This window comes from Quercus lobata, chromosome 3 (assembly GCF_001633185.2).
Source record: "Quercus lobata isolate SW786 chromosome 3, ValleyOak3.0 Primary Assembly, whole genome shotgun sequence".
In the NCBI taxonomy this organism is placed as follows: domain Eukaryota; kingdom Viridiplantae; phylum Streptophyta; class Magnoliopsida; order Fagales; family Fagaceae; genus Quercus; species Quercus lobata.
The window spans coordinates 42,428,446-42,485,422 of NC_044906.1; the positions used below are offsets into that span (position 1 = coordinate 42,428,446).

At 34.3% G+C, this 56,977-nt stretch overlaps 3 protein-coding genes and 1 long non-coding RNA gene across 4 annotated transcripts; 3 read left to right on the forward strand and 1 right to left on the reverse strand.

Moving 5' to 3' along the window:
- The first annotated feature begins 9,877 nt into the window (after window positions 1-9,877).
- Window positions 9,878-10,251, forward strand: LOC115982103. Its single transcript, XR_004089511.1, has 2 exons — window positions 9,878-9,965; window positions 10,179-10,251. It is a non-coding gene; the product is annotated as an uncharacterized LOC115982103 (long non-coding RNA).
- Window positions 10,252-21,609: 11,358 nt separating this feature from the next.
- On the reverse strand, window positions 21,610-25,842 carry LOC115981797 (pentatricopeptide repeat-containing protein At4g19191, mitochondrial-like). Its single transcript, XM_031104154.1, has 2 exons — window positions 25,674-25,842; window positions 21,610-23,733 (listed from the first exon to the last, which is right to left on the reverse strand). Exon 2 carries the CDS (start codon window positions 23,528-23,530, stop codon window positions 21,683-21,685), a length of 1,848 nt encoding a protein of 615 aa, XP_030960014.1. The 5' UTR covers window positions 23,531-23,733; window positions 25,674-25,842; the 3' UTR covers window positions 21,610-21,682.
- Window positions 25,843-33,738: 7,896 nt separating this feature from the next.
- Window positions 33,739-35,260, forward strand: LOC115980916. The gene is made up of 3 exons (XM_031103112.1): window positions 33,739-34,568; window positions 34,844-35,029; window positions 35,179-35,260. The coding sequence occupies exons 1-3, from the start codon at window positions 33,739-33,741 to the stop codon at window positions 35,258-35,260; spliced, it is 1,098 nt and encodes a 365-aa protein (XP_030958972.1).
- Window positions 35,261-46,373: 11,113 nt separating this feature from the next.
- On the forward strand, window positions 46,374-50,854 carry LOC115981796 (beta-xylosidase/alpha-L-arabinofuranosidase 1-like). The gene is made up of 6 exons (XM_031104153.1): window positions 46,374-46,853; window positions 47,897-48,202; window positions 48,341-48,510; window positions 48,596-48,696; window positions 48,769-49,542; window positions 50,061-50,854. The coding sequence occupies exons 1-6, from the start codon at window positions 46,389-46,391 to the stop codon at window positions 50,669-50,671; spliced, it is 2,427 nt and encodes an 808-aa protein (XP_030960013.1). The 5' UTR covers window positions 46,374-46,388; the 3' UTR covers window positions 50,672-50,854.
- The last annotated feature ends 6,123 nt before the right edge of the window (window positions 50,855-56,977 follow it).

The window sequence follows — 56,977 nt, forward strand, 5'->3', positions numbered from 1 at the left end:
ATAACCGGTTAAAATCCAATTAAAAGCTTCCAATAAAGAAAAAAAAAAAAAAAATGTAGATACAGAGAGAGAAGCAAAGAGTTCCAATACTCCAAAAAAATAAAACACAGATACAGAGAGAGAAGGAGAGAGTTCCCTCGCCAGACTCAAAGCACCACTACAAGCAGAAAGAAAAATTTATGGGCATCACCGCATCAACACCGTTAGGCTATATATCTGCCACTATAAGATTGTCGGAACCGGCTCCGGTACATTTTTCTCTATTTTTTTAGATTTGGGTATGAAATATTACTTTTTATTGAGTTTTTTTGTTGGATAGGTTTAGATTTGATTTTGGTTTTGATTCCTTTTTGTTTCAGGCTTTTGATTCCTTTTTTTTTTTTTTTTCTTGGGGTTTTGATTTGGAAAACCTATTTTGATTTAGAAAACACCTTTTGATCTGTTTCATAAGGTTAGTAGACACTACACCCATTTGGTATTAACTGTGTGCTTCACACAATTTCACAGTTATAAGAGATTAAAAAAAAAAAAGACCAAAAAAAAGAAAAAAAAACAATTTGAAAACCCAAACTCAGACAGTCCGTTAATGAGAAAGGCATGGACGGCAAAATTTTTTTGAGAAATTTGTCATCCAACTACTTCAATTTAGCCTCTGCGTCAACATGTATAGTCTCTATTTTTTTGTTGATTTATATTTGGTGTCAAATATAATTTAGGTCTAGAGAGGGCAAAGACAGAGAAACGAGAGAAATCGTGAGTAGGTGCGCAAATAGAGTTGGAATTTGTCATGTAATTACAGCTATAATTATTGTTTCTTTGTGTATTATTGTTATTTCCTTTTATGCATGTTTTGATCTCATGTTGGATCGATAAAGAGTTGCAATTGTCAATTAACCATCTTCTATTGCATTTATTTTGAAATGAATTTCCTTTTCGTTTGTTACTACCTGATTAGTGATTACTTAAAAAAAAAAATCAAAGAACAGAGTCAATATTAGGCAGACTTCCCAATAATGAATCCTCCCACTGTCATCATGTCAGAATCGCTACCTATAAGTTTCTCTCTTCATTTTTTAGTTTGTTCATTAAATATGATCATAATTTGATATTTTATTTGGAGTGGTTTCGATTTAGGTCTTTTCAGTTTGTGCATTAAATATGATCAAGTTTTTTTATAATTGTTTGGATTGGTTTCAGTTTAGGTCTTTGTGTCTCTATCACCGATGGCTGCCATATTTTTAAAGAAGAAAAGAAAAGAGCCTTCAATTGAGATAATGAACCCGTTAAGAATGTTACACTATTTAAACATAGAAGAAAAACAGAGATTGAAAGAGAGATAAATCTCAAGGCAGCCACCATCGTCATGAAGCGGGAACTGTTACTGGTAAAGGTTTTCTTTATTCTTTTTAAAATTATGTGGTAACTATGATTTATGTTTGGGTGTTTGGTACTATAGGTTCGATTTAGGCATTTGGGCTAGATTTGATTTTGATTAAGTTTATTGGATTAGATTTGGTTTATGGTTAGGGTATTTGTGTTGCTTTGGTTTGGTTTGGTTTTGGATTTTCAAGTTAAAATTATTTTGGCTAATTTTTCAATCGCATAGAGAGCAGAGTATTTTTGATCTTTTCAATTTCTTTTACGATTCTTGAATGAGTATTCTTGGCGAAGAGTTTCTGAAAGTTCAAAAACGTGTACAAAACACTTTTGAACGTTTAGACCCCCAAATTACAACTTAACCAATTCAAGCAATATGTCAAACAACTAGTGTGCGGAAACTTAACATATGCTATAATATGGAATTGATTAAATACTATCTAAGCCATAACAAATTAAAATCCACAGCAGATAATAAAAAGGCAAAGATAGAGAGGAAGGAAGATGCAAACACAAAGACAACACGCGATGTGTTATCGAAGAGGAAACCGAAGCCCTCAGCGTAAAATCTCTCCGCCGCCCTCCAAACGGTAAGCAATCCACTAGAAAATACAGTTGGGATACAAGGACAGCAATAGACCCTCCAAGCCTAATCTACCCAGTGCACCTAAGCCCTCCAAGCTTCTTACTCCAACGAGGTTGCGCCGAACCTTTTTTCTTTTCTAGTTTCCCGGATTCCGCTACTTGACCATAGCATCAACCAATGAAGATTGGTTCCTTCCTAACTGCTTCCCAGAAATCCAAACGACTGTCTCACAGTGATGATGATGGTGAGAACCAGGTTTGGTATAATGCCTCTCAAGGATTTAACAATGGAGAGGAAGAGAGTTGAGGAATTTGAAGAGATTCTAAGGTAGAGATTGTGGGTGAAACAATCTGGTTTTTCTTTAGGGTTTCTCTCTCAAAATTCTCTCTGGAAGCTCTCTTTCAATCGTGGGTAATAGGGGTATTTATACTGGAGTGGAGAGGAATGTGAAACGTCAGGTTTTTACAAAACAGGGGTGGCTCGCGGCTTGACCTCGTGGCTTGACTAAGTCGCGAGATCCAGTCGCGAGATAACCGTATGGCCAGTTGTCCTGTTTTGTCCTGTAGTGCTCCAGCTAGCATGACTGTTCATCTTCCAACATGCTTGGCATGTGTGTGCTTCTGGCGGCTTGCAGCCGCGAGACACCCGCGAGTCCCAGCTGCGACTCTCTGTTTTCTTGCACACTCTTGAGCAATCTTCACTCTATCTCACTCACTACCCTTACATCAAACCCACCTAAATACAGGGTTACTAAATGCTGAATTACAAGCAAATTTGGCACGGAATAAAGCCAATTAGATGGTTGAATAAATTCAACCTTACAGTTTCCAATCGTTCCACTCAGTGTTTATTTATTTAACTCTCTCTTGGATTCAATTGTAAATTTCATTTGTCATTGATTGATTTCTATTCCAAATCTGTGTAATAAAAAATTAAAGGGTTTTTCTTTAACTTTTCTTTTATGGGTTTGCAGGTGAAAAGGCAAATCCTTGGAAGCAATCCAAGTTTGAGTAGGAACAGTACTACCAGGTATAGTTTCCACTTTATTTGAACAATCACCGGTAATTTTCTTTTTAATTGAGTGTTAAATATGCTTTATGTTTGGATATTTGGTTGGATTGATTGATTTAGGTATTTGGGTTAGAGAAATTATTTTTTGTTTATTTGTTTTTGTTTTGGATTTTAGGATTGAAATGGTTCGGGGCTATTATGTGATTAATTTTACAGTCTGCATACTATGCTACCAAGCATATCTATGTTGCTAGATACTGCTTATGAGTTATTCTTTTACACATTTCTTATATGAGTTATTCTGCTCTTTTTTCTATTCGTATATAGGACTTCTTCTAGATGTTTCTTTGCATATATCTTATTTGAATTTTCTTCAACAAAATATACCCAAGGCCATAACATAATTTTTTTCCCTTCTTCAAATATTGTTTCTGCTTATAGTTTATGCAATTCCCAGTTCATTGTTTTCCCACAATTGTTTTTCCTATTCAAATACTGTTGCTTTGATTGCATAGTTAATTGATGGGGTTATGCTCCTCCTTTGGATGCTTTCCTTTGGCATATATAACCTTTGGCTTTCTATTTGTTTTCTAATTTATTTTGTGGTTTTTTTTAATGTTTAACTGAAATGTCTTTCATTAATATTTCCTTTACCTTTCTGTTTTCTCTATTTCTTATTGTGTTGATTATAGGGTTTAATCAAGATCATTAAAATTCCTTGAGAGAGAGAGAAATCTAAGGAAATTTACCACTGTCAAACCAGTGTCACCCTGTTTTACAACTTATAGCTACCATCTTAACTTTCAAAATACTATTGTTAAAGTTTTAAATTTTATTTCCAAATTTGCTGCTAACATATGATTAAGGCTTTGGTTTTGAATTGGATGCAAAATATAATTAAGGCTTTGGTCATTAATTTCCTTTGAAGCACTATTTGTGTGATTTGTTTGGAGGCGAACAGGGAGTTGGTTATTAATTTGGGTATGAGTGTGGGTTTATTTATGTAAATCTGAATGTATATGTCAATTGCAAATATGACTGCATTTTTTCTTTGAGAAAATTATTGTTGATGAGAAATGGTGATTTTAAAGAGCTGGGAGTTTGGTCTTGCCAAATCAAAGAACCAAAAAGATACGGTTACATGGTACTATACTTAACCCCCACGTCTCTCTCTCTGAAATATCTCTCTATAATTTCATTCAATTTAAAGTTTTGTTCATCTTCTTATGCAAAAACTAATAACAGAAGCCCTTCATTCCAGGTTGATATGAAAGGTTTGGATGGAATACTAGGAGCTAGCTATGTTGGGATAGAAATCATTCTATAATTATGATGCTCCTAAAGCTAAGAAGCCAATAACAAGAACATCCAACTATTTGCAAAGGTGGTCCTGTTGATGTTGTAGATAGAGGAAAAGGAAGGTTATAAGAAGCCTATATATGAGATAAAGAAAGGGTTTTTTTTTTTTTTTTTTCCCATTGTTAGAGTTCTCACATCAATGACTGTATAATAGAAAAATGTGTAAAATTTACACAATTTTACACAAAAATGACCCACATTAATCTATATAGAACCATGTAAATTTATAACAAACCTTTAAATTCACACCAATACTATTTATTTTACATTTATTTATTTATTTATTTATTTATTTTACATATCCTGAGGATGAAGGAAGAAAGTAGATGATGATTGTTGTGTATGAAGAAAGATAAATAATTAAAAAAATTAAGAAAATTTGATATTTTAATAAAATGTATTGTAACTAGAAAACACATCAGACTTGAATTGGGTTGAATAGAAAGTATTGACTTTTTTTATAATAAAAAAAGAAAGAAAAAAGAAAAGTAACCAAAAAAAAAAAAAAAAAAAAAAGACCTCTATAATAGAAGTTGCTTTGTTAGGAATATCCTGCGCATTGCACGGGTTAAAGGCTAGTAATATATAATTACAAAAGCCTCTACCAAGGGAAAAATATACCATGCATCTAATGTATAATATACCTCCAACCAAGGCTCTATCATTTGTTAATTTTGAAGAATTCACAACTCGACTCATGGCAATTTTCTTGATCTATTTGATATAACATGGACAAATTATGCAATATGCATGGCTAACAATTATTTTTACTGTTAATCTATCCGACGTGTTAATAATAAATGAAAAAAAAAATGCTCTTAATTGTGCACTATTAATTTTGTTCTAACACCTTTTGTTGCACTGGTCTCCTTTCTATGTTCCAAACAACATCATTTGATGCACAGCTTCTGCAACTTTTCATCTTCTCCTACACATCCTCCTCCTTTTCCATCTTCCTTCATTAATCTAGCTTATCGTTACTCTCTCTCTCTCTCTCTTAACTAGATGCCTTTTTGTATGGCATACCTCACTGCCTCTATACTGCCTTCAATCTTCTCTGCGTTAACACCACACAAATGAAATTCCACATCCAATCAAACCCAATATTCATTCCCTCATTCCAAAAGCAAAGTCCCATCATTTGAAACGTGGAGAGTGGAGTAAACAAAATTCTGTCCCATCATTTTAGAAATGAGTTGTTTACCACTATCAAAGCAAAGCACAACGAAACCTACCATCTGGGTAGAAAACCTAGCCTTACAAAGTCCTGGTATACCATATATCAATATATGGTATACAAAACACATGGGTCTTAGGCCGCGTTTTTCTAGGCTGCGTTTATAAAAATGCGGCTACAGACAAGCTAAAGCCGCGTTTTTAAGAAACACGGCTTAAAGAGAGCACCTAAGGTCGCGTTTTAAACATGCGGCCATAGAATGCGTCTAAAGACGCGTTTTTTTGAGCTATAGCCACATTTTTGGTGTTGGAGCTATGGCTGCATTTAAAACTAGCGGCTATAGGACCTGTGTATTTCGTTTTTTTTTTTTTTTTAATCTTAACTATGGCCACATTTAAAAAACGCGGCTCTAGCCTGCCTAAAGCCGCGTTTTTAAAATGCGGCTTTAAACAAAGTCTGAAGCCGCGTGTTTAAAACGCGGCTTTAATTTGGGATGGGGCCGCGTTTCTTAAACGTGGCTTCAGATTTTGCCTATAACCGCTGGTTAAAAATGCGGCTTTAGGCTTTATATAAATAGTATAATAAAAAGACCCCAACCCTCTCCCTTCATACATCATCAGCCTCCATCTCTCAAGCTAGCCCTCACCCTCTATCTGATCTCAACCCTCACCCTCCATCTCTCCGATCTCAAGCCCTCACCATCCATCTGTCACTCTCAAGCCCTCACCCTCCATCTTAAACCCAGTTTTTCAGATCACGCATGATGTTAAGTCTTCTGACCTCAAAGAAGACGACGACATCATCAACGACAAGTCTCACTCTCACTCTTTCGATGGAGCTAGGGCCAGGTCTCTCTCTCTCTCTCTCTCTCTCTTTTGTGGACTGAGTAAGTTGATATTTTCTGTGTTTTTGACTGGTTCTTGAATCTTAGGGTTTGTATTTTCATTTCTCTATACGAAATTTTCTTGCAATTTTAGGGTTTTCATGTAAGGCACTCTTTGGCAGTTGGGAAAATTGTGCAAAAGAATCGAAAATGAGTAATTTTTTTTTTTCTCTTTTAATCTAAATAATTTTCTCCTTAAAAAAGGGAAAAGCAATGAAATCAAAGGGAGGTTTTGGATTCAAGGAAACCCCATTTGCTATATAGTGTATTTTGCCATATTGTATGTTTGTGTTTTGGAATAGAATGGTTTCCATCAGAGAGAGAGAGATGAATTGGGAGTTCTTTTGGTTTATTGTTTGTGATGAATATATTGTTTGGTAGTTGAGAAAATGTAAGAAAATGGAGATTCTGCTGGTGTCAAATAAGGTTAACTAACTCTTCTTATGTAGGTAAAGATGGTTTGAATTAGGACCAGATTTTTTATAGTATTGCAAGATTTCAAAGTATTCATTCCCTTCTTAGTTCTTACACTTCCAGCACTTTTTGTGCTATCAAAGAGGCCTGTAGGGTTGTTCTGTTGCGCGTTGATTAGTGTTTTCTTTTGAGGTGGATAGGATTTTGGAATATGGAAACTTGCTCCAATTTATTGCATTAGTGCTTTGTCAGTACCTTGTTTTGGGAGCAAAACTTGACCAAAGATATAGAAGTTATTCATTTATTGTTTTTGCTGTTAGTGTAATTTGGAAATTTAGAATTTGATGGATTATAAAAAAAATTATATAAAAATCATGATGCCAATCCATTTTGCAGTTCAAAATTTGAATCTTTCATCGTTTAAGTATTTTTTTTTTTTTTAATTTTAAATCAAATTCTCCTTGGTTCCATTCAGTCTGTAGAGGGTTTTTTTTTTTTATGCCAATTTTTCAAAATTTATGTTCTATTTTTTTCCCTTCTTGTTTTTCTGGTTTGTGATTTTAGTATATTACTGTTGACCTTAATTTAAAGAAAAATCACAGTTGCATATTAATTTTGTTTTTTCTTTTCTATTTTTTTTTTTAATTTCTAGGATGAATAAGCTTAAAAGGAAATAACTTTGCATACAAATTTTATTTTTGGGATGAACACGCTTAAATAAAAGTCTCCTTTGCATGTTAATTTTGCTACTTCTGCTCAATTGTCTCTTATTATTGCTTTTTTTTTTAACCCCATTTGATCTCTAGTGCTCTAGTGTAAATATTTTAGCTTATCTTATTTTTTTGCTTGTTTTTTGTTATCATGACTCTTGGTACCAAACGTGCTCCCTTGGTATCATGACTCTTTTAGCATTAGCATTGAAAAATGCAAATGCTATATCTAAGCCCTTTTTAGCATTTTATGGCTCAAAATGTACTGCATCAAAGGATGCTAAACACAACTATTGTAAAAAATTTTACAATAGTGCTACAGTACAATTCTATCTTTAGAATTGTACTATAGCACAATTGTAAAAAAAAAAAAATATATATATATATATATATATTTTAATCAACCGGCATTTCTCTCTCTTCACTCTCTCTTTCTCATCTGCTTTCTTCGCTCTCTTCATTCTCTCTGCTCTTTCTTCTTCCAAAACCCAAACATCATCTGCTCTCTCTGCTCTTCATTCTCTCTGCTCTTTCCTCTTTCAAACCCAAACATCATCCATCTCTTTCTCATCTACTTTTTTTTTTTTTTCTCTCTTCACTCTCTCTTTCTCATCTGCTTTCTTCGCTCTCTTCATTCTCTCTGCTCTTTCTTCTTCCAAACCCAAACATCATCTGCTCTCTCTGCTCTCTTCATTCTCTCTGCTCTTTCCTCTTTCAAACCCAAACATCATCCATCTCTTTCTCATCTACTTTTTTTTTTTTTGGACTGTGACGTGCTTAAAGGAAGTGGTGGTTTCAAACCCAAACATCATCCATCTCTTTCTCATCTGCTTTTTTTTTTTTTTTTTTTTTTTGGCTGTGACCGGTGCTTAAAGGAAGTGGTGGGTATGGCTGAGGTGAGTTGTGGGTCACGGAGATCGGAGTGGGTCATGGCGTGGGTCACGGAGATCGGAGATCGAAGTGGGCTAAAATGGGTCACGACATGGGTCGCGGAGTCGGAGATCGGAGTGGGCTGAACTGGGTTGTGGGTATGGCTAAAGTGGTCACGGCGTGGGTCACGGAGATCGGAGATTGGAGATCGGGTTCTGTTGTGACGCTGGTTTTTTTTTTTTTTTTTTTTTTTTAATTGGGATTTTTGTTCCGGTGGGATTTTAGAGAAACTCCTTTGTACATGTCGCCAAAATCAGTTAATCGAATCGCCGGCGGATATTTGGATTATGTGTGTTTGTTGCTCTGTTTAAGGTTTGATGGTTGTGTTTGTGTGTGTGTGTGTGTGTGGTGATGGATTTGGAAAAGCGTAGGAAAACAGAAGTTACGGTTAGAAAAAAATAGTAAAGAAATATTAAAAATAATATTTTAATAAAAATAGAGTTTTAAGATGTAAGAGGTATTGTAAAATGGGATGGTATAAGTAATAAAGTGATTTTTTGAGATGGTATAATAGTATAGCATAGCATTCTTTGATGCTGTTGCTCTAATGTTTCACAAACCTTGGGTACCTCCACAAGCTTCAATGACCAAAAACCTTCAATTATAGTATTTATTATTTTATTTCACTTACACTAGGCTGTTTAGGCGGTTTACATTTCAACCGAGGCTTATTATCACTGCTATTATTATTATCTTATTTATATTTTAATTTTGCTACTCCTATCTCACTTAGTACTAAATTAATGTTTGTTTTAATAATGGGTTTTGTGACGTGTTAATGGGTCTAGTTTTCGATGTGTTTTGCAGGTGGAGAGAAGGATTGATTTGGTCTATGGAGGTGGGAGCGTGGGATTGATGGGTCTTGTTTCTCAGGCAGTTCATGATGGTGGGCGCCATGTTCTAGGGTTCATGATTGTAGTGTCAATACACCGGGACTTAAAGTTAGAAAGATTGAGATAGAAAGGTATTAGAAAGTATAAGAAGTTGGAACTTTTGGACACTACTATTTTATTTAATTGAAAAAATAATAGTAATGTTTATTACATTCTTTGTTTTTGTATTTATGCTAGGTGGAAGGAAGAGTGCGGCCAAATGTTTCCTGTAGTTGGGAGTGGTAGATTTATCCAGCGCCAGTAATCACTGAAGATGGTCAACCCATTCAAGATCCATTAGTGCTTTTATAACAAACCCAGACAAGGGACAGGCTTTACCTCCTGATGACAATGGTGGGGTAAATGTTAGAGGCAATGGTTTGGAAACAGTGAAGGATAAGAAAGCAATCCAGTGGATGCTGACTCTGCATCAAATAGGTTGGTGGTATTCTTTAATTAAATGCTCATGTCTTTTGTGTTAGGGCAAAATTTTTATTTACCTTTCTGCATAAGCTCGCATTCTTGTTTTCCATGCCTGTATGTTTTGTTCATTCTTGTTTTTTATTTATTTCTTATTTCCTATATGTGTGGTGTCTACACTCCAGGAAGAAGATTCCTTGCAGGCTGCTTTAACAAGAGTTATAGTGTAAGTTGTCTTGTTATGTGCTCTAATTGTCATATCTTTCTTTTGTGGGAAAAAAATATTAATGGATGGAATCTGCAATGGTTTTCTTCATCAATCCGAAAAAAAATGGTTTCTCTCCCTACCTATAAATGATATAATGGCATCATATGGTGCATTTAGATATGGTATGTTTAGTGGAATATTCCTAACGGAACCTTTCTTTTATTTTTGCAGTTTCACATCCACTCCAGACAAAGAATCAAACAAGTACTATCTTGGACCTGCACCATTGGAGGAAATGGCCAGGTAAAGTAATTAGTAATTAGTAATTCTTTGTTTCTCTCTCTAATTCTCTGTCTCTGTGTCTTTGTGTTTGGTTAATGCATTGAATGCATCTACTGGTTGGCACTTGGCACACGATATACATGATCATTTGAATGTACATTCTATTCTTTTGAGGTCAGGATATACAAATTTTTTTTTTTTTTTTTTTGAGAAGGAGGTCAGGATATACATGATCTTAGAACTGGTCAGCTATTTTAACATTTTGAAATTGCATTAGTATTACTAGCTAGTTTCCAAAAGAACCACTTAATATAATCACAGAGCCTAATGGTCAATGGAAACTAGCTTATTTGGTGTCATTTACTTTAGGCCGAGTTCCCATCAAATCTCTCCTAAGGCCCAAGAACTTAATAGCATTTTATGCACATTGGACTGTTCCTGGTCTGATAACTTTAGGCCTATATCTCAAATGGGGCCAAACTTGGGTTTGACCACCTCCATAGCTCATTGAAGATGGACTACTACCCAACTTTTAATGAATAAAACTAATCACTGGGGTTATTAATTCAAACAAATTCAAATGATTGTTCATCCATATTGTTAATAAATTTATTTCAACAATTTTGATCTACGAGTTAGTCTCAATGATATATACAAAAATGGAAGAAACCTATTTCCTGCGTTTTACTAAACTCATTTTTTGTCCCTAGGAAAAAAAATTAAATTTACAAAAAATCCAACTTAATATTTTACCTTTCTTTCTTTTTCATTGGATTTATCTTTTATTTACAAAAATCCAACTACTGGTCCTCCACATGTAAAATGTTTTTTAAGACTCTAGGAAAAAAAATTGGATAGTGACATTGGAATATATACATTAATTTTGATGTGGTGACTTGGGAATATTTAGGGAAATAGAAATATTTTTATATTTCATTCAATCTAGCTTATCTTCTAGTTAATTAATTAAATATTCATCATGGACCATCCAATATCCATTAGTTTTACAATGCCATTGCCTTAGGCCCTCATGTCCTTCTTATGTAAAAGTGTAAACCCTAGGGGAATGAATTTATATTTTAATTTGTAGCGCCCAGATAAGCCTACTATTCATAAAAAAAAAATGGATTATTTGCCTTTTAATTAGTAGTAACCCTCAAGTGTTAATATTATTTAACTTAGTAGTCCTCTTTTAAACTATCCATTTCGTAAATCTTAAATTGTCATGGATTTGAGTAGATATGATGCTTGCACCATAAAAGAGTGAAAAATATTGGATATGAATACCGTTTATTACATGCTTGAAATGTTATGAAATAATTTTTCAACATCTATGGCTAGGGACACATATCTAGTGGACTACTTTTAGTTTAAAGTGTCTACAAATCTAGCATGATCGTCTTCTTTACAATGCTCTCGTAAATGCTACTTGTTTAATCATAAAATTTGAATGGAAAAATAATGACAAACATGATTTACAAATTGGGGTCCATTTGCCAGTGGGTCTTGGTAATATGTTTCTCCATGCTCTCATGGCATTTTAAAGACATGAAATCATCAGAGATTAGGTCCAGGAAGCTCCTTAGATCCCTCTTTTTCTATTAGTAGGTAGAGAGAATTGTCCAAATAACCATTTTATTACATTGGGGTCCATTTTCCTTTAATATCTTTTCCATTGTATCTAAATAAATGGCATATCAGGAAAAAAATTATATATATATATATATATGCCTAACATCTGCCATGTAGGATGGATTAGATACTAATCAAGAAACTTGGCATGTCAAATTTTATAGTCCTCACCACAAATTTTATCTAAAGTGCACTGTGAGTTAATTGCAAGAGATATTACTATTTATGTACTTAGACGTCTGATGCTCGCTGCATCTTTTTTGTGTCAAATGGACTATAAACTTTTTCCCTCCATTTTGTTGCTGTATTGAACTACATATTCCTTAAAGATTGATAATTTTCCCGTATTCGTTAGAGATATTGATTTGTGATAGGTTTGAGAAAATTCTTGCTTGATATTTAGTTGAAATTCTGGCTTGTTATTTTTGTTGCATGCAACAAGCTGGAATTTTTTGTATGTGTGACAGGTTTGTAAAACATAAGCAAGTTTGTAAAACTCATCTGCCCAGAAAAAGGAAATAAAAAGGGGAAAAAAAAAAAAAAAAAAACCCTATAGCTAAATGCGGCTATAGACAAATTCCTAACAGGAATTCAGGAGTCTTAGGCCGCACTTAAAACGTGGCCTAAGGTTGTGATCTTGGGCCGCGTTTTAAACGCTGCTACAGATTTAACCTTAAGCCATGTTTAAAACACGGCTAAAAGATGTCTCAGAGGCCGTCACCAAAGGAGCTATGGCCGTACTTTTTAAACGTGGCCTAAGGGTCTGGTCTTAAACGCGGCCTAAGGGTCTGGTCTTAGGCCGCGTTTAAAAAGTGCGGCCATAGGACCGTTAGTCCTATAGTCATAGGTTTTAGGCCACATTAGAAAGCGCGGCCTAAAAAAACGCAGCTATAGGCTATAGCCACGTTTTTTTTGACATATAGCCGTGTTTTAAAAATGCAGCCATAGAGATTATTTTGAACAGCTTCCCACACATCATAAATTCATAATAGTCAACATCCCATCGATTGGAGTCTTCAAAGACTACGGCTGAGCATGGTGCATGATCATCCACCATGCTCAGCCATAGTCTTTTTGTATTCCCTGCCATTCATTCGGTACTAGTGTCAGCTTCGTCCATCCATGCACTTCTACTTCCCAATCCCGAGATAAGTAACAATTCTCGTATGCCCCTTGTAAAAGGTATACTTGATGGGCTTCATATGGCATTGAAGAAGAGAAGTAACCTTTGGGTTATGTCCCTGTGTATGATGCCCACAATAACTACAAAGCACGGTAAAAATCTTGAAAGTTGTCAATTGATAACAGATCAATGCTGAGAGTTTCCCTTATCCCCTCAATTTTCATCTCCTGAATATGATATTCATCTTTATCATCCCTCTGCTAATGATAATTTAGTCTAATTTATGCCCAAGACATGAATGGAATGAAGAGATTAGCTTCAAAGTCCCAATATATATAATTCAGTAGTTGAGGTGGAGAGATTTGAACCCTAGATGATATTGTTTATGCTATAATGTAGTATTTTATATGCTTTGATCACATAAAAGGTGCATCCAACGTAGGTTTTTAAAATAAATAAATAAATAAGTGATGGAATTCAGTGTGCATGCTAAGTGCAATGTGACTTATTAAAAGCCAAAAAAAAAAAATACTTATGTGTGTCAAAAGGAACTTTGGGGTTTTTTATTTTTTATTTTTGAAATGCAAATAATGGTAAAATATGAGGGAGAGAGAGAGAGAGAGAGTGATAAGGCTAGGACCCAAAAAATATACATATTTGCAAATATACAAAATAATAGTTTTAGTATTCATATTTTTGTGCTAGCCTCATCTTCTCCTCACTATATTAGAGTGTAGAAAAGGAAAATTTATGACCCACACAAATTGCCATGTCATACCATCAAGTCCATGTAATACGCTTAAAGCGGTCAATTACATACAAGATGTTACATGCTAATTAGTGTGTCCCACTATCAATATTCATAGGTCAATGGAAATATTCGGAGTGTCATTGAATAGAAACTATTAAAAATAAAATAAAATAACAGCAAATCACATGTCAACACATGTTGATATTTTAATTTAAAGTCACATAAGTAATCTAAATTAATGTTGCCATGTGTTATTTTAAATTAAGACATTTTGGCTATTCAAATGACACTGTGTGTCCCTTGGAGATCAAGACTTAAATCCCTCCATTTAAATTATGACACATGTCACCATTGGAGTCGTTCATGTACCATTAAACATTCTCAAGACTCCTATAAATAGAAGCTCTCATGAGTCTCATAGGAGCACATTCGAAAGTCTTGAAACTTTGTAGAATATTCGAAGAACATTCATCCCTCAAAGCCTTGAAGTTCTTTTGGAAACAAGCTCCAAAGGTCTGAGCCTCTAAGAATTTCAACTTTTGAAACACTATCAAATTAAGCTCCAAAACCCTAAAGAACTTCTACATCTAGATCTTCAAATACAAAGAACATTTGAAGAAATTTTTTTGAAGTCATCCTTTAAAGTCTTAGAGTTCTAATTGAATCAAGCTCCAAGCCCTCAAAAAACTACAAAAGACTCCAAATTAGTGAAACTCTACGAATTCAAGCCTCAAAGAACTTTCATTCCAAATCTTCAAAGACTATGAGCATTCTAAGAACACACAAAGACTATGAAGAACGGAAATTCTCTAATTAGTAATTGCACATCTAGAGATTCATTGCAATCTCATTCTAAAGTTCATTCAATCAACTTTTCAACCAAAGTAGAATATTTTGTGTTCGAATCAAGATTGCACTGGCACAATACTTGAAACATATACTTTTTCATGAAGATCAAATCAAATGATTATTATGTTGCAATATAATCTAGTTACAGAGAATTGTAACCACTCATTCAGCAATACAAAAATACATTTGTGAAACTATTTTTAATTGTTTGATTTCCAAACTTAAAATTTTGTATTTACATAAAGTTCACAAATATATAACATCATTAAACAAACGTGTAACTTCAAATTGGGATAAATGGAAAATTTTGACATAAAAAAAAAAAAAAACCCTCTTAGCACTAATTGTTCTAGTTTTCTTGAACCAATACAAGGAACTTCCAAAAATTTAACAAATACCACTTTTAGATTTTAATTTTTATGTTTTTGTTATGTTTTCTATGTTTTTAACGATGAAAGTGGGAGGTGGGTTACAGAAGACTAACAAATGTGAACTCACGGGTCTAACCACAAGTGGGTTTACTAAAATTTGCCTTTTATATTATATTATTTTAAGATAAAAATACTTATTGGTCCCTCTTAGTTTTGTTCCCTTACATTTTATAAGCGCACCGCCTTGCAATTGTAGGTTGCATGGTCCGCTTTCTCTTTTCTTTAGGAGCTATCACGTAGTTTAGGTCCAAGAACCAAAATGGAGGTCTATGTATCAAAAATTAGGTCTGGAGTTAAGGTACCTAAACCCACCTGACCTATGGGCCGGCCTTTACTAATGTCTATGCCACATTTAAGTAAGAAAATTATCAACTATGCCCAACATTCTAATAATGCAATAATTACACTAAAGAAAACACACAGTGCAAATATCTCATCACATCATGACATAAAAGGAAACAAATTCAAATAAAAGTGATTAACTTAAATCAAGTCAAATCAATTCTTAACAGCCTAATTAATTAGCAATAAAATCAGACAAATCAATTCATGCTTTAAAAGCAAGACATCCTATTCCAAACATGCCAAATATATTATGGAGAAGTCAATTAGAGCAAATCATGATTAGCAATTAAGAAATATCTTCTAACCTATTGAAGTCAAACAAAATAACTAAACATAAAATATATCAAAGAATCAAATTAAACAATTAAAGCAACAATTAAAACACATATTCAACATTTTATGGGTCAAGATGCGTACGCATGGAAGAGGCTACGTATGCAGGTTTGCAAGCTTGTGTACATACCTTTTTAACTATGCATGTGCATCTTGGTACAAAAACACAATTACAAAATTATATTCCACATTCGAATTAGCACATATTTAATATATAAAGTCATCCACTTATTGAGAATAAGATAAAACATGAAAATCAAAAGTAAGAAATCAAAATTTACTCCTAACCATGAGTTATATATATCTAAAATTTACTCAAGAGCCACAAAACACAAAATAAAGCATGTTAATCAATTCATATATCTAATTATGTTCATTCACCTCTCAGCTTATAATAAAATACAACACATCAAATTAAAAAAAGGGAGAAATCAAATAGTAATCTTAAACATGAATAGAATCCAAGGTTACATAAGAAAAATAAAACATAAACAAAGCAGATCACAAGTTCGAAGCATATAACCAGCCCCTCACTACCTACCAAAAAAAAAAATCGAATGAGATTCAAAGGGATTAAAGGATTCAATAGCACTTGGATATTCACAACTCAAAATAAAAGATGTTCTTGAAAAGCTCTTTTGAAAAATAATTTTTTTATGAAAATAAATCTTTGAGGTAGGTTTTACAGATTGAAAATTTGGATGTGAAGATTTTTCTTAAGAATACAAGATTATGATGGAGAACATAAGAAAATAATCTCTCTCTAATAGTATTTCATAAAGGTTTTGAAAAATTAATTAGTTTAAGGAATGAAAACTAGTTTCTGCACTAAGACCACTAGAGAGAGGTTTTAAAGAACTAAAAAACATGCATAGTGAAGAGAAGAAGGTTTTTAGAAGAGTGGTGGTAAAAAATACTCTCTCTCTCTAGCATCACTTGGATTGGAAGCATAAAGGTGTATTTATAGGTTGAAACTAGGGTTTTCAGAGTCTTTTCAAGGGTTCTAGAGGCGTCCTCCAAAGATTGGAGTGATTGGATAGCTAAATATGGAATTTTGTGACTTGGAAATCAAGCTAAGTACGCAGGTTGAAGCTTGTGTATGCAAGTTCACTTAGAACCTTACTTTCTTGATAGCACTGATGCCCCAAATTCAAACGGTCATAACTCACTCATTTTAAATCCAAATTATGCAAAATTTGTGTTCAAATTGAATCCCAAGATGTCTAATTTTCAATGCAATGTCACAAATTAAAATTTTATTTTATAGTTCAAAATTTATGGTCAAAATAGTGAGCAAATGTCATTTTTCAACATCATTTTCAAAGGCGATTTTAAGTGGTTTTGAGTTGTGATTACTTCCAAATTATCAAAATAACTTCAATTACCCTTGGTTGACATATGTTAAGCTCATAATTGGGGCTAGGGACTAAAGGTAATTAACAGTATAAAATGAGGTGTCTACACAATTTAAAACTTTCAATTTACATTCACCCATTCATCTCCTTCATATATTTTTGTTATATTCTTAACCCGTTTATATTAAAAACCAAAAAAAAAAAAAAAAAAAAAAAAACAACAACAACAATAGTGAATAGACACTCAAATTTTACTGCCTCCCCCAAATCAAGTAATGCCAAAACTTTATTCCTCCCTTCACTGTTCAATTAAACCACCTATAGACACATCTTTTTGTACCCATTTAATAAAGTTTAGTCATCAGTCCAAATGATGAGCTTTTCATGTCTACAAAAGGTAATTGAAGTTATTTTGATAGTTTAGAAGTAATCACAAAACAAAAGTGCTCAAATTACTTTGAAAACAATGCTAAAAAATGACCTTTACTCACTATTTTGACCATAACTTTTGATCCACAACGAAATTTTTAGTGATGTTTGTTTCATTGGAAAGTAAACACCATGGAATTCAATTTGAACATAAATTTTACCTAATTTGGATTTATATTGAGTAAGTTATGACTGTTTGAATTTGGGCCAACTAAGCAAACAAAATTAGGGTTTTTAAAGAGCATGTGTACACAAACTTATTTCCAAAACCTCATAACATCAATTTTTAGGGCCCAAAGCCTCTCTCTTTGATGGGCCCGGCCCCTAGACCCTTGGGAACATCTAAAACCCTCTAAATGAGTTTAAAAACTCTAGTTTTAATATATAAATACAACTTTATGCATCCAAACTCAAACGCTAGCTAGAGAGAGACTCTTTTTCACTAAAAATCATCCAAGAACACACTCATCTTTGAATCTTCTGCACTCACAGACACCAAGCACATTTTTGGTTCTTCAAAACCTCTCTTTATTACTCATTAGGGCAGAAACTATTGATCTTATTCTAAGACACGTTTTTTAAACATTCTTTCTAAAGCTTTATTTTGAGTTGTGATTACCTATAAACTATTGAATCCTTTGATTCCCTTGATTATCATTGAATCTTGTTGTGTAGGCACTAAGGGGCCGATTAAATATCAACCAAGTTGTGTTCCATAAGCAAGGTGAGTCTCTCTTCATGGCTCTTCCTTAATTTGGATTTTTATAACTTGTATTCTTGTTGTTCTTAATTGATTTATATGTTATACATGTTTAGAAATATGATTTGATTTGTTTGGTTTTGATTTGTTGTGTTTTACCATATTTTAATTGGAGAGTTGAATGATTGGATATATTGATAAGCATGTTTTGATGTGTTAAGTTTTGCTCTTGTTTTTTGTTAGATCCAATGAATGTTTAGTAATAGATTTTATTTTGTTTATCTTTGATATCTTTGTTGTTAACTTAGGTTGTTTAGTTTTGTATTAGAAGTATGCTCGGGTTGGTTAAATTGTTGTTTTGTTGTTGTTCTGAAATTGTGTTTTTTGGCGTGTATGTATGCGCGTGCTTCATAAACCAAACATCATACTATTACATTACGATAATGTGCATCACATTAAGGTCACATTAAAAACATAACACTGTCAAGCCTTGCCTTATTCAGGCTGTTTGGCATCTTACTCACAACTTTCATCTACACCTACTGTCCACCCACCTAAAATATACAGACCAAATTGACAAATAAAAGCAAGAGTAATTCTACGGATAAAAACAATTTGACAATCATTTTTACACCAGATGAGTTGGCAAGTTTTTACTGATTCTCACCTAAGTCTACCATCACTTTTAACTACCACAAACAATCTGCCACAACAATAAGTGTCAAATTTTTTGAATCTCTAGACTTTAAGTAAAAATCTAAACAGGATTAATATTTATTTTTGCCTTCATATTAGATATTGGATCATAAGCATTATACTTTGGAGATCATTTGGTTCACCGTGATGTGCTTATGATATACCATTAATATGATGCACATTACCTTAATGTCATGTACTCACGTTAAAGTGTTTGCCATAAGTAACGTAAGATCACCTCCATTTATAAAAGTGATTGTAAGGACTAAAATTGGATTGGTCCCAAGACAGGATTGGGCTCAAACCCAAGCGGCCCAAACAATAAATTTATAGAGCTTGGATGGAAGAATTAGATCTATTCTAGAAGAAAAACGATTAAATTTAGTAGTTTAAGACTGTTAGACACAAGTAAAATTAGAAAATCTGTCCTTGGAATAGCTCAAGGAGTTTGTATTATATTGTCTTGTTGAACAATAAAGTTATACAAGAGTCACAATCCTGTTCTTAAATAATCTTTTTACTTTTTCTCATCCTCTGCAGTTGGTTTTCTTCTATTCTTCTGTACTTGTCAATCCGATCCATCAATTGATGTACATTAGTAACAGGTTTACCAGTCAGAGATTTCCTCAAATCATGCTCGGCTGGAAGACCAGCCTTGAAAGTGCTAATGGCCACATCATCGTACTCTCCTTCTATTTCATTAAACATCTCCCAGTATCTATTCGAATATGCCTTCAGAGTCTCACCCTCCCGTATGGACATAGATAATAAAAATCCTAGAGGCCGAGGAACCCTGTTGCAAGTAATAAAACAAGCACCAAAAGCCCGGGTGAGTTTCTTGAAGGAGTCAATAAAGTTCGCCCTCAAATCGTTGAACCACCTCATCGCCACAGGGCCCAAGCTAGATGGGAAGACCTTACACATCAAGGCCTCATCTTTGGAGTAAATAGTCATCCTTTGACTGAAATGGCTGACGTGTTCTACCGGTTTGTCCGAACATTATAAATGGTGAATGTGGGTTGGTGAAATCGTCAAAGAAGTATCGCGTACTCTATGTTCCGTGTGAAGGGTGATTTAGAAACTTGACTAAGCACCTTGTCCATGGCATCGTTCCCCAAGCCTTTGCAAGGCGGGCTTTTGTACCTTCGTCTACGATGGTGCTCTTCTTCATAGGTAAAGGTCTCGCTAGGCGGAATTCTGGATCTCCGTCGGTAACAAGCAATATCTATCTCTTCAGAGGACGATTCGGAACTGGACGGTGAACGTCTTCACCGATCATGACGTAACTCTCTCTTCAACTCGTCGATTTCATGTTGCATGTCCCTGTCATTCTTTGAATGTGAAACATGACTCTTCCCTCGAGATTGACTTTTACTGGTATGAGTTGTGTGCACACTTCCCTCACGGCCCTCTCTCTGTTCGTGGCTCCTGCGTGGATTGCCATGCTGGGAACCCCTTGATTCTGCTTAATGTAGATTAACATCTATCTGATGTGGTTCTACTGTTGCTTGGTGTGGATCTGCCTCCTCCATCGTGAATGTTGTAACCGAATCTCCTTTAAACTAGATTAAGCTCTTCTCACAGACGGCGCCAATTGTAAGTACTGAAATTGGATTGGTCCCAAAACAGGATTGGGCTCAAACCCAAGCGGCCTAAACAATAAATTTGTAGAGCGTGGATGGAAGAACTAGATCTATTCTAGAAGAAAAACGATTAAATTTGGTAATTTAAGACTGTTAGACACAAGTAAGATTCGAAAATCTATCCTCAGAATAGCTCAAAGAGTTTGTATTATATTGTCTTGTTGAACAATAAAGTTATACAAGAGTCACAGTCCTGTTCTTAGATCATCCTTTTACTTTTTCTCATCCTCTCCCTCTTTAGTACATCTTTCCATGTTATATATTTCAGTCTTGGTATCGCCCCTACCATACATTTGTAGGTTAGATTCGGGGAACTCCTTTCTGTTCCATCTAACACTTCCCAGAACCATCAACTAGTAGCTGTAAAGCTACTTGATCACTGTTCAGACGTCACTTCCACATTAATGCAGTCAGAGAGTTGGTTAAAAGTCATTTAATGTGGAGATAGCAATTTTTTGAAGATATTTGTTGCCCTTCTCCTTTCTTATCCATTGTCCGACATCTAACTCTTAGTGATGATGTAACTCTAAAGTAAGTCCATGATAATATGACACTCGAATTGACCTCAGACACATGTTGCCGAGATGGTTTTTATCCTCGGACGCTTGTTGGACTTATCTCATATTATCTCTACTCCACTCTTCACTCCGGTCTCCTTATAATCTTATCTGGCCTCGTCGAATGGTCTAACGTCCTCAAATCGGGCCATAGGCCCAGTTAGTACTGCCTGAACAGTACTTCGTGATTAACTGACCCCCACAGTGATGTAATGAAGGTGACATAATATATTTTGTAATTTTAAATTACGGTAATATTAAAAAAATTAAATTAACCAAACACCGTAATGTGACATTAAAGTAATGTGCACCACATCAAAAGTTTTGATAAATACAATAGAAGGCAAGTTTCACCATTTGTTTTAAACTATTTTATGATCTATTATAATCTTTACTTTTTAATATAAAAAAGTTGGTCTTACACGATGTAAATTCTGACATGTACCTTAAAATTTTTTTTTATTCATTTACATTTACCATCAATTTTCTTATTCAATTTTGATTATATATTGAAATATTTTCTTTAGTTGCCAGAAAAGCTTCAATAAAATTGTGTATAAATATTATTGGAAAGGAAATTTTCAGGAGAGAGAAGGCTATATTATTCTTCTAGTCAACTTGAAAAGAATGTGGCTTCACTGCAATCATATCAGCTTCAGATGAAAGTTGCAATCTTGCTTTCTTCAAATGCAAATTTAAAGAATCCAACATCATATATATAAGCCTGCCTTCAGGATGATCTCTATGTTCAACTGTAAATATATGAGTCTTCCCTTTTACTTGAACGAGGCTTTGTCCAGGAGATTTTCTCACTTTGTTAGATTTCATCATTGTTCTTATTGCCGCAACCCCATCCCACCTTCCTTTTGATGCATATATGTTAGCCATCTCCGCATATGGAACCGCCACCTGGGGCTCCAATTCAAAGAGACGATGTGACACATATTCACCAATCTCTACATTACGGTGAACCTTGCAAGCACCAAGCAATGCACCCCATATGCCCGCATCAGGCTTGATAGGCATGAGGTGAATGAACTCCAGTGCTTCCTTTAGGTTTCCTCTTCGTCCAAGAAGATCTACCATACAGGAATAATGGTCTACTCCAGGATTTATATTATATTTTCTAGTCATCATACCAAAGTACTCCCACCCTTTCTCAAGCAAACCTCCATGACTACAAGCTTGAAGAGCAGCAAGAAATGTAATGTGATTTGGTTTCAATCCCAACTCCACCATTTGAGAGAAAAGGTTCAAAGCTTCTGTAAAATCTCCATTTAAAGCACAACCTGCAATCATAGTTGTCCAAGAGACAAGACTTCTCACAGGAATGGCATAGAAGAGATCTCGAGCATCATTTATACAACCACACTTTGCATACATGTCAATGAATGCATTGCAAATGATTAGATTATCTTTTAATCCATTTGAAATAGAATAGTTATCAATCCATTTTCCAAGCTCAAGTGCCCCTATTTGTCCACAACCTGAGATCAAAGAAAGCATGGTAACTAAATCTGGTATATCACCAGCGGCTTCCATGGCATTAAACAAGGTCAATGCCTCATTCATATCCCCTTTTTCAGCATAAATACTAATCATAACAGTCCATGAAACACAAGTTCTATCAGACATGCTGTCAAACAAAAATCTTGCAGAATCGACATCTCCACACTTGGAGTACATAGAGACAAGAGTATTGACCACACATATATAGAGATCACAACCCAATTTGATTCCATGAGAATGAATCAGCATACCTTGAAATAGTGCCTCCGGTTGCACACATGATGAAAGTAGACTAACAATGGTGCTTAAATCAGGTCTAAATCCTTCATGCAGCATGCATTTGTAATAATTAACAGCGCCAACGAAATTCGCAAAATTTGCACACCCTGCAATCATGGAGTTCCAGGAGACAACAGTCCTTGTAACTATGTCAATTTCATTAAATACCACCTCTGCCAACCCCAAGTCACCGCATTTGGCATACGCAGCAATCCAAGTGTTAGCAAGCAGAACATCAACATCTATGCCAATTTGAATTGCAAACGAATGAAGTGATTTCACCAATTTCAAACTCTTTGTATGCAAAACTGCCCGAGTTAACCCCATGACTGTAACCGAGTCAGGCTGAATCCCTGAAAACTTCATATCATGCAAAAGATGTGACACTCTATCAAGAAAACCCGATTGAGCAAACCCATGAAGTATTGCATTCCAAGAAGCCACATCCCTCATGGACATCCTCACAAACAAATTGTACGCATCATCTAACTGATTGCATTTGACATACATGTCAACCATTGCTGTCTGCACAAAGACATCGGACCAAAATGGAGATTTCATGACATGGCTGTGAATGATTTGGGAACATTTGAAATTGGAGACCTTGGTACACGCTTTTGCTAGAAAGGGGAATGTCCAATTGTTTGGTTCCATGCCATTTTGCTTCATTTAACGGAAGAGAGTGAGGGCTTTGTGAGCATAACCATGGTTCACAGCTTCTCTGATGCTGGAGTTCCATTGACTGATGGTTGAGAAATTCAAAAACTGGTTGAGAAAGGGAGTAACAGGATGTTTGACCATTTCTCATTGTTTTGGTGGTGCAGAAAGATTAATGTGGAACACAACTGTGATGATGCACTTTCTCTTGGACCCTGCTTACAGCCATATAATGATAGAATTAAAATGAATTCACATAGATAGAATTCCAATTAAAAGATTTGCAACTTCAATTCACCTGCTTGAAATAAATAGGAAATCAACAAAATTCAAATCAATTAATTACATTTCAACATCAAGGCTAACTTTATAAATATACCTTCTGATACTGAAATCAATATAGGTTTTTACAACATACTAATTTTGAAATACTATAATTTCATTGAAAAAAAAGGTCTGTTTGTGTTACTTTATTTATTTATTTATTTTTTTTTTTTGGGAAGGGGTGGGGGGGGGGTGGTTTATAGGTGCCCTAGTACTTTTACACAGCTTATTTTTTAAAACAAAAGAATATCTTCTTTGGAAGCCTAAGGTTAAGGCAAAGCCCAAGAACAGGTATCTGTAGTAGTAAATTAGGCTTTTCTATTTCATCTTATGTTTTATTTGGTTATTCTAGAGACAAGTATTTTTGTAATTCTGTAAATGTGTTGGGTATGGGCCATAGTTGTGGGCCTTGGATTTTATTGTATTCAAAAGTCTTATTTAGTTTATGAGACTTTATGTGTGGCCTTTGGCATGATTCAATTAAGGTAGTAGTCCTAATTTTATTAGAAGTTAAGAGTTACCATCTACATAAGTGTGTTATTACAGTCAAGCAAGGAGTGAATCAATAAAATTTGAGTGTTTTTTAGTATTGACGCATGTAACCTCTCTCTCTCTAATGTAAAACCTGGACACACAACCACCCCCCCCCCAAAAACCTTAACCCACCACAAGCACATACAGACAACTCCCCAATTTGTTCTACATCAATTTGATACTAGATCCAAAATCATACTACAAGTTCTCTGCTGAAATTTTTTTCCCACCAACTACTCAACAAATTTCTCATCCAAGATAATAGTAACTCAAAGAATTGGATTCCAGAATTAAGCCTTTTGCTAAGACTATTAAGCTACAAAGAAGTCTTTGAATAAGTTGAACAAGAAGGTGAATTCAATAAAATACTCAAAGAATTATCCACTATGAAACAAAGTTTGGATAGGCTGTCAGCCATTGTTCTCGATAAAATTTCTGTTGAAACCACCATTGATCAAGACCCTAAATCATTAAAATAATGTTCAGGTTCTGCCCATATGTTTCCCTCAAGCTCAATGTCTTTTTCTTCCTTAAATTCCTATGGACCAAGCACTAGCCAGGTGCCCCCACAGCAAACAAAATCCAATGTTGGGTTCACACATTAAGATGCTGGCTTTATGAAAAGAATCAGCCTTATCATCCACCATTACTCTGGTCTCAAGAAGAAGATTGGTTGATATGGATAGGGATATTAAATTAGAAGTTAGTGATATATATATTTTCCATTAGAACAACTGGTGAACTTTGTCACAAGTCACAACACTCTACGATGCATAATCAGTGACTGGAAGATAGACTGGTGTGAAAACTGTGACCCAAGAGGACCCAGAGTATTTGGATCCCCAAAAGTGAATCTCATGGTGAATATTTAACTATGGATACATTCCCTTCACTGAGGGACTTATCTTGGAGTGACCACTTACTTTTACAAATGATAAAATTTAAGAAAAATTCTTAAAAACTATATTAATCCACAAAAATCACAAAGATAGCTAACAAAGTTTAGCGACATCAAATGAAGCTAGAACAAGGACGCTGATAATACGCCTCATCTCATCCAACCAAAAATCTTCTTCTCTCATTATCTGTAGACTTAGCAAGGACAACATTTAGACATCAATTATGCAAAGAGAGTTGTTCCTTTTAGAAAGCAAAGTGTTCTTCTTCTTTATAAAGTATCACCGCCATACAGCGGAAGAGAGAAATAAGTTTCTCATGATCAAGCAATCGGCAAACAACATTAGATATGTCGAAAAGAGACCAAATTAAAAATAAACAGAGAGAGATAGAATTTTACTTGTTCGGACTTGTATGTAACCACACGGCAGAGCAGCGACAAGAACGTGGCGGCCAACACCAGTGCTGTAGTGTGGGTGAGTCACTTCAGAGCTGTTGCCCGTGGCTTCCTTGTTGAAGGAAGAGACAGAGAGATGAGGGGCTTTGTGTGAGGAAAAGGACCAAGGAGGGTTTAGACTGTAAGAGAGACATGGAAAATGTTTTACTGGTGTTTTAACTTTTAATGGTCAAACAAAAAAAAAACAAAAAAACAAAATTGAAAAAATATTGTAATTTTTTATAATTTAAAAAAAATATATATATTGCATATATAAACTTTTTTATAAAAAATTTTATAATTTGTTGACGTAGTAAGTGATTTTTTTTATTTATAAATGTAGTGAGTGATTATTGGTAAATAAAAAAGTGATATTATTAGTGAGCCCAAATAAGAATTAATAAGAAGTTTAAAAAGTAAAAAAGTTATATTAGTAATATGTTCATATAAGACCTAGGAGTTTGTGTGATTTGAGTCTTTCTTATTTGTATGAACTTGAATTCTGAATTAAGATAACTACATATTGTGATTACATTGCTTGTTCCCTTATTTTTCTTAGTTGAATATTTTGTACTTTTGAAGTCCTATTAATTTAGGCAATGGCAGAGCCCATCAATTTGGTGCGAAGTCTTGTCTTGCAAGTAGTTCTTTTCAAGATAGTTTGTATTCTCACAAACAAATTGGCGACCGCAGTGGGAGTACATGCCACTCCTTATAAGAAAAATGAGGAATAATAGCAATGAGAATAATTCTGGTTCTTCTAATTTTGTAGAACCAAGTCTAGTTTCACGACCTATTACAGAGCATGGTGAATCTGGACATAATGGATTACATTCAGATTTAAATCCAAATTTTTTAGAGGTAATCCTATGACAATTTAATCAAATGAAAGATGATGTAGTTGCACGTTTTGACTACATGAGTGATGAGATGAAACTATTTAAAGAAAACCAACATTTGGTTCATCGAATCATTGTTGCAATTGGCAAAGATAAACCCTTAAATGAGCCAAACGTGGGAGCAAATAATGACTTTGTTGTTGGACTGGGTTCAGGAATGAATAATAATCCTTTATTGGAGAATTTCCAAAATATGGAAATTCCTTTAGGATTAGGAAACACCCCTTTTACTGAGAATTCCCCAAGAATGGAGAGTATCCTTCATCAAGGTTTTCAGATCCGGACCATTCATTGAACGGTTAAAAGGAGAGGTTCAAGGTTTTTGAAGTCGAACCGGGGTCGAACCGTGATGATGTCATAATTAATTAAAGCCTAAATATAGATATTGAATTTATAAAACTAGCAAAATTGATAATATATCTATATATGTGAGGGAAATTTAATGATTTTCAAGCATATATTTAATAATTAAATAAGAAAGTTAATAAAATAAAATAATAACCATGAAAACATTAAAATTTATGATTAATTTTGGAAGTAAAGTTGAATATCTTTGAAGGATTTTAATTATAATTTTTTTTATTCCTTATAAGAGATGGATAATTTAATTAAGTAGAATAAAATTGTAAAAAAAAAAAAAAAATTGCTAAGGGGTTGGACCGCACGGTTCTCACCGGTTCGTACGGTCCAACCCCAGTTTTAGCGGTTCACGGAATTAACAAAAAATCTGGTTCTTTATGCTTAAAAAATCAATTTTCATCCTGATTCCCGGTTTTTACGATCCGACCTCCCGGTCCGGTCCGGTTCTGAAAACTATGTCCTTCATTTGATTAACCCACCAAGAATAGAAAATGTTCTTCATATTGAAAATTCTCACAGAAATGAGAATAATGATCATGTGACTATGAATGTTCCAATAAAAACAGAAAATGCTCTTCGTGGAAATAACCATCGCACGAGAAACAATCATCGCAATGGAGTTCCTCAAAGGAATACTAATAACCCAGGAGTAGAAATCCCTTAAGGTGACATTGATTTCCCTAGGAATGAGGGAAACCCATAATTATTTATAGATAATGGGTTTGACAATGGTCAAGAGAATGAACTTGGGCATGAAATGGCTCAATTTCAGCAATATCCAAGAAGGGATAATGCTAATAGAAACAGAGCAAATCCTAGATTTGCACAGCGAAGGTAGAGGGCTAAAAACAATAGAATGGCCTTGGAAAGAAATAATCAGCATAATGATCGATTTGAAATCAAACAAAATAATTTAGAACGAAATCAAGTAGAGGCGCATAATTATAATGGTCATAATGATGAAGTCCACAATAGAATGGACCAAATCTTAGAAATCTTGGAACACACACATGGTCCAGTATTTCAAAGACATAGGCCAATTTATAGGAAGCCATATCCAGAGTGGATTGATAGAGAACCATATCCAAGAGGGTTTAGAATCCCAGAATTTTCTACATTTTTCTGGAGAAGATGACAAGACTATACTGGAACATGTGTCCAGATTCACAATACAGTGCGGAGAGGTCTCAAACAATGAAAATTGTAAAATGAAGTTATTCCCAAGCTCTTTGACTGGACAAGCATTTGCTTGGTATTCATCTTTACCTCCTAATTCTCTAAATCCATGGGCTGAATTAGAGGACAAATTCCAAACACATTTCTCTCGCACAAATTTGAGAGTGTCAATTGCTAATTTGGCAAGATTAAGACAAAGGCCAAATGAAACTGTAGAGCAGTTCATTATGCAGTTTTAAAGAGCCCGCATGCGTTGTCAAATTGTTCTCCCAGAGAGAGAATATGTCAAGTTCGCTGTAGATGGTTTAGATTTCGAATTTAGAAAAAAATTCGAAGGGGTGACATTCTTTGATCTATATGAATTGTCTGATAGGGCTTCTAGGTACGATAGTCTCATTAAAGAAGAAAGAAACAAGAATAATTCTACATATGGGACTTATTTTCATGACCCTAACTATGAAGTAGACATTGCAGAATTTATAGGTCATAATCCCCAAGTATGTGATGTACTAGATAAGAAAAACATTAGGCTAAGTTAGCGTATAAACTTTCAGCACCTATAAGAGATTACTCATTTGACATAGAGAAGTCTAATGAAATCTTTGATTGGTAGTTAGAAGCCAAGTTGATAAATTTGGTAGGCAGACACAAAATACCAGCCAAGGCAGAAACATGTGGTAGGGATTACTGTATATGGCATAATGCATTTACACATCAAACAAAAGATTGTGTAACCTTTTGGAATGTTATTCAAGATAAAATTGAAAGAGGAATCTTGAAATTCCCTGAAAAGCCTAAAGAGCAAATGAAAGCAGATATTGATCCCTTTTCGCCTTTGCATGATTTAAATATGATTTCAGCTGATTTTGAATCTTTGATTAGTAGTTTCAAAAATGATGAGAACTCAAAATGTAATGTATATCAATGTGTTAATGTGCAAGGTAAACAATCATTGCACCTCACTCCAGGGATGAAGAGACTGAAAATCAATGAAGGATCTTTCCATAAGAGTAAATAAATATGGCTCACATGGTAAAGAAAACTTCTTTCAGGACAACCAAGGCCTACAACTTATAAAGAAGCATTACAAAAGCATAATTCTTTTTCAGATGATCAAGTTTTTGATTCTGATGAAGGTGATTGCTTGTGTGAGCGGTGTAGTCGCATAATGGTGCAAGTTTTTGGAAAAGTGGCTGTTGGGATAAAATCTCCTCTAAGCGATACTGATTTTGGGCCAATTGTTGAACCTAAAAAAGTTGAATCAGTGTTTTCAAGAGTAGAAAAGCCAAAACAACTTCGCACCTTCAAACCTCCAATAGGGGAGCCAAATAAATGGTACTCCATGGAATTTGTTAGTGTTAAACCACCATAAAAGCGTCATTTTAAATATGGATATGACCCATATTTCCCACAAATGACAAGAACACAAAGGAAACGCTGGCTTAGATAGCAAATGTATAAGTCTCAAGAGCCAATACAAACTCCTGAAATTTCTAATGATGCACCACTTAACAAGGCAAAGGAAATTAAAGTTGAAATACAGCAAAAAGGAGGCATATTAACTCCTAAATATGTGAAGACATCACCAAGTGCTATTCGGTTGATAGGAAATGAAAAGAGTATGCAAAGAACCAAAAGTGACAATAATATGCAACAAAGAATGTTTGAATCAAAGCAACTTGTACAAAGTGAAATGGTTCAGGATATACCTAAAAAAGAGAACCAAGAACTAGTGCAACAAGATCACAAGAAATTAGAGAGATGCACAAGTGATTTGCAGTCTAATCGAATGGATGATAACACAGTCACTGTATACATTGCAAGCAGGCCACAAAACGAAATAAAAGGAAAAGAAATATCGAAAGAAAAAGTGATGCAAGAGGACAGATTGGCTGAATCAGAAACTGAAGAAAAAAGCGAAGGTATAATCAATTCAATCATTCCATTCTAGGAGATTAAAGGAAATGAGTTTTTGGAGGAACTTGGAGATGCAGATATGATGGAAGGCCTCAAGGATATTGAAGGCTAGGATGATTTGGAAGCATTCAATGAGTTTGGAGAGGAACTCGAATTGGAACAAAAAAAAATCCAATAATATGGAATGTAATGTGATCACATTGCCAATAGAGTTTATGGCAAAACAGAACATTACCAAAGATGGAGAGCATAATTCTAAAAGCTCAAATGCTCAAGGGGCATGTCATATCCTATTAACAAATGAAGAGATGGAGAATTTAGAACCTAAAGCAGAGGCAAAGCTGGAATTCCCACCAAGTAAAATTATGTAAAATTATCTTTGAGAAATCATCTAAAAGAATGTCACAGCATTTAAAGCCTTTATTCATTAAAGTTCACATGGATGGAATACCTATTAATAGAGTTTTAGTAGATAATGGTGCTACAATTAATATTTTGCCTTGGGGAATGTTGAAAAAAAAACAATAAAATAGAGGCAGATTTAATTCAATAAGATGTTTTAGTTAGTGGTTTTGTTGGCGAATCTACTAAGACTAGAGGTATTATACCTATAAAATTAAAGGTAGGGAATAAAATTACAAATGTTGCCTTCTTTGTTGTTCATACTAAGGCAGTTTATAATGCTTTGCTAGGAAGGGAATGGATACATTCAAATTGGGTGATACCTTCCTTCCTACATCAATCTCTAATGTTTTGGAATGATGATAATTATGTTGAGATAGTGAAGGCTGATAATAGGCCATTTGAAGCATGCAATAATACAATTGATGCTCAATTATATAACAAAAATGTTGGAATTTTGAAACTGACAGGATTTGATTGCAAAGGCAAGCCAACAAGAGTGGAAATGGCTAGAGAACAACCTTGTTCTGTTGGAGAAGATATTACTGACCAAGAAATTGGCAAGGAATGGTTTGACAACAACATCGTAGAGCCATAAATGCCAAATATAGTTGAGGAACCTGTTAGTGATGAGTAGTCCACTTACTCCAAGGAAATTAAGGGCCATTAAACTAGCTGAAGACAAAATAATAAGTTACACTATTGAGAATAAAATAGAACAAACCACAAAGTATGTTCTTGGCAGAACATGTATTGGAAGAAGAAAGAGATATTGGAAACCAAGTTAAAATTGGTTTAAATTTTCTAAGTAAAGCTCCTATCCAAATGGATGACTTGAAAGTAGAAGTTCAAGACCCTTTGATAGAAGTGACTCTTGGAACTGAAGAAGAAAAGAAAGTAACATATATTAGCAGTCACCTTACACAAGAACAATTCAATGAAGTGTTGGCTGTGGTGAAGAGGTTTAAGGATTGCTTTGCATAGGGTTGCACTGAATTGCCAGGTTTGGACAAAACACTAGTAGAGCATAGACTTCCAATCAAGAAAGAGCACATTCCACACCAGCAACCTCCTCGTAGGATAGCAAATGAGGTTATTTTGAAAGTGAAAGAAAAAATCGAAAGACTATTGCAAGCAAGATTCATAAGGCCAACCAGGTATGTAGAATGGCTTTCTAATATAGTTCCAGTTCTTAAGAAAAATGGCAAATTACGTGTATGCATAGATTTTAGGAACTTAAATACAACAACACCCAAAGATGAGTATCATATGCCAATTGTAGATGTATTGGTAGATGGAGTGGCAGGACACAAACTATTGTCTTTTATGGATGGGCATTCAGGTTATAACCAAATCTTCATTGTAGAAGAGGATGTCCACAAAACTGCCTTCAGATGTCCAGGTTCTATTGGAACATTTGAATGGGTAGTAATGCCATTTGGCTTAAAAAATGCTGGTGCGACTTATCAGCGAGCCATGAATTTAATTTTCAATGATATAATTGGAAAGTTTATGGAAGTTTATATAGATGATGTGGTGGTTAAATCTCAAGACTTTAATAGCCATCTAAAAAACTTAGAGAAAGCCTTTTTGAGGATGAGGAAACATAAATTAAAAATGAGTCCTCTTAAATGTGCCTTTGGGGTGCAAGCAAGAAATTTTATGGGTTTTCTAGTGCATAATAGAGGAATTGAGACAGACCAAAACAAGGCCAAGGCAATCATGCAAGCTAAACCTCGTTCCAATAAAAAAGAATTACAAAGGTTCTTGGGCCAACTTAATTTTTTAAGAAGGTTTATTTCTAATGTTGCAGGTAAAACCAAAGTGTTTTCCCCTTTATTAAGGTTGAAAGACCGTGAAGATTTTACTTGGAATGAAGAGCACTAGTTGGCCTTTGACAAAATTAAAAGATATTTGTCCACATCACCAGTGTTGATTCCTCCAAGAAGTGGGAAACCTTTAAAGTTATATATATCCACAACCCAAGATTCTATTGGAAGTTTGCTGGCTTAGGACAATGATAAGGGCCTTGAACAAGCTGTTTTTATTTATTTATTTATTTAAGTAGATTATTAAAATAAGCATAATTAAATTATTCAATGATAGAAAAACTATGTTTGGTTTTGTATTTTACTGCTACTAAGCTAAGACATTATATGCTTTCTCATGTAAATTATATTATCGCACAGACAAAATGCTATCTAGACCTATTTTGCGTGGTAGAATGGGTAAATGGAGTTTAGCTTTAGTGGAATTTCATTTAGTTTATGTACCACAGAAAGCAATAAAAGGTCAAGCCTTAGCTGATTTTTTGGCAGATCATCCATGCGATGAAGTTACAGATATAAATGAAACTATGTTTGTTGCTTTAGCCCCTTGGAAATTAAATTTTGATGGTTCACGTACCATATATGGGGCAGGTGTTGGTGTGATTTAGAATCTCCAATCGGGATTAAAACCCAAATGGCCTTTAAGTTAGAAGGAAATTATTCTAACAATCAAATTGAGTATGAGTCTCTGATCATTGGGTTAGAGATATTATTGGAAATGGGAATAAAAAGTGTAGAGGTTTATGGAGATTCGCAATTAGTAATTAGGCAACTCACTGGTGATTATAAATGTTACAGCTAGTCCATTGCACCTTACTTTGTGGCTGCAAGACAGCTGCTAGAACAGTTTAGCAATGCTAAGTTAAACCATGTCCCTAGAAGTAAGAACGAGGAAGTCAATCGCATGGCACAGAATGCTTCTGGACATAAAGAGACCAATCAAGTTGCACTAAGTCCCCCATTTTTAAGTAAGAGCCTAAGAGGATACTCCCATTAGTTATTGATAGGGAATTAGGGACCCAAGTTTTTCATCTTGATACCCAAGTTAATGATTGGAGAAACCCAATCATTGATTACTTAAAAAACCCAAGTGGTTGTACAAATAATGCTTTAAAACTTAAAGCTAGAAAATTTGTTTTAATGGGAGACCAAGATGAAACTTTATTCAAAAGAGGAGTTGATGGCATCCTATTGAAATGCATTAGTGATGATGAATCAAAGCAAATCTTAGCAGAAGTCCATGAAGGCATATGTGGTTCACACCAATCAGACATAAAAATGAAATGGTTGATACACAGATATGGTTATTATTGGTCGAGTGTATTGAAAGATTGCATTAAATATGCACAAGGCTGTGTAGAATGCCAAAAACATGGTCCAATTCCTAGGATTATTGCTTCAGATTTTCATGCGATAATAAAACCATGGCCCTTTAGAGGATGGGCAATGGATTTAATTGGAAAAATCAAACCGATCTCAAGAAAGAAAAATTGCTTCATAATCGTTGCAACAGACTACTTTACAAAGTGGGTTGAAGCAAAACCTTATAAGGAAGTGAGTGAGTTTGATGTTATTCAATTTATAAAAGAAATGATAGTCCATAGGTTAGGAATTCCTCAATCTATAACAGTGGACAATGGAACCATCTTTAATGGAACTAGGGTAAAAGCCTTCACACAAGAATATGGTATTCGAATTTTGAATTCCACACCATATTATGCACAGGAAAATGGTCAGGTAGAAGCCACTAATAAGATTATCAAGAATAATTTGAGGAAAATAGTGGCTAGATATTCTACAAGTTGGGATGATTTGTTGTCTGAAGTACTGTGGGCATATAGAACTTCAAAAAGAATGAGCATAAACACTACCCCATATTCTTTAGTTTTTGGCCATGATGCAGTTTTACCCATGGAGATTACCGTGAGATCAATGAGGATTACAAGGCAAAATGAATTGACTCATTTGGATTATCAAGATGCGATGTTTCCAGAACTTGATGAAATAGATGAGGCCTGTATGGCAGCTTTAGATTCTATTGTTGTACAAAAACAAAAAATATATGAGATGTATAACAAGAGAATTAAGGCAAAGTCATTTGCCATTGGGGATCTAGTTTGGAAAGTTATCTTGCCTATAGGAGTTAAAGATCCATATCTGGGTAAATGGTCTCCTAATTGGGATGGACCTTTCCTAGTTAGTGAGGTCTTTGATGGAAATGCTTATAAGTTAATGGATATTAGTGGCAATGAGCATGCGAGATCCATTAACAGCAAGTTTCTAAAATTATATAAGCCAAGTATGAATGAATTGGCTTGCTCACATAAAAAATTTTGAGATATGCATGTATGCATGTTTCCAAGGGCCAAATGAATGGTTAAAATGGGCATTAGTGATTAAAATAATAGATCACAATGCAATGAATGTATGTAGAAGAAAATTCAAAATAAGGAAGGGTTGTATATAGATATAATTTTAGACTTGAAATTGATCTAATACATTGGGAATGAATTTCCAAATACTACTAATTTGTTGGGAGAGTACCTTTCAGCGGTGACTCTCAAACAGTTGTAGCAAAGCCAAAGAGCAACCACAGTATGAGTAATGCTAGCAGTGATGTTGGTGTTTGGACCGGTGTACCTGGTTCGAAGTTGTTCCCAAACAATGTAAGTGCTCTGGAGCATGGCAGTGATCTTGGTGTGCATGATTTAAAAGATTTAGCTGCTGCTTTTCAACAGTTAATACCAGCTGAACAAGAACAAGGATGGAGTTTCCTAGCTTCATTTCTCAACTCCTGCAGTCAATTAGTCCTCTTAGGATCAACGATAAACTTGAAGATGTCTTCATTTTGTATGCATAAGCTCCCAACATCATGCGGAATTACAGTCACGACATTGTTCATGCTTCGATCGAGATGAATAATTTCAGTATCATGGACAACCTTCACCGGCATCCATCTGAGTTTTGAAGGATTTTTTAGATCAAGGGTTTGCAAATTGATCTGACTTAAAGCCCCAATTTTATTTTCCTTTCACCCTTTCGTTTTTCTTGTAATTAACTTATGCGCAATTGGCCTAAATTTAGGCCCATCACACACAGGGGGCATGTGTTAGGCTAAAAATAAAAAAAATAAACATTGTTCACATGTGTGAGCATGTGAGTCAATTTTCCACTAAATGGTGACTTAAGGGGCTGGATCTTGATCAATGTAAACCATGGCCCAAATAAACAAAACTTGCAAGGCCTATTATAATAGAGAATATCATAGTAAACTCACTTTGGAGGTCATGGTCATGTAACTAAAGGTTTTTGTAAAGTTTTCACACGTGTGAGCATCTGAGTCAGTTATCTACTAAGTTAGAAGTGCAATAGAAGTTACCAAAATAAAAGGAGGAGTGCAGTAACTATTTTGTCTACTATGAATAAAGATTAAAGGTATTATCATAAGGGACAACAAAATTGGACAAACTAAATTCACATACCCGATGAACAGAAGGATAACTTCATGTTCGTAAGTGCGTTTGCCTCACATGAATTGTCTAAGTATAGCTTCTTCTTCTTCTTTTTTGTAATTTAACTTAGGAGTTTGTGTGATTTGAGTCGTTCTTATTTGTATGAACTTAAATTCTAAATTAAGATAACTACATATTGTGATTACATTGCTTGTTCCCTTTTTTTTCTTAGTTGAATATTTTGTACTTTTGAAGTCCTATTAGTTTAAGCAATGGCAGAGCCCATCAATTTGGTGCGAAGTCTTGTCTTGCAAGTAGTTCTTTTCAAGATAGTTTGTATTCTCACAAACGGAGATTCTAGCCTTTTGCCCTTAATTTTGAAAAAAATTAGCAATATGCCCCTTTTTCGAAACTATATAGGGATATGCCCCTATTTCGATACTCGATTACTTTAAAATCGAGTTTCATTAAAATACTCGATTCGTAGAAAATCGAGTTATTTCAAATAAAACTAAAAAAAAAAAAAAAGCATAGAACTCGATTTTAGGGAAGTCGAGTTCCAAAACGCCGCCATAGGGCTTTAAAACGTCACTATAGGGCTTAAAAACGCCACTATAGGGCCCCTTGAACTTGGTATGGGGACTTATAAAAAGTTTTTGCAGGAAAACGCCGCTATAGGGCTCTAAAACGTCGCTATAGGGCTCTAAAACGTCACTATAGGGCTTAAAAACGTCACTATAGGGCCTAAAAAAATCACTATAGGGCACCCAGAACAAAACGATTACACTTATAAAAAATTTTGCAAAAAAACGCCGCTATAGGGACTTAAAACGTCACTATAGGGCTTAAAAATGCCACTATAGGGTACCGTGAATATGGGCCAATCACACTTCTAAAAATATTTGCAAGAAAACGCCGCTATAGGGCTTTAAAACGTCACTATAGGGCTTAAAAACGCCACTATAGGGCTCCCTGAATATAGAGCAATCACACTTATAAAAATTTTTTTGCATGGAACTCGATTTCCTGAAACTCGAGTTCCATGGAAATTTTTATTTATTTATTTATTTTTTAAGTTTGATCGGGCATAACTCGATTTTCTACAAATCGAGTATTTAATTGAACTCGATTTTAGGATAATCGAGTATCGAAACAGGGGCACGCTCCTATATAGTTTGCAAACAGGGGCATGTTGCTAATTTTTTTCAAAATTAGCGGTAAAATGCCAGAATCCTCTCTCACAAACACATGACCATGTATTTAAGAAACATACAGAAAAATGAAATTAAATCTGTATTCATTTTCCAAAACCAAACCTAGTCTCCTTTAGGGAAAAAATTTATAGAGCATTCAAAAATAAAAACAAAAAATCTACTATTTTGTTCCAATAAATTTCTTTCACTCTCTCTCTCTATCATTTTTCCAACAAAGCCCTCTTCTCATAATGAAAACCATCCTTCAATCCCAATAAGTCGCAAACTTCTTTTCCCTAGAAAGACCCAATAATTGAAAACAAATGGCACCATTTGTATCTATTTCGCTAGAATTGAGATAAAAAATGGCTGACTTTACTTTTTTTTTTTTCAGAAGGGAATATAGATCAATTCAACCAATCAACCATCCAACATCACTCCTCAAATAGACCCAAAATAAAAAAAAAATAAAAACACATACCCATGATGGCAAGCATCATGAGACCCACAACCGTTGTCCACCACGACACTGCCTATTACTACCCATCCATCCTCCTCAAACCCAAACAATTTCAACCATCCAACATCACATGATTTATAGTTCAAACCCAAATTAAATCTTAAAAGTAAAAACCCATACCCATGACGACAAGCTCTAGATTGTGACCTTGCCACTGTCGCCCACCACTTGTCTCAACCCAACAACCGTCGCCACCATCCTCGTAGATCCCGACCCAATCACCATCCACCATCCTCGTATGGCGTGAGTTTTGTGGGTGAACTAGCTTTGAAACAATTCATTTACTTGAGTATGAAACCCTTGTGGCTTGGGCTTGAGAGAGAGAGAGAGAGAGAGAGAGAGAGAGAGAGAGAGAGAGAGAGAGAGAGAGAGAGAGAGAGAGAGAAATTTTCTGCGCGTGAAGAGAGAAATTTTCTGACTCTGGCATGAAGAGAGAAATTTTCTAGTGTGAAGATTGAAAGGAAAAGCAAAGAAAAGGTAAACTAAAAAACTAAATAAAAGTATTTAATAAATGGTGCACAAACGGCATTAATGTTTAAGAACCAAATTAGTCGTTTTTTAAAACCTTTTGATGTGCTTGGTATTATCCCAAACCTTAGGGTAGGTTAGTGTAATTTACCCTATAAGCTTTAACTTTTAAAACACAAATTTGTAGTTAGCCGAAAAATATTTTCTAAATTTTGCAAGCAAACAAATATTTGAAAAAAAAATATTTTTCAAAAAATATCTTAAACCCCCTACTTAAAATAAGAAAGTGTCAAGTCTAGGGACTCTTTTTCAAACCACTTAGGGTTTAAAAAATTAATAATATAAAATAAATAAAAATTCTAGGTTAGAAAACCCTCCAAAGACATGTGAGTATGTGACAAAGGATAACAACTGAATTGGCATCTCACAGTTTTCAACAAGAAGTCTTCGTCGTTATTATAATGATCAAATTATTCCAAATAAAAAACTCACATATAAGTTAATTTCTTTTTTTTTTTTTACAATCCCACATATAAGTTTAGTTTAAGTGCCCTTTTCTTATCTCGTGTTTTTCATAAATTAGAAACTTTGATTAATAAAATCACAAATTTGAAAAAAAATATAATATGTGATATAAACTCATAATAAGTTTTAGTAATTTTTCCTTAATTATTGTATGTTGTCTATAAGGAAGAAGTTTAAGTATAATTCTACAAGTGTGTGCATTAGGTTTTCTAATCGAATTCATACACATTGTTGTATTGACCAATGCTACAAAAGACAATGTTATTTTTTTATTGACAATTAAATTTAATTATATAGTTTCTTTTTAGAGGATCAATGTAACCATATAATTGAATTTAAGGAACTATAACTAAATATTACATTTACCAATAATGGATTAAAATTATAAAGTGAAAGGGGCTTCAATTTTTGTTGCGTACACAAAGTTTTACCCTAAATTTTTTTTTTCCCAAAAAGTGTTACTATAGGGAAAACTGATCCAACTTGAGGACATTGCAAGCAATTTTCAGATACTAATGGAAGAAGCAATTGTGGCATTAGGAATATTTTTTATTGTGGTCACTAAAAAACTTAAATTATACAAAATTCAATAAAGAGATAATTTAAATATATCAATGTCACAAAAAAAAAAAATGAAAATACATGAAGTGTTAACATTTTTTTTTTTACTAACAAAGAGATTAAAAAAAAAAAGGATAATTACACTAAACCCACTTGTAGTTTGGCCCAAAATCACTTTGTCTACCCGTGGTTTAAAAAGTGTCACTTTACCTACCTGAGGTATGTTCTGTTTGTTTTCCATAACCCCCCTCTGTTAAAATTAGGGGTAAATAGGTATTTTTGCTCAAATTTTATGTCTTTCTTCTCCCAAAAAAAAAAAATAGCACAAAAATGCAAGAAAAAAAAGAATTTGATTTGGTGGGTTCACTTTTTAGATTTTTCCTCTCTTCACCTTTGCAGTGGTGGGTTTGCAGTGGTTTGTGGGGTTTATTTCGAATCGATGTTAGAGGATTTCAATTTTGTTGTGGGTCAGCTTTGGAGGTTTATGGGTTTTGGTTCTGTGGGTTTTGTTTTGAATCACTAGTTCTGGGTTTGGTTTTGGCTTGAATCACTGGTTTTAGGTTTTGTTTTGAATCATTGATTTTGGGTATTGGTTTGAATCACTAGGGGTTTTGGTTTGAATCATTGATTCTGGGTTTATTAGTGGTGGATGGTTACAAAGTTCTGGGTTTATGTACTGATGCCGATGCTGACGTCGATGTCGTTGTTTTATTGATGGGTTTGTGGCTTTTGTTGATGGTCCGTGGTCAGTGGTCTATGGACGGTGGTTCTGGGTTTGTGGATTTTACTGATGGTCAGTCGTCGGTGATTGTTTATCGTTGGGTTTCATTCAAATTTTTTTTTTCCACTGAGCAAAGTCATGTTCTTCATTTTTTTTTTAATCTTCTTCTAATCCGAATCAAAGAAAGCCAAAAGAGGAAGAGAGAGACTCAGGGAAAAGGGATGAGTGAATAGAATATCACCACTATTGCTTTCGATTACTTTTTTCTCAACCTCCATCATCATCATTGTATTCAAAACTGCGACATATTGCACTTCTTCGTTCAATAGAGCTCTAAACAGCTTTCCATTTGATTTATGAATTTCATCAACATCATTTTCAATACATGATCTCCTTCAGCGATGTAAGCTGCACTAAACCGACAAATGAGATGAGAAAATCGTGTATATATATAATATATTTGATTGAGACAGGTCATAGTGTATTGTTCGGTTGATTGAAGGGAAATATTGTATTGTTCGGTTATTTGTGTAGGTTAATCTGGTTTTTATTTTTTGGGTATGTTCTTCATGTTCAAGATTTATGTGAATTGAGAGAGAGACCAATATTACTTTTTGATCTTGTTTCTCTTGCATTTTTGTGCTATTTTTTGTTTTGGGAGGAGAGAGACATAAAATTTGAGCAGAAATACCTATTTACCCCTAATTTTAACAGAAGTGGGTTATGAAAAACAAACGAAACATACCTCAGGTGGGTAAAGTGACACTTTTTAAACCACGAGTAGGCAAAGTGATTTCAGGCCAAACCACAGGTGGGTTTGGTGTAATTACCCCTAAAAAAAAAAGATTAATATGAGATAAAGTAGAAATTAAGAATGTTGAGATAAAAGTAATAAAGTAAGCGAATTGAAAAGATAATAGAGAAGAAAAAGAAAAAACGGATGATGTTTGCTATAACTGTGAGCTAAGTTGCTAAGGAAAGCAAAGTTATTGCCATTGCAAAGCCAAAAATAACTATCAGCACTGCCAAACAGAATTCACAACTACAATATTTTTTTTGAAGGGCCAGAATTATTTTTAAAGTAATGCTACATCTACAACATTCTTAAAACAAATCTTATGCAACAATTTTTTATTAGTGGGGTAAAAAGTGATGTCAATATTGAACCCAAATTAGAATTAGTTACCACTCTCTACTTATCACATAAGATTTGTTGTGGAATTATTGTAAGAATTTTGTGAATATAGCATTATTCTTATTTTTATTTGAATGTTCAAAATGTGTGTAAAACACCCTTGAACGTTTAGACCCCAATTTACAAAATTTCAATTCAAGCTTAATATCAAATAATTAATGTGTAGAATATGAACATAAGCTTAACACTGAATTGATAAACAATCTAAACCAAATAAAATCACATCCACAACAGAAATTAAATGGCAAAGATTAAGGGAAGAGAGATGCAAACACAAGGACAACACATCAATGTGTTATTGAAGAGGAAATCGAAGCCCTGAGCATAAAACCAAGCAGTCAATAATCCACTAAAGAATCAAGTTGGGATACATGAACAATAGAAGACCCTCCAAGCCTAATCGACCCAGTGTACCTAAACCCTCCAAGCTTCTTGCTCCAACGAGGTTACGCCGAACCTTTGTCTTCTTTAGCTTACCAGATTCCATTATAACCCATAGCATCAACCAATATCAATTGGTCACTTCCTAACTGCTTTCCAAGCACCAAATAGCCTTCTCACAGATATGAGTATGGTGAGAAAAGGTTTTGGCTAATGTACCTCTCAATGATGTAACAATGGAGAGGGTGAGAGTTAAGGAATTTGAAGAGTCGCTATGTAAAGATTGTGGATGAGTCAATTTTGTTTTTCTCTAGGGTTTTTCTCTCAAAATTCTCTTTGGAACCTCTCTACATTTTGTGGGTATAAGGGGTATTTATACTAGAGTAAGAAAGGAATGTGAAGAGTCAGTTTTTTTTCCATAACAAAGTGGACTAGTGACTTGGCCTCGCGACTTGACTAAGTTGCGAGTCCAAGCCACAAGCTAACTGAATGGCCAGTCTAGACTTTTTGTCCTATAGTGCTACAGCTGGCATGATGGTTCAGCTTCTCTGCATGCTTCACTCGTGTGCATCATCTGGCGGCTTGCCAGTCGTGAGCCAGCTGCGAGATCCAGTCGCGAGTCCCTGCTTTAGTTCACATTCTTGATCATTTCTTCACACTCTTTCACACACTACCCTTACATGATTCCCACCTAAATATAGGGTTTCTAAGTGCTGAATTACAAGCAAATTGGCATGGAATAAAGCCAACAAAATGGTTGATTAAATTCAACCTTACAATCTCCCCCTTTGGCCATTTCGTGACAAAACCCTAAAACAAACTCTAGACTTAACATGTGAGTTGGGAACAGTTGAACAAAACTCACTCACACCTAACTCTAGAATCTGTGAAGCTCCTAAACCATAAGAACAAGTATCTCCTGAAAACACAACAACACAATATGATCATTGTATGCAAAAAACTTGACCATGACTTGACCAAAAATGGAATTAAGGAATAAACCATGACTTGACCAAAAATGAACAATCACTATAAATAGTGACCACAATGCTCATTCACACATGGAATGAACATCCGAACATGTAAGCTAATAAGCTCAATGCAAAGTATTATTTGCGTATCCAACACTCAACCGATACATAAACACTAGGTAAATGCATTGAGGATAAAAATCCAACAATGGGCACAAGAGTGATGTACTTAAAAAAAATGCAAAACATTAATCAACAAGTACTATGCTACAAAACAAAGGTACAAAACCCAAAGTACATATAAACTGAATATAAACTAAGACATATGATAACAAATAAACAAAGCATTAAACATAGTCATATGATAGCAAATAAATAAAGCATTAAACATAGGTAGCTCCTGCTCAACATCAGTACTCCCCCTATCATTATACTTCCCCTATCATCATCATCTCCCCCTTTTGGTCATGGAATAGCTAGTCCTCATTTTCTTCTAGCTTCCTTTGGATTTGGTCCAATTGGGTTTGGAGAGAAGTGAACTTCGTATCACAACGGATGTGGTGATGGTGCAGGAGAATAGCAAGTCTGGACATCTTGGTGCTTATGTCATGGATAGATGCCATAATGTTATCCAATTTCTTATCATAGGAGGATGAGGCAGAGTGTGAAGCAGTAGGAGGTACTGAAGTTTCTATCTTGATTCCCTTCCGACTATGACCAATGCTAGCATTAATTGTACAGATGTTGATTGGACTTGGCTTCGGGTAAGGAGACTCATTGTCAGATGGATGAACGCCTTTAAGCTTCAAAATCCTTGAAATGAGGCAGCAAAAAGGAATGCATGCCCTTGAATCAGTTCGAAGAACCGTTTTGCGCAAAAGATGAAAGTTATGAGCACAAACGTCGATCTCTTCATCCGAAATCAGATCATGAAAGAACAAGGCTCTCCCTAGATTCATATATCTGGTGCTGGATAGAGGATATAGATTGTGGAACATGATTATGGTAAGCACCCTCAATTCAGGAGATAGGGAAGAAACACTGATTGAATTCTTAGTTTGGGAGAATTCCAAGTTTCTTCCAAGGGTTTCCCAAAGTAAATCCTCGTCTGGATTCAAATCATCATATATCGGTGATGTGTAGGATATCTACCAGATAAACAGGAGACACGGAGAAACTCTTTCCTCTAACCCATCATTTAAGCTCATCTCCTTCAATAATGGCATTAGCATAAAATTCTTTCACCATGTTCACGTACGCAACATCAAGGTCAGAGAGAAGAAAGTTCCAATCCTTGGTGGCAAACCATATGGGAATATTGGTTTCACAAAGAGATGATTGGTTAACAGCCCTTTACACTAGTGGTGTGGCTTCTTTGAAATAATTTTCATGGGTCTGAAGTGCAGCATAGGATCTGAATTTGTGGGAGCAACAGAGACCACACAGGACAACAAACTCTATTAGCACAGAGACCACATTTTTAAGCTGCATCATGTTACATTAGGGAGCAACAGAGACCACACAAGACAACAAACTCTATTAGCACAGAGTTAGTCCCAAAAAAAAAAAGAATATTGTGGAAAAACCCTAAAATCATTAGATTAGAATCACAATCATGTCATAGAATGTGTGTGTGCTACAAATAACACATTGTGTAGCCAAAGGCAGAGTGAAATAGCGCATATCCAACACTACCCATACAACAATCTTAGCAACCCATTAAATACCCATATTCAACCATCAATAAATCTCAAATCTCAATAACAACTCACAAATTAAGAAGTCCAAGGAAAAGAATATGAAATACTTAGGAAAAAAAAGAAAACCCATACATTTTTCTTGAAGATTGAAGTAGAAATGATAAGCAACAATGGGGATTTTTGTGAGTAACATGGTGGGTTTGAGAGAGGTTCAAATGGAAAGATAATGAACAGTCACAAAAAGTTTGAGGGAAAACCCAAACGTTTTAAAAACTGACCAATTTGAGCAAAACACGTGATATTCGCGACTGAGTTAAGTTGCATGCAAGTCGCAGGACAAGCTGCGAGACACCTGAGACGAAATTTTTGAAAAATTTGTCTAAGTGTTTTTCGCGACTGAAAGTTCCACCCGCGAGGAAGTCGCGAAGGGAGCCGCGAACATTTCTGTGTAACCCTCGCGATTGGAGCTTTCACCTGCGAATAAGTCACCAGTTTGAGTCGCGAGAAACCTAAAAACCCAGTTTTTTGAAAAAATTTCTAAGTATTTTTTGCAACTGAGATAATGACCCACCAGTGAGTTGCGAAAACCTATTATATGAGCTCATGACTAGGACATGTGATTGGATTGACCTGCGACCAAGTCGCTAGAACAGGGCAACACTGTTTTTGAAAAATTGACACTTTTTGTAAAAAAAAAAAAAAAAAAAAAAAAAAAAAAAAAAACAACTAAAATAGTCAAAAATCTTTTTGTGTTTGATCAACAAAAATTGAGCATGTGAAAACACATTTAATCAAGTACAATCACACAAATGAATATGGCATTCGTTGAACATAGACATGTGTGATGTGTGTGGATATCTACAATGAGAAGGCTTTTACAAGATTAAGTCCAATTGGGGATTCGAGCAATGGTTCTACAGTAGGTAGGTACTATGGTAGAACCTTTGCTCCAATCCCTAATTGGACTTGATCTTGTAGAAGTCATCTCTTGTACACAAATCTCCAATCAATGTTTAACTTTTTTGCACAAATCCCACTACGTGACTAGCTCCACAACAATTTTTTTGATTGTTGTAGTTGATTTGCAACAACTTCACACAAAAACACCAATAAGATTTTTAATAATTTTTGGTGCCAAAGAATTTACTTGGTACAAAACCCAAAGGCACACAAGAGTCGCAACAAGATTTTTTTCTTCTTTTTTTTGAAATCACAAGTTCAAAAGGTGGAGGCTAGGGTTTCAATAAGAAAACCCTATGAAGCATTAAGGCTATGGTTTTCCATATCCACCACTTTATTTAAATAGGAGCTTAATGGGCCTTTAAATGAGCTATTCTATTCCTAAATACAAGTAAAGTATGTTTTGTCTTAAGATATGCCAATTACATAAAAATATAACCCTAACAGAAATACATTAGATTCCCTAATTAAATGTGAACATATTATATTATTTTATAATGTTATTTTTTCCAAAGACAATTAAATTCAATGCATCTATGTTTTTTAATTTAATTAAGGAACTTAATGTATTTAAAACTAAGGAAGTTTTATGTATACTTTTCAACGCTTTTCACAACAAATCCTAAGTAACAGGATTTTACTAGTTGTTATTGATGAACAAATTAAAACAAAAAACAAATTTTAGTAGTGGGTTCAAATTAGAATTGGTAACAACTTACTACTTATAATTTGTTATGAAAATGTTAAGAACATAGAATTTCTCATTTTATTTAATTGAGTTTAAATTTCTTTTCTATATTTAAACTTTCTATTAGAATTTTTGACATGTTATATTTTCTTTAAATGGTAAAATAGATAGCTACATACAAAAACGCAATCCAATATATATCTATATTAATAAACTACCATAATTATATCCAATTTCATATATTCAATGAGAAGTGCCATGTACATAACATTTTCATAACACTTTCACAACAAATATTCATAGATAGTAAGTGGTTATTTATTTATTTATTTTTGAAACAGTAAGTTGTTATTGATTATAATTTAAATCAAATACTGAAATTACTTTTTTGCCCACTAATAATAAGCCGTAACAACCTGCCACTTATGATTTGTTGTGAAAGTGTTATAAAAATATTTTGGACATAGCATTTTTCTATTTAGACACAAAAAAAAAAAAAAACAAATAGAAAAATATTTTTGTAGGTCAGCAGTAATTTTAACATTTTTTATTTCTTTTGGCTGTGAGTAGCCCTCGTAGGGAAACTTGACAGCAAAACTCTCATTCCCACAAGATGGGTTCCTAGGACGAGGATGGGCGAGCATTGTGCTTCACCAAGAGAACTCTGGAGATTTCTACGGGTAAGACATCCTGAATCCCTATAAAAGCTTCCATATGCTTGTATATGTCAAATGAAAATGATTTCTTTCCCAGAAAAAGCCATGCCTAAAATTCTTAGTTTTCTTCTTTGTCTCTCTTTCACTATAACTTCCTTTGTCATTTGTATAGATGAGAAAGAAAAAGTCTTAAAAATTAGTACTGATGCAGCCACCCCAACTGGCAGTGACTTCACTTATATATGTGATCCTGCCAGATATGCCAAACTCAAACTGGACATGAAAAGTTTCGCCTTTTGTGACTCGAAGCTTCCCTACAATGTTAGGGCCAAAGATTTGGTGGATCAAATGACACTAGCTGAAAAGATAGCACAGCTAGGAAATAATGCTGATGGAGTGGCTAGATTAGGGCTGCCAAAGTACGAGTGGTGGTCTGAGGCGCTGCATGGTCTGTCCAATGTTGGTCCAGGAACCGTCTTTGATAATCTAGTTCCTCATGCAACCAGCTTTCCCACTGTCATACTCACAGCAGCTTCATTCAACGAGAAACGCTGGAGAGAAATTGGTCAGGTGAATGTCTCTTATCGTAAATATAGTGTACATAATGCTATTTAAAAATAAAATAAAAAAACATCATGATATATAACACTCATTCCATATGAATATGTTTACTTTATGTGAAGAGTGTGTTATATATCATGGTTACACATAATACCACAATCGGAAAGAGAATGTGGATAACAAGGCTAACAATCTCCTTGTGAAGATCATAAAGACTAGAAATTAATTAATTAAGCTATAATTTGTATCATTTTCTCCGACAGTTTTGCATTTCTGGTTTATTGGAGAACAAAAGACACGATACAAATCATATGTCTTACTATTTGTCCTATTTAATGCTTCACCAATCGAAGTATGCCTTGTGTTTGAACTTTTTTTTTTTTTTTTTATCATTTTAATCCTTGGTTATTTTATAGAAAAATCAAATGAATACATGACAAGTTGTGATTGGTGGAGGATAAAGTAAAATACAAAAGTGAGACAGAGACACTTCATAATTCGAAGTGAAAAGGAAAACATGAAAAGAGTTCTTTTGCTTTTTTATACATAGGTTTTGTTTAGGAAAAACTTATATTAGGTAGCTTCTTTTATTATTTAGGTTATTTTTTTATTATTCATGGGTCCCTTTTCACTTTTTGGTACTATTAATGGGTCCCACTGTCTTATTTCAGCTAACTTTTAACTTTATTTACAGTATTTTCAGCAAAAAATTTTCAGTTTCAATTAAATAAATTGTTTCCAAATGAATCCATAATATCAATTCTAGCTTCTTTGTTTTTTATAATCTAGTTTAGAAATCTTAATACCTAAACCCCGCCTCGAGGCTTGAACTAATGAGCCCATGGATACTGCGCCCAGGCCCCTCATGGCAAGCGGAGGTACCACTTTTCCCAACATGGGCAATGGTAACAATTAAATAGGATAATGACACTAGTTACCGTGAGTGAAATAAGTTTGAAAAATATTTTAGCATGAGGGGTATAACACTTTTTTATTGGTGCATAAGTTTGATTGTGTACACATATTGAAACAAATTTGCCACCAATTTGTAGGTTGTTTCAACAGAAGCACGAGCAATGTACAATCTTGGGCGATCTGGATTAACATTTTGGAGCCCAACCATCAACGTTGCAAGAGATCCTAGATGGGGAAGAATCACTGAGACACCTGGTGAAGATCCTTTCATTGTTGGCACATATGCCTCTAATTACGTGAGAGGTTTACAAGATGTTGCAGGGACAGAGCACTATAAAGATTTGAATACTAGACCACTCAAGGTTGCCGCATGTTGCAAGCACTTTGCTGCATATGACGTTGACAATTGGCATGGAGTTGATCGCTACCATTTTGATGCTAGGGTGGGGTAACTTAAATTCATCACTTAGAAGTTGTCACATGTGACACAAAAGTTGTGTCTAGAATTACTCATTCTCTAAAGTACTACAAATTAAAAATGATATGGGATTTAACATATAAATATATTAATGTCCTTGCAGGTGACAGAGCAAGATTTGGAAGAGTCATTCCTACGGCCATTTGAAATGTGTGTTAAAGATGGTGATGCTAGCAGTGTTATGTGTTCTTATAACCGTGTTAATGGAATACCATCTTGTGCTGATCCAAAGCTTTTGAGAGAGACCCTTAGACAAGAATGGAATCTTCATGGGTACAATAATATTTAAAACCCCATTATTAGACCTTGATTATTTTTTGTAAAAGACTGATCGCAAATATTATGTTCTTTAATCCAGCTATATAGTTGCTGATTGTGATTCCGTTGAAGTAATGGTAACGGGTCACAAATTTCTTAACGACTCAAATGAGGACGCTGTTGCACAAACACTAAAAGCAGGTTAATTGTTAGTCATATAAATTTTGATTTTGATTATGAATTATACCAACATGTAAATTATGTTCGATGTAGGATTGGATTTGGACTGCGGAGCCTATTACCCCAAGTACCTCGGAAATGCAGTGAACCAAGGGAAGGTTAGAGAGTCAAATATAGACGAGGCACTACAAAACCTTTATATTGTGCTTTTGAGAGCAGGGTACTTTGATGGACTGCCTGCATACAAAGCTCTTGGTAAAAACGACATATGCACCAACAGAAGCATTGAGTTAGCCACTCAAGTAGCAAGAGAAGGAATTACTCTTCTGAAAAATGATGGACCAACTTTGCCTTTAAACACTGCCACGTTCAAAACTCTAGCAGTTGTTGGACCACATGCCAATTCTACCGTTGCTATGATTGGAAATTATGCATTTGACCCAAGAAATCCTGGTAGTCCATGCCGATACACCTCTCCTATCGATGGCTTTTCAACATATGGAAAAGTGAACTACGCAGCCGGATGTGGCGATGTTAAATGCAAGGATGCTAGCTTAATACCCCCAGCTGTGGAAGCTGCAAAGACAGCTGATGCCACTATTATTGTGACAGGGCTAGATTTATCAATTGAGGCAGAGGGCTTAGACAGGTTGGATCTCCTCCTTCCAGGAAAACAAACTGACCTTATCAACCAGGTTGCCGCTGCTGCAAAGGGCCCGGTTATTCTTGTACTCATGACTGCAGGAGGTGTCGATATCTCTTTCGCTAAGACTAACCCCAAAATTAAAGCCATTCTTTGGGTTGGATATCCTGGAGCGGAAGGAGGTCGTGCCATTGCAGACGTTGTTTTTGGGCAATACAATCCAGGTAAGCAAACATTCTACAATAATTATGTAAGGTTTTTGAAAAATATAGAACAAAAAAAGAGTATAGAGAGAAGAGAGAATACAAGGATTGCGTGGTTTAACCTAAAGGATTACGTACACAGGAGAAGACCTTCACAATTACATCTTCACTATAATCTCAAATCATCAGTTAAAATGAACCCTAAGCAGTGTTTAAATAAGGATCAGGAGGTAGGGTTAGGTATACATAGGTTTGCAATATACACAAATATATTATCTCTAACTAATTAATAATAAGCCAATGCATGCATAACTAATCTTCTTCAATTAATTTTTACACCATCCCATTAGATTAATCATGTCAAGTCGTTCTTTCTTTTTTAATCCTTTCAAATTTAATTTGTTATGACTAATCAATTAAGCATAATTATGTCTATATATGATAGCTCTATGATTTTATATTGTTATTCACGTATTATTTCACATTATACATGCAATCATTAACAACACTCACACATATAAATATAAATTATGTTGCAGCTGGAAGATTGCCCATCACGTGGTATCAAGCCGATTATATTAACAAGCTACCCCTAACATCCATGCAATTTAGGCCAGATGATAGCCAAGGCTACCCGGGACGAACATACAAATTCTTCAATGGCCCCACAGTCTTCCCTTTTGGTTTTGGTCTCAGCTACACAAAATTCAATTACACCTTAAATGCCACAGTGCCTTCACTGTCCGCAAAATTGCAGAGATTTACACACTGCCATGATCTAAATTATATGGCTAACAAGACCAAGCCTACTTGCCCAGCAATTTTAGTAAGCGACTTGCAATGCGGCGAGTATATTGAGTTAACTCTTGTAGTCCAGAATGTGGGTGGAAAAGTTGGGAGTGAAGTTGTCTTGGTTTACTCCAAGCCCCCAGATGGTATTACCGGTACTTTTCTTAAGCAGTTGATTGGTTTCCAGAGGGTTTACATAGCGGCTGGTGCGAGCCAAGAAGTTAAGTTTGTGTTCAATGGTTGCAAGAGCTTGGGCATTGTAGACAACGCTGGTAATAATATTTTGCCTTTCGGTGGGCACACCATTATAGTTGGAGATGGTGTAGCTTCTTTTCCGGTTCAAGTCACATTTCATAATTAGGGCCAACCTATTTTGTTTTTATTTTTTTTTAGAATATTAAAGCAATCCTAAAGAGGGGAATGCTTGTCATAGAAATGCTTGATTTTTTAAGGGTATTGTTTTTTTTCTTTTAACATTTTGTAATAAAGCTCATGATTTTTTGTAAACATATATTTTAACAAAGTTTATGATTTTTTGTAAAAATTTGATTGGTATTAATGATGCTGTCCCTTTAAATTCATTGTTCATTCCATACGGCCTATGCATTATTCAAAAGGAAAAATATGTGTTGACACTTCTTTACCTCCACTATTTTACATCGATATCAATTCTAATGTGGGAATGTCCACGTTTCAACACATGAAATTAGATGTAAAAAAACCAATGTAAAAAATATATATTATAAGTATATAAATCCTTATTCAAAATTTTCATGGGTTTTTTCATTTGTGCGCGATGCAAATAAAAAAAAAATAAGATGTGTTAAAAGCCAATACTGGCAATACATGCATACAAGACAAAATACAATAAAGATAGCAAGAGCAGACTTCTTTTCTCTCTCCACTTAGCATTTTGTTTATTTCTGATTACTCATGTTGTAGTTATTACATATAAATTGTTACACACAGATTTATACACATCTTATTTTTTAATTGAAATTGTGATTTGAATTCATGAGTTTAAACTTGGAAATCATAACTTTAAGTCATAATTTCAATTCAAAAATAAGATATATGTAAAATTGTGTAATAGTTTATGTGCAAAAAGTATTATCCTTTGGTTATTGACTCCACCAATCGTTAAGCCAGTTGATTATAGTCAAATGATGGCTCTAGGACTCCAACAAATACAAAGTTGCCATTACAACCTATTTTTAATATCTCAATTCTCTTGCAATGTTCCTTGTGCATCTTTTGTGCATAAAAATATCTTAACTCAAAGAAGTGAAAATATGGGCGTGTGCTAGTGCTAAAAATGACTAGGGTACGTAAGGACTAATTTAACTATCTAACCTAATCTATCTAATATAATATATAATTACAAAACCCTCTACCAAGGAAAAATATACCATGCATCTAATGTATAATATACCTCCAACCAAGGCTCTATCATTTGTTAATTTTGAAGAATTCACAACTTGACTCATGGCAATTTTCTTGATCTATTTGATATAACATGGACAAATTATACAATATGCATGGCTGACAATTATTTTTACTGTTAATCTATCCGACGTGTTAATAATAAATGAAAAAAAAATGCTCTTAATTGTGCACTATTAATTTTGTTCTAACACCTTTTGTTGCACTGGTCTCCTTTCTATGTTCCAAACAACATCATTTGATGCAGGGACGTAGCTAGCTTTGGACTTGGGGGGCAATGGCCCCCCTCAATATTTAAAAAAGAAAAATTATATACATATATATATATATATATGAGTATGTGTACTAATTTTAGCAATTTTATTCTATAAAATTACTTTTTTTTCCCTTAAACAATATCATTGATTTTTTTAAGAGTGGTGCTATACTCATATACTTTTTTTACAACATTTTTACAAATTGTTTTGTTAGCAAATTCATATTAGTTCGCAAATAAACCCACAACTCACATCATTTTTTACTAATAACCACTTATTACATCAATAATTAAAATAAAAAAAAAAAAGTTTGTAGTACTAGTATTTTCCTCATTTTAGTGACTATAAAAAAATTTATAGATCTAAAATCTAAAACAAAATATACAAGCCCTAAAAAAATAGCTTAACAACAAAAATTACCAATAGTAAAACTTAAAAATAATTAAGTTCAATTAACCAATTTTATTTAAAATAAACAACACTGCCATTTAAAAATTTCTAAACAAAAATAATTTTTTTCTTACCAAAAAAAAAAAACAAAAAAAAATCTTAGTAGCTAAATAGTAACTGAGTCAAAGGTTGAAACCGCTGTACATGGCTAACAATAAAGTCGCCCCCTTTAACTCAAAACTCTAGCTCCGTCATCGATTTGATGCACAGCTTCTGCAACTTTTCACCTTCTCCTGCACATCCTCCTCCTTTTCCATCTTCCTTCATTAATCTAGCTTATCGTTACTCTCTCTCTCTCTCTCTTAACTAGATGCCTTTTTGTATGGCATCCCTCACTGCCTCTATACTGCCTTCAATCTTCTCTGCGTTAACACCACACGAATGAAATTCCACATCCAATCAAACCCAATATTCATTCCCTCATTCCCAAAGCAAAGTCCCATCATTTGAAACGTGGAGAAAACAAAATTCTGTCCCATCATTTTAGAAATGAGTTGTTTACCACTATCAAAGCAAAGCACAACGAAACCTACCATCTGGGTAGAAAACGTAGCCTTACAAAAGTCCTGGCATACAATATATCGGAACATGAAGTGGTGTACCAACCTAAAGTCAATATTAAAAAATAAAAAAATAAAGATAGCATTTGTTTACTAATTGAATTTTACCACCACAATTATCTAGAGATTATTTTGAACAGCTTCCCACTCATCATAAATTCATAGTAGTCGACATCCCATTGATTGGAGTCTTCAAAGACTATGGCTGAGCATGGTGGATGATCATTCAGTACTTGTGTCAGCTTCGTCCATCCATGCACTTCTACTTCCCAATCCCAAGATAAGTAACAATTCTCTTATGCCCCCTGTAAAAGGTAGACTTGATGGGCTTCCTATGGCATTGAAGAAGAGAAGTAACCTTTGGGTTATGTCCCTGTGTATGATGCCCACAATAACTGCAAAGCACAGTAAAAATCCTGAAAGTTGTCAATTGATAACAGATCAATGCTGAGAGTTTCCCTTATCCCCTCAATTTTCATCTCCTGAATATGATATTCATCTTTATCATCCCTCTGCTAATGATAATTAAGTCTAATTTATGCCCAGGACATGAATGGAGTGAAGACATTAGCTTCAAAGTCCCAATATATATAATTCAATAGTTGAGGTACCCTAGATGATATCGTTTATGCTATAATGTAGTATTTTATATGCTTTGATCACATAAAAGGTGCATCCAACGTAGGTTTTTAAAATAAATAAATAAGTAGGTTTTTAAAATAAATAAATAAGTAGGTTTTTAAAATAAATAAATAAATAAGTGATGGAATTTAGTGTGCATGCTACGTGCAATGTGACTTATTAAAAGCCAAAAAAAAAAAAAAAAACTTAATGTGTGTCAAAAGGAACTTTGGGGTTTTTTATTTTTTATTTTTGAAATGCAAATAATGGAAAAATTTGAGAGAGAGAGAGAGAGAATGATAAGGCTAGGACCAAAAAAATATCCATATTTGCAAATATACAAAATAATAGCTTTAGTATTCATATTTTGGTGCTAGCCTCATCTTCTCCTCACTATATTAGAGTGTAGAAAAGAAAACTTTGTGACCCACACAAATTGCCACATCATACCATCAAGTCCATGTAATACGCTCAAAGCGGTCAATTACATACAAGATGTTACTTGCTAATTAGTGTGTCCTACAATCAATATTCATAGGTCAATGGAAATATTCCAAGTGTCATTGAATAGAAATTATTAAAAAAAAAAAACAGCAAATCATATGTCAACACATGTTGATATTTTAATTTAAAGTCACATAAGTAATCTAAATAAATGTTGCCATGTGTTATTTTAAATTGAGACATTTTGGCTATTCAAATGACACCATGTGTCCCTTGAATAACAAGACTTAAATCCCTCCACTTAAATTATAACACATGTCACCATCAGAGTCGTTTCTGTGCCATTAAACATTCTCAAGACTCCTATAAATAGAAGCACTCATGAGTCTCATAGGAGCACATTCGAAAGTCTTGAAACTCTATAGAATATTCGAAGAACATTCATCCCTCAAAGCCCTGGAGTTCTTCTGGAAACAAGCTCCAAAGCCTCTGAGCCTCTAAGAATTTCAACTTTTGAAACACTATCAAATTAAGCTCCAAAACCCTAAAGAACTTCTACATCTAGATCTTCAAATACAAAGAACATTTGAAGAAATTTTTTTGAATTCATCCTTTAAAGTCTTAGAGTTCTAATTGAATCAAGCTCAAAGCCCTCAAAAAACTACAAAAGACTCCGAATTAGTGAAACTCTACAAATTCAAGCCTCAAAGAACTTTCATTCCAAATCTTCAAAGACTATGAGCATTCTAAGAATACATAAAGTCTGTGAAGAATGGAAATAGTCTAATTAGCAATTGCACATCTAGAGATTCATTGCAATCTCGTTCTAAAGATCGTTCAATAAACTTTTCAACCAAAGTAGAATATTTTGTGTTCGAATCAAGATTGCACTGGCACAATACTTGAAACATATACCTTTTCATGGAGATCAAATCAAATGATTATTATATTGCAATATAGTCTAGTTACAGAGAATTGTAACCATTCATTCAGCAATATAAAAATACATTTATGAAACTATTTTTAATTGTTTGATTTCCAAACTTAAAATTTTGTATTTACATAAAGTTCACAAATATATAACATCATTGAACAAACGTGTAAACTTCAAATTGGGATAAATGGAAAATTTTGACATAAAAAAAATAAAAAAAAAACCCTCTTAGCACTAATTGTTCTAGTGTTCTTGAACCAATACAAGGAACTTCCAAAATTTAACAAATACCACTTTTAGATTTTTATTTTTATGTTTTTGTTATGTTTTTAACGGTGGAAGTGAGAGGTGGGTTATGGAAGACTAACAAATGTGAACACACGAGTCTAACTACAAGTGGGTTTACTATAATTTACCTTTTATATTATATTATTTTGAGATAAAAATACTTATTGGTCCCTCTTAGTTTTGTTCACTTACATTTTGTTAGCGCACTGGCACCGCCTTGCAATTGCAGGTTGCATGGTCCGCTTTCTCTTTTCTTTAGGAGCTATAACGTAGTTTAGGTCCAAGAACCAAAATGGAGGTCTACGTATCAAAAACTAGGTCTGGAGTTAAGGTACAGGAAAGAGAAGATGATAGGTACCTAATCCCACCTGGCCTATGAGCCAGCCTCTACTAATGTCTATGTCACATTTAAGTAAGAAAATTATCAACTATGCCTAACATTCTTGGAAATTATTGTGTACTCACGGAGTACCATAAATACATACTCTCTCCTCTCACATAAATAGTGAATCCCACTAATTAAATTCATGGTGGAACCTACTATTCATGTGAGAGGAGGGACTACGCATTTATGGTACTCTAGGAGTACTTAATAATTTTCCCAACGTTCTAATCATGCATTAATTACACTAAAGAAAACACATAGTGCAAATATCTCATCACATCATGACATAAAAGGAAACAAATTCAAATAAAAGCGATTAACTTAAATCAAGTCAAATCAATTCTTAACAGCCTAATTAATCAGCAATAAAATCAAACAAATCAATTCATGCATTAAAAGCAAGACATCCTATTCTAAACATGCCAAATATATTATGGAGAAGTCAATTAGAACAAATCATGGTTAGCAATTAAGAAATATCTTCTAACCTATTGAAGTCAAACAAAATAACTAAACATAAAATATATCAAAGAATCAAATTAAACAATTAAAGCAACAATTAAAACACATATTCAACATTTTATGGGTCAAGATGCGTACGCATGGAAGAGGCTACGTATGCAGGTTTGCAAGCTTGTGTACATACCTTTTTAACTATGCGTGTGCATCTTGATATAGAAACACAATTACAAAATCATATTCCACATTCAAATTAGCACATATTTTAATATATAAAGTCAGCCATTTATTGAGAACAAAATAAAACATGAAAATCAAAAGTAAGAAATCAAAATCTACTCCTAAACATGAGTTATATATATCTAAAATTTACTCAAGAGCCACAAAACACAAAATAAAGCATGCTAATCAATTCATATATCTAATTATGGTCATTCAACTCTCAACTTATAATAAAATACAACACATCGAATTAAAAAAGGGAGAAATCAAATAGTAATCTTAAACATGAATAGAATCCAAAGTTACATAAGAAAAACAAAACATAAACAAAGCATGCTCATATTCATTCAAGCAAGATAATATTCATTAAGAGAGACTTGTCTTGCTTGAGGATCACAAGTTCAAAGCATATAACCGACCCTTCACTGCCTACACAAAATAAATAAATAAATAAATCGAATGAGATTCAAAGGGATTAAAGGATTCAATAGCACTTGGATATTCACAACTCAAAATAAAAGATGTTCTTGAAAAGCTCTTTTGAAAAATAATTTCTTTTTGAAAATAACCCTTTAAGGTAGGTTTTACAGATTGAAATTTTGGA

Bases quoted from the DNA above. Each gene is read 5' to 3' on its own strand.
- LOC115981797 (XM_031104154.1), bottom strand. From the start codon at position 23,530: ATGAAGCAAAATGGCATGGAACCAAACAATTGGACATTCCCCTTTCTA.
- LOC115981796 (XM_031104153.1), top strand. From the start codon at position 46,389: ATGCCTAAAATTCTTAGTTTTCTTCTTTGTCTCTCTTTCACTATAACT. The intron at 48,203-48,340 runs GTGGGGTAACTT...ATGTCCTTGCAG, and splicing joins GCTACCATTTTGATGCTAGG to GTGACAGAGCAAGATTTGGA. The intron at 49,543-50,060 runs GTAAGCAAACAT...ATTATGTTGCAG, and splicing joins TTTTGGGCAATACAATCCAG to CTGGAAGATTGCCCATCACG.
- LOC115980916 (XM_031103112.1), top strand. From the start codon at position 33,739: ATGGATTTAATTGGAAAAATCAAACCGATCTCAAGAAAGAAAAATTGC. The intron at 34,569-34,843 runs GTTTCTAAAATT...AGTACCTTTCAG, and splicing joins GCGAGATCCATTAACAGCAA to CGGTGACTCTCAAACAGTTG. The intron at 35,030-35,178 runs GTTAATACCAGC...GCGGAATTACAG, and splicing joins TTAGCTGCTGCTTTTCAACA to TCACGACATTGTTCATGCTT.